Raw genomic sequence first — 72,089 nt, 5'->3', positions numbered from 1 at the left:
TGTACAGATCCATCTTTCGTAAAACTGCGCGAACAACGTAGGAGAAGAGCAAGAAGGACACCGGGCGAGCGCTCTCCCGTGTCACTCTTATGCGGCGTTGTTGGCGCTGTTTTACAAAAGATGCTCATATGAAGGTTCGTAAAGACGTGGAACAGGGTGTACGTAGGTCGGCGTTTCAAATTCCTGCCGCGATTTAGGCTCTAACGGAAATAGTAAGTTTATGGAAAAATGTTCGAATTTTTCGATGCCATCAGGAAGGTTCTGCGGCAAGCGGCTTTCCTTTTAGACCAATGTCAGGAGTGCTGCCCACTTTGACATCTGCCAAAGGGATTTTTACACCAAACGACATAGTTTAGTTCTCTTTTTTAGTGCTCGGGCATGACGCTGCCGCCTGTTATTACTTAATTCCGTTATGTAACCGTCTCGGTTACCATGGCAGCCACTGGATTAAGGTTTGTTTTATAACGCGTAACGTTGTGACACGAAACCGGGGAAGTAGAGCTTCCCTCTCTATGCGATGTCGTTGCTGCGGAGGCCGCCGTCTTGCATTCTATCCGTGGAATCAGCAAGATTCGGAGGCCGGCCAGTAGAAGTAATTGTCTAAAAATTCACACCGATCATCGCAGCAAAGGTCTCAAATAGCGCATGTCACCTCTTCTTAGCACTGGTGGGCTTATTATGGCGTGATCTAAGTTCTGCGCGACGTCGGATGGTTGGCTTGAAACCAACGCCGCCCCCCACCAATGCACGTTGGCTATGACTGTGCTTCTGCTTCGTTCACAAAATCAACGCAGCCTAAGCTGCTTGGCCGAGTCTTTCCCGTCTTGGCCTAATGTGACGCAAGCATTTTTTTAATGGCTGCATGGAAGTAAGCTATGCTGCAAGGCAGAATCTATATAGGGTGTCTTTTTCCCTCCCCTCTGTCTTACTCGCAGTTCAACGAAGATCTAATGGACGACCTTGCCAGGGAGTACTTGGAAACCATCGAGCCGGACCTGAGCACGGTCGTAGGGCGCAAAGGGAGAGACTCTTCCCTTCCCGGCCACAGCCGCCGGTCCTGCTCCTGGGGATACGTGGATACCACGAAGAGGCGCCGTGGTGAGAGAGACTTGTACCACATCCGAACACAACTTTCGTGATGATCAGAGTTACTTTGCAAGTGCCTAGAGTTGAGCTTAGACCTGTGAAGTTGGTGCAGAAAGCATCCAAGTTGTGCGGCAAAGCAGCACTTCACATTTGCAGGAGACGCTTTGCGGGGAGGCGGAAATCTTCGAGCGGTTACCGTCGACAGTCTCATTCCCCCATATTTTACCGTGGACACTGCTCATTTATGCAGACTGTTTCACTTAGTACTTTACACATTTTTTAACATGTTTTTAGAGTTAAAAGACCGCTCCTTTTGGCAAAGCATTGTCAGTGGTGTGATAAATCTGAAAACAGTTGAGACGTGCTACTAGCATACTTGTGTACCAATTCTCAATTGTTAACTCTTTAGCTATTCCTGTTGCGTTACTTTGTTATTTATAGGCATGTAGCCCGACGTAAGTAATATTTACAATAGTTTTAGGAAATTCGAAAACTGCGGATTTCTATGCGTATTGTCAAAAAGGGAGAAAGAAATTCTAACAAACATTTTTTTGGAACTTCTGATCGCTTATTACCAGTTGGCAGATTATAAGTTGTACATAACTTTTGTACAATACCTTTGCATCGTACTGCGGTTGCTTTACATAGTTGAGGCGTTAGCGCAAACGGCGTGTACACTCTAAACATGAATACGCCTATAGGGGAATAAACTGGGAGCAAGCTCTCCACTAGCGCACTTCATTCTATAAAAGGGGTTGTGGTGAAGGACGGGTTACTCGCTATTTCTGAGACGCTGTTTAAATGCGCGCTCTGACGCCCCATTCGAAATCCTGCCACGGGGATAAAATAAGGAGGCTCTCTCGACCGAGAGAAGGCGCGCAATGCTTGGCGGCTCTTCGCGTGCGAGGAGACACTTCCGCTAAGCCTCGAAATGGACCTTAACCGCGGCATCACCTGGCGTGGCCGGGCAGCTTCTTCAGAGCCCGCCAAGCGTTCCCGTCGCACCCGCACCTTGTCCAGCCCCGACGACACGTGCACCGTGCCACAGCTGCCTCCGGGTCCGCTGGCCGAGATGCTCCCTGCTGGCACCATCGTCCGCAGGCCTCCGGGCAAGCTGGTGCAGTTGGTGGCGCAGGCGATCCATGAGAGCCCGCTACAGGCACTGCGTGTACAGCACGTGTACGAGGCGTTGAAGTAAGTCCCTCGTTTTCTGTTTTCAGGGGAGGGTGTTGTGGAGACCTCCTGCTAAATTGCGAAGAGCGGCTGCAGTAACGTTACTTTTGATTCATAAAGATAAGGTGGCAGTTTGGGCTTGTTGGTAGTGCATGACGTATAAAATAGTGCCACATCAGAAAAGGACACGAAAGAACACACACGAGCTCTCGTGTGTGTTCTTTCATGTCCTTGTCTGACGTTGCGCTATTTTATACGTCATGCATTAACTAAGAGCCAGCTTGACCTCCTGGTGTATACCAGTCCATGGTAGTCTGTGGTTGGGCAGATGGTTCTTGATTATCACAGAGTGAACAACGGACGGACAAGCGTCAGGGGGCTTGCCATTGTTTCGACAAGAGGAGGTGCCTTCGTCTGGGCGAAGACAAGTCTTCTTGTCGAAATGTTGGCAAGCACCCAGAGCCTTGGTCCTCCACCGTTCACTTTATGATTGGCGCATACCACAGCATAAAGGACCGTGTCATAAGCAATCGTCTTGTTCCGTCTTTGGTAATGATGAGCGGTGTGTGGTCTGTCTAAACTTTTTGTCTTAGCTCTACCTTTAAAGCGTCTTTAGCGTAACCAGCGTGAAATGCAAGCTCAAGGAATCTTTGGCTTCGGAAGCCCAAGTGCTTGGCGAGCCTCCTCTCCATGCATAGACATAAAATAACCGAGAAAAAGTATTTCATAGGCACGAGGATATCGGCACTAGCTATGTTCTTGTCTATCTAAGTCCCCGTTAAAGGTTGCTGCGCCAACCTTCGTTATGGAGGCGGGCATCGCATGCTACACAAAGCTGAAACCACTGCCTTAGACTGTAAACAGAAGGTAGTGAAAACGGAGTAGGCTTTCCTTTAGCGCACACAGGCAGGGACTCTTTATCGCGCAATAATGTTTTGTCCTCTAGGGCAGTTCTATTTACAGAGAGTGGTGTGGTAAAAACCGCTTACTGCCTTCTTATTTTCATATAGGCGTATTCATGGTTAGAAAGTGTAAAACATAACTCTCGTCTTTAGCAGCAGCGTGAAGCATCTGTAGATAAAGTCAAAATGCGATTAGCTGCGGTTAACGCTTCAGGTTTTGCTCGTTGTATGCGAGGCGAGTTGCAGCGAGTCCTGACCTGCTGACCACAGGGTATTCCCTCGTATGCGGGATGCACCGAGTTCGAATTCCGGTACCGGCGAGGACTCAAGCGGTTTTCTGCTGGCTACGGCTATTCCACGGGTGGAGCACTTGGATAACGTAGCAGACATGTCCGCTTATGTTCGCGCTGGTTGGTTGGAGCCACAAATACGCATCTGGCTTCTGTGTGACCACGGATCTGACCCGCCTTCCCTGTCACATTGTTTGGGCTGAAACCGCGTATCGCGTACACACGAGGAAACGATCAATAGCTGATACTGAAAACTATATTGAACTTATGCCGGTTACATGACTACGGCCGCTACCGTGACTGCTTGCTGCACGGTTACTTGGCTTATGACAACGTGGTCCAGTTGCAAGCACCACACTCTGGGTATAGCTGCCAGCAGTAGACTACACTGAAAACAGCACGACGCGTTTGCCGTCGAGTAAATAACCGTAATATAAGCGTGAATATTAGTAAAGTCCTGCAGCGTGAAATACTGAGAGATTTCCAAAACGCGGAACCAACGGCTGCGTTTGCGCTGAAAGGGCATGGGAGCATCTAAGCAGCGGCAAAGAAAGCGTCTGTCGCTTTTATCAGAAAAAAAAGACATGGCCAGTGTACGCCAAGCTTATTGTGCGCCAGCTTCGGTGTATAGAGGCATGCTCCAGAGTGTGTATTGGCGTTGCGAAACTGCAGTGCCCGGTCGAATGTTCCCGTGTGTTTCGTTGACGGCGTTCTGGCACTTTCTTGCTTGTTCCCCCAATTTGCAGGAAGAGATATCCATATTTCATGTTTATGGATAAGAAGGAGGAGACAACCTGGAAGGTGAGCGAAGCTCCGAGATTGATTCAAAGATTTTCACTGATATGAGGTTTTCCAGTTGGGCACTGAAAGTCCCTTGGACGTCCTGGGAACATTTGAGACGTCCTCCGAACGTTCAGTGGAGTTTTAGTGCTCATTGGGTTTTCCAGAATTTTTCAGTTGAGAGAGCGGAGAGCTGTAACTTTCCTTGGAAGATAGAACTTGGCAAAAAGCGAAAAAAACACGGAGCAAGAAAAAGAAAACCGCACAAACACGTCAATAAATATTCCATTATGAAACTTCAGTAAACCAATTTCAGGTGTTAGATATACTATTAGATTTTAAGTATGACACGAAGAACAGCGCATTGTAGATAACGAAGGAAAAAGTTTAACGCTTGGTTTGTGCACAGGTACGAGCCTAAGCAATTCGCAGCAAATTCGCAAACGATGATCATAACGTGTGGTACCTGTTGGCGCTGAGCTTGAAAAGGATATTAAAGGGACTTTGGGAGACACTCAGTGCAATTTTGGTTCTTAGTGACAATAGATTATTTACTTCTTCGTCGCTATACTGAAGATTTTTTTTCTGCCAATCAATTCTAACTGTTAATGTCAGTGGTGAACAAAACTTCATGATCGCCTGCTAGATGAGAACGAGCGTGTAACATACAGTCCAGAGACCTCGAAAACAAAAAGCGCTTACGTCGTCTGAAAAATGGCCCACGTCGGCGACATCTGAATTTCAGTTTTTATCTTTCTTATCTAACAAAGACTCCCTTTCCAGTTAAAGCAGCCTATTTTTCAATAGAATGGGGTTTTCTATAGATACAGATAAGCTTAAATCGTCCATTGATTACACGAGGAATAAACAGTTGCGTGTCATACTGCTCGAATATAGCGAGTAAAAACAAGATTAGTACAGTGAGGTCACCGGAGCGAAGAAAATAGCACCGCGCGGTTAAGCGGCGCCATGCTTTGTGAACACAACTAGCGCTTTAGTTATCGGCGTGTTCTTAGCCCCAGCGCATAGTGTTGCTGTATGCCACTGCTGTGGCATGTCACTAATGCTAATCTTCTTTACTCGTGGCTGCACAGACTTCGTAACCATTAGCGGTGACACGAGAACACGTGTATGGCATCGCGTACCACCAGCCCGATCCAATGGTGCCGCCAGGAAATAAAGTATATGGGCAATAAGAGCCTTTCATGGCCTGCGCATATATATATATATATATATATATATACATATATATATATATATATATATATATATATATATATATATATATATATATATATATATATATATATATATATATACGCTGTTTATCGTGGCGCCACTAGAATGCACTGGTAGTAAGCGAGGCCATTTACTAGCGTGTTCCCGTAACCACGATGAAGGGAGTGAAGACCTCCACAGTCCACACACACTTGTCAAGGAACGCTCGAATGACGGGCCGGGATGCACCGGCGGTACTTGAAAGTGCCATAGTGTTCTAAACATCGCCATATCAGGTATAAACATTCGCATGAATCGTGGCTTACTTGTCATGTCTTTTAAAAGCTGCATGCAGCCCGGCAAGCAGCGACGAATGTCACAAGCGCAAAACACACCACACCGTTTTAGCGCTCTGTAGAGAAGTGTGGATATGTGTGTGCCTATGAAACCGGGGCCACTTGTATGAAATGCGTGACCCGCTCCTGTGTCCACTGTCGCAGAGCTCTGTCCGGCACGCCCTCTTCCAGCGATGGTTTGAGAAGGTGCACACGCCCCCACAGGACAGAAACGCCGCGCGTGGCAAAAGCAATTTTTGGCGGATCAACTACCACAACAGGTAGGCATCGCCTCAAGTGCGCCTGCGGAATGGTGAGCTGCGGAGGCTGCCGCGATAAAGCGGCGAGCTTCGACGGCCGACGCCTCGTTCGAATGCGATAGCATTAGATGCGTCATCGGGAAGACAGTGTTACGGTGATTGGCTGAAGGGAAGTTGCGTGTTCAAATGAGAGCACTCCCATTTGCTGGAATGAATAGACGTCACCAGACGGGAAAATTCCCACCTGCTGTAGAGAAGAAACGTCACCAGAGCGGTAGTGACGTCGCTTCCGCTAAAGATAGACATCGACAGCTGCTGATGCTGTCGCACTGCCAACACAAAATAAAAATAGGCCCCCCTGTGAATTTTTCGTTGTGTTTTGTGGCGGTTAGACGAGGCAGTTCCGACAAGTAAAAAGCGTCATCCTATCATCGTTACTCTCTCCTTCGCTGGAATTCCGGCATACTGTGCACCCAGTTTGCGAAAGCTATGTGGCGCACCCTAATTGTCGATATATACCATGGAAAAGGGGAGTGAAAATTTTCACGCTTTCATTTTTTTACGAGGCCTCAATTCATGGAGAAGAATTCGCCGCGGCCATCCTACCAGCTGCCGACCTCTTTGACCGCAACAACTTGTGAAACTACTTGATTGACAGTGTTCCTACCCGAAAGGAAGATTGGCTCTAGCTCATTGGTCGACTTTGAAGGAATATTAACAAGAACAAGACACACCCCACACACGGGATCAGACCAGGGCCCACACAAACCCACTTATCCTCCTGTTCCTTATCCTCTTTAACTTATAGCGGCCAAGGCGGCTCAGTGGGTATGGCGCTCGGCAGCTGACCCGAAAGACGAGGGTTCGAATCCGGTCGCGGTGGTCGAATCTCGATGGAGACGAAATTCTAGAGGCCCGTGTGCTGTGCGATGTCAGTGCAGGTTAACAAACCCCAAGTGGCCGAAATTTCCGGAGCCCCTTATTACAGCGTCTCTCCTAGCCTGAATCGCTTTGGGAGGTTAATCCCCATAAACGAAACCAAACCTCCTTTGCCATGTTTCCGTGTCTTCTTACCCTAGTTACTATCCCTCAAGGCTGGGAGCAGGTAAAGCACGCTCGCCATTGCGGCGCATCACTCTTGTCTTCATTGGGTATTGCGGTCATTGCACACTGTGACGTGTTGCGCGCTAGCACCCTTTGAAAGACGGTGGAATGTGAGGACGAAAGAAGGCATGCTATACTTTCGGAGTGTCGGTGCTTCTACGAAACACGAAAGCAGTGACAACGTATACGAACGTCACTTCGTTTTTGTTTTCACCTCACTTGCTAGTAACTTCGAGGAATCAGTGGAATTACAAAGGGGAGCGGTGAAGTTCATGGCATGTGGAAAAGAAAATAAGAAACCCGGCAGAAAAGCGAAGCACAATTTACTGTGCCGTTTTGCGATGTTAGCTAACGTATTTTTAAAATACTGACGGCGTTGAGGATGACTGGTCCGGTGTGGCGGCTCAAACGCTTATAGATGTGCGATAGACAAATCCTTATGAGCAGCCCTCACACCTTCGCACTTCCATCATGACCGGAGCACTTGCAGGTCGCGCGAATGGGACATGCCGGAGGAGGAGGAAATGCCGAGCAGCCCGGTCCAGGAAGGTGGCTTCGATCATTCACTGGCTTCCCTGATGAAGTCCTTCATATCGCCGCCGTTTCCGCCACCATCACCCCACCAGGTGCCACAGGCGGGCTTCGGGGATCCCCCAGAGCCTACGCCGTCTGTGTGGTCGCAGCAGCTGGACATGAAGCTTGGCCTGCTGCCGCCCTTGCAGTCTCCTCCGCCCCAACAGCAGGCGCGCACGCCATATCGGGTGTTGCTGTCGCCACAAACGGCGATGCAGGGGCAGCGGCCGACTGTGGCGCAGCCTATGCCGACCTCTTCACCAGCGCCATCCCTCCAGTCAAGCAGCGCGGAACCCTTGTTGATGTCTCCCCTCTACAATCTTCACATGTCGCCGCCGGCCTGGTGCACCGGCATCGACGAGATTCCGATTGGCAGCCAGTTGGGACCGCTTTGTGCTCAAGTACGTACTCGGCAGATCTAGTCATGTGGGCAGATGACGTTAGGAAGTCTGCAGTAACCGTGTGAGCCATAGCAGTATCCACCGCGGTGGCTCGGTGGTTAGAGCGCTCGGCTACTGAGCCGCATTCCCTGGGATGAAAGCCCGCCACGGCGGCTGCGTTTCGATGGAGGCCAAACGCAAAGGCGCCCGTGTGCTGTGCGATGTCAGTGCACGATAAAGATCCCCAGGTGGTCTAAATTATTCCGGAGCCCTCCAATACGGCACTTCTCTCTTCCTTTCTTCTTTCAAGCCCTCCTTCATCCCTTCCCTTAAGGCGTGGTTCAGGTGTCGAACGAAAAATGAGACAGATACTGCGCCATTTTTTCCCCCAAAAATAATAATAATAATAATTGGCTTTTGGGAGAAAGGAAATGGCGCAGTATCAGTCTCATATATCGTTGGACACCTGAACCGCGCCGTAAGGGAAGGGATAAAGGAGGGAGTGAAAGAAGAGAGGAAGAATGAGGTCCCGTAGTGGAGGGCTCCGGAATAATTTCGACCACCTGGGGATCTTTAACGTGCACTTACATCGCACAGCACACGGGTGCCTTAGCGTTTTTCATCCATAAAAACGCAGCCGCCGCGGTCGGGTTCGAAGCCGGGAACTCCGGATCAGTAGTCGAGCGCCCTAACCACTGAGCCACCGCGGCGGGTTCCCCCAATACCAATTATTATTATTATCGTGGAGTCAAAGCCGCATGACCTCTCGAGGGTCATTTAAACATCCCGCAATATCAACACAAAAAAACAGTGATGACGTCACTACACAGTTCCTCATTGGTCTTCATGGACGTGGCGTCATTCCACCACCTGTACGCAGTGCTTGCGAAGAGATAAAAATTGCTGCTGGTTAAGCTCCGGTCAAAGGTGGTGTGTACGCGATAGCTGACCCGAAGAATACCCAGCTTCGCTCGCGGCTTGTCGCCGTCCTTTTTCCGCTTCTTGACGGCGTCGTTTGGAGAGCCGTCCCTCTCCTTGTTCCGGCGTCTCGGCCGCGCGCTTGGCATTCACGGCATTTTGGGCTCGTTGTCGACTCGTCTTATACCACGCCACAACTTCGGGATCCGTCGACGTGGCTTCCCGCAGTCGCCGTTGATGTCGGACGCAGTATACACGCGGACTTTCCGCTTCTTCGCCCATTGTTCATCTGAAGAACGAGCGTTTCGCGCACTATGCTTATGAAGGGGCCGAGCAATGACGCGCATCGGTTGCGCAAACGTTGGCGGCTGCAGCGGTGATGCCGCAACTCTGACGTCACGAGTGGCGCACCTGTTGCTCGGCGCATGCGCATTAACGGCTCCGACTCGACAATGTGCCTTGGCTCTACATGGCGTAGTCAAGCTATCGTTTCAATATCGCTTCGAAAACAATTGCGCTGAAAAGGAAAATGGTCGAGCCGGTGATATGCACAGTAATATGAAAAAAGGACCCCAGGCCCCGTATGGCAGAGCAGTGTCCCCGAATTTTTTTTGCAGTGGGCTTAGATTGGCTAATGATGATGGTAGCGCTCTGGATATCATACAATTATCTCCTTACCTTGTAGGGAAAGATCAAAACACGTGACCTTATGCTAATCTTGCTGAAGACTTCCGGTCTAATTGAGTTATTGCGTACCCTTCAAGAGAGCAATGTCGAGCATGACGGCAGGCCTCTCTTGTGGATAACGATTCCCCTGCTACACTCACACTGTGCGGTATCCTTCCTCTGTTAAGAATGCACAGAGCCGTTTGAAACGCGTGGTGATTAGGATTGGTTTTTTGCGGACATGACTGTCGTCTCCTTGGCTGTCGTAGTTTCCGCAAAGTCCACAGACGTCACCTAACGCAAAACACTACTGTGCACGGACAGCCTCCGCCTCCTAACATCCACCCAGAAAGCTACGCAGTTGTTACAAAGGATGGTTTGCCTAATCCGTTACACAATTTTTTTTCAATATGCTTTTTGAGTCAGAAGAGTCCTTATCTGGCCTTAGCAATGCCAACGTTGTACTTAAATAGAATAAAGCAGAGACGTGCTAACTATTAGCCTGGTTAACGAATACTGTCACGTAGGCTATTATGTAGGTAAACAGCCTTGCAGGTAGATCAAGGACTAAGCCCGAAGAATTAGGCACCGCAACGGTCAGCAAAAGCGGCCGAGGAGAGAGCACGAGCCGCGCACTTCTATCTTACCTCAGTAAACGTAACAAATACCCACGCGGCTATTTACAAATACCCACGCGAGTATTTGCCGGGTTCCCCTTCTAAATTTCTACCTTCACAGATCTGACCTGGCGGCTTCCCCATTGTGCCCTTTTTGTGCCGAACCTGAGACAATAGATCACTTCCTGCTGTTCTGCCGCTGCTTCTCTCATTGAGGAAGCGTCTTTTGCAAGTTCCATTTCATCAAGTGGGCTTGCCTGTGTCCTCTGCGGTTGTTCTCTCCATTGGCGCTTCTTTGCTTGGACGAAGTGACAGGAGTGTGCGCTTTGCTGTGCAAAGTTTTCTTCAAGAAATGCAGGGACTCCCATTCTAATTTCTTTTTCCCTCAGTCAGTACGACATTGAAGCATTACAGTCATTGTATACTATTATGTACATTTAGCCATTGTCCCGTCCTCGATCTCCAAGTTAACAGGACCCCTGTCCTTCCGTCTTCCAATCTATCAGACTACATACCATTACCACTCGTTTTCCCGTCAAAACTTCCTGTAACCAGAAATTAACCGCCTGTGTCTTGGCCACTCCTCTATAGTGGGCATGTGCCAGCAACGTCTGAGGCCTTCCTTCCTTCCTACGCGGTGGGATTGGCCAAGGTGTAATGGCATAAACAAAGAAATTTTCTACGGAGATTACGACAAAATTTTACCATCAAGCGTGAATTTTGATAAAAATGTTAAATAGCAATCAGAACTCTGGTGAATACAGAAGTGCTCGAAGAATAATAAAAGAATCTCCGATATCCTCGTTGTTCCCTTCAGCGCTGGAGGCAATATTGAATATTTACTTGTTTATAAGAGTTGCAGTTCGGCTTGTTAATTATTGCGAGGTGTGTAGTCCACCGTAAGTAATATGATTATCAGTTTATATAATTTCGAAAGCGCTGATACTCTCGGCGCTGCCTCCTTACCAAAAGTCGGCACATTGCGCGAAATACATGCGCTTTCGAGAAGCTTGCAGACAAAACAACCTGTCTAGTGCAAGTAACAGTTCGAAAGAGCCAACATTTGTTAGGCCACAGTGGCGAGGGTAGCCGTTTTTTCATTATTCTTAAAACTGATATGGATATTATGGTGGACTACACACCTTTGAACGATTAATGAGTTAACAGCAACAGTCAGTATGTTAACTATTCAATACTAGTTAACCATTCTGCTAGTTATAACGTCTTAGCTGTATTCTGACGTACTGCACCACTGACAATGTTACGGCAAAAAAATCATTCTAACTCAAAGAGCCTATTTTAAAAACTGCGTAGAATGTTAGGTTAAAATGTCCACAACAAAAGTACGCAGTAGACGCACGTGCAGTTACAACAGTATTGCATTCGTACACGAGAACGTTACCACGTGGACTAATTGATATGCTCTATGGGTCCGCGTAGCATGGTAGTCTGCACCGCTGTATATATAATTGGGACCTTTGCGCTTTAGCGGAGAAGATTTGTAAATACGCCGCCATTGGACGCTAACTGTCCCTTGCTCCAAGATTTAGTGTACAGGCTCCTATATTTGCGCGCTTCTTTTCCCTGCACCGCCCACAGCTGTATTGATTAAGCACGATCACCGGATTGAAAAACATCCATGTGACAGCCCATTCGTGCAGCTACTGTTCTCGTGCTTTGCGGCATTTTATTTTGACCGAGTGCGCATCTTCAGTGAAAATAAAGCAATTTTTTTCTTGTCAATAACGCGCAATTCCATCACAAGTGTTCGCTAATTCTTGAAAAAAGTTTGCGATTTGTGGCGTTTGCAAAAGAGGGCGCCACACATCCACTTGGCGAGTATTTTGTTCTTATCTAGACGAGCCTTGGTGCAGCCGACGCATTGCTAGCAAGCTCTCTTGTTCAGCGAAACAGTAATCTGTTTAGACTAAAGCATGTTCGACAGGCAGAATCCAGCGGATAGAAAGTGCACTCGCTCTAATCACTGCACCAGGTCCGCCTCCTGCCGGAAGGTTTGAGGGTTTCTCTGATGATTTGGATGCTTGGGAGAGAAAATATGTTTGACCTACGCGGAAAGTCTAGGAACCTATACATTAACTCCACCTGTTCCTACTTGTTCCTGTTCAGCAGGGTTCGGAGTCAAGACCAGCAGCAGGCTGTCGTCGTGCAGCCAGTCTTTGTTGGTGCCTACTCCATTGCCATCGTTCACTGGCAGTCCGCGAAGGCAGCTGGGTCACATGGAACCGCAGCTGCAGCCTCTGGTGGAATGGGAGCTGAACACAGAACGATCCATGCCACCTTCGCCTTCAATGTACCTGAATACGGAGCAGCAGGGGAATTCGAAACCTGTGTATTCGTGTGAGTGTCCGTAATGGGAGTTACCCGCCTGCACTTAAACTCTATGCACGATTACGTCTGTGGGGGAGTAAAAAAGAAGTAAGCTGTCCTCTAAGGCTCTCCCTTTACAAAAGAGAGTGCGTTCAGGGCAGCTTGTTGTTTTTTTTTAATCATTTCATATTTAGAGTGATAGCCGAAGAAACCCATCACGTTCGTTGAGTGGCTTTGGCGTTCCGCTGCTCATCCCAAGGTAACGGGAAAAATCGCTACCACAACGCGTCCGCATGCCGATGGAGGTGAGATGCAACAACAATCGAAAGTATCCGATGTGTTGTGCAATTTATGTGCGCCTTAAAGAATCCGAGGTTGTCTCAAACAATTCTTCGCCATCCACTACGGCGTCCCCTTCCTCATAGCCCGTGTTTCTATGAGGCGCGTTGAGCTCAACATACTGCTGGCGAATCGGCGCCACAATTATTCCGGCCGGCATTATACCGGGTGTTCCAAAAATTTTCAAAAATTGGATTTTGGAGGAAAAGTATGCCTTTTTTGGCATAGTTATACCAGTGTTGGCGGCACCAGAAAATATGGGAGTCGTCTTAAGTAGTAAGGTGGTTAACTAAATTTTATAATCAACTTTTTAACTGTCAGAGTTAGGAGCCCAATTGGAATTTGAGATCTGTAGCCTGTCGTTAGTTATAGCCATTTCAGATTTTTCAATTCAAAAAGTGCTAAAAGCCTTGGCACTGTGACTGAAAAACGTCTATTACGTTTTTTCATGCATCTGATATATGTTCTTTGCAAGCAGAGATGTATTAGTTGAGATGTATAACAAGTTACCGAGGCCTGCGCAAGTGCAGTGGCCCCTCCTGGCCGCATGAATGTTACTACGCGATAAATGTCCGGTAAACCTGTATACGTCCCCGCTAATAAGTATCCGGCACGCGAAAAACGTCTATTCTCGAGTCGCACCGCCACGCAGGCAACTTATACGGGCACGCTGATGATGCATGCCACGCACCGCTGCTGCGACAAAGGTTATAACTTTGGCTGTGCCATCGGCGAGAGACTTCCAGTAGATCTTACAAGAACGATCGGGAATTGTGTGGTACACACTGTGTAATAGCGTGAGTGACGAGGGCCTCTCTCCTCATTATATATACATATAGCGGTTGGTCATATACTTCGCATTTCTATATCATCTGATTTATAGTGTGAATATGTTCTACAGTAGAGTATCCTTTACAAAAGCCTGCCTGATCTTTAGGCTGGTTGAAGTGCAAGGTTGTCCTGATTCTATTTGCGATTACCTTAGTAAAAACCTTGCAGGCAACGCAGAGCAAGCTGATCGGTCTGTACTTTTTCAAGTCCTTGGCGTCTCCTTTCTTATCAGTTACGATAATGTTAGCGCTCTTGCAAACTTCTGGTACGCTCGAGGACATAAGGCATTGCGTATACAGAGTGACTGGTTTTTCTCCCACAATCTTTCCTCCGTCCTTTTGGCCTGTTATACAGGTGGGCGCAGATCTGCATTGCTAAGGTGGCGCGTTTCACTACTTTTAGCGGCGGCACAGGTTCGCATGTGCGCAGGTTAAGCGCAGGCACCCACGTATAGAGAAGGGGCATTTGAACTTAGTTCAAATTGGTTGCCAAGATGCAAGTAGTGCGTAGGAACTTTAAACGAGAGCCATCAAGCACAATTAGCGCCATAAGCAACTGATGCCGTATAAAGGAAAGCTGGCGAGGGTAACTCAAGATTACCTGTGTAACGCGTGAGCTTTGGTCCAATGTAAAAACTTGAGATGGGATTTCAGACTACTGCAGTGCTATGAATGCGTAAGGATTTGTCTCGCATTGTGGGTTACTATAGTTGATTTTTGTTTCCTATCGAGTAGCCAGTAAAAATACCTCAAGGGCTTTTATGTTTGAGACATTTACGGTAAATGTCTTTAGCTTGAAAGCCTTTAGAGGGAAACCCTTCGTATGAAAAGCATTTAGGCGAAAAGCATTGGTCCTACTGGCCTTGACTGTATTGGCCATTGGGTGTCTATGTATACAATGGTTCCTCTGTTCACTCTCTCATGGCTGCTATGCAGCTGAGCTGATGTCGTCATTGGGGTTTTGGGGCCGTTTGGTATAAGCAACAACGCCGGGTTTCATTGGCTACGAGCCGTATAATGGTCGCGCATTATTAATTCTGTTGATGCTGTTTTAAAGGCAATTTCGGGAAGAACAGGTTGCGGATGCACACCTCGTCGGCCGACGAACTCCATTTGTTGTCGTAGGTTTTTCTTTAATTTTTTACCGCAACCGCTCCAACCCCTGCTTGCGACGCACCAGAGCGGGAGGCTTCGATGTTGTCGTTGCGTTGTGGTGCAAATTCTTAACAGCTATTTCAGTGAATTCTGTTTCATCTACACCACTCAGTTTACCACCTCTCCCTTGGTGTGATGCATCGCAGGGTCCGGTGGCTGTCACGACCTCTACGACCATCAGAGCCAGGGTCACTCGGACGAGGCCAGCACGGGCCCGGACACACAGCTGTTGAACGAACCCCTGCCATCTCTGCCTCATCTTTGCTCGCCCAGACTTTGCTCGCACGGCACACCGGTGGAATCGACCAGCGGGGGCTACGGCCATCCTTCACCACACCAAGAGCCGCAGCTGCCTCTTACACTGGAACAGCACTCCCGACCGGAACTCTCTTTTTCTCGTCAGGAAATTCATCCAGTGCAAGAGGCGTTGATGCCTCAGGAGCACTTCCTTCCGCGACCGGGACCATCAAATTCGCGCGAGGGAACACTGCCGCATCTGGAGCTGCCCCCGCAGTTCCCGTGGCAACCGCAAGGGCCCCCACTGCCAGGAGGACCCACTTGGCCCCCTCTACAAGAAGAGACGGGGCCATGGGGTACGGTACCTGGATTCAGGCCGCGAGCGGGGCGGCTACAATTGCCTGGGTGGCCATACGTAGGGGAGCCTGTGTTTGCGGTGATCGCGGAGCCGAGGAGGGCCGTGATGATGGACGACGGGACGTGGTACATGTTGGTGTATCCGGCATTCCCCGAGAACGACGAATGCTTAGCCCGAGCCGTATGGCGCTGGCAGGAATGAATTACCGCGTGCGGCGTTGCACTGTAACCAATCCTGCGGCACCTGCGGATAGCAGCCAGCACCTGGGCGACGGGCTGGTGCCTTCCCTACTCGGGTTCTGATTCCCTAATCGGGTTCTGACAGGATGACTCTCACGGCGTAACTGCGACTAGGGCAGTCATCTTAAGAGTCGGCATTTGTTGTTAGAGAGGTTTAGCATAGCGGAGACATATTAGCGTAGACGTATACTTGCTTACCGGACACTTGCTCGCCAGCATTGGCACGGTGGAGCCAGGCAGGGTCACTGCGCGTGCGTAGGCGTGGTCTTGTACGCTGGTATATACCTGCGCTAGTAAGTCTCCGCCAAGCTCAATCTCTCTATTAGCATTCTCCACCACGCAAAAGAGAATGTGGGGTTTTTTAAAATGTTTTTTCTTTCAGAGCACGGGTGGAGACCAGTATCGTGTCCTCGTAGTACAAGGTAGAGCGGCGGTTAAAATGAGTGGTTTTTCAAGTTGCGTGTTTTTAAGGCGTTAATTAACTCTTGGTCTCGTAGTCAGGGTACAAATCTTGCGGTCAGTCCGTGAGTGTCCGCGAAATTCAGGGGAACTATAACGTTTTAGACCCTGAACCCTTGGCGATTTTGATGCGCTGTTCAGGAAACTGTGTACTCGCTTAAGGCATTTTTTTGCCTCTCGGAGCGAAACTAGATTTTTATGGTTGCATCCAATCGTTGCTAGACAATGGCAGCTTTTACATGCCTTATCATTTCCTAGATTTTTGATGATGCTGCTGCGTGTTTAATTTTTCTTGCCAAGCATCAGGTGAATCCTTTCTCTGACCCTTAGTGTCGTGTGCCTTATAATTCACTCTGCAGGCAGCACCCAGGTGATATATGGCACCTTTCTAAAGGTAGAGCTGGGATTTATCCACTCCGACCGCTAGCTAGGTGCGAGTTCAAAAGTGGTCATGTTTGCAGTCGGGTGCTGAAATCTGCAATTTTTGGATTCTGGGCTCGCTCTATAATTTGGTTCTATGTTGGGTTGTAGATTAATGACAGAAGATGATTTTTTTTTCACTTTTCATGTTGAATGTTAATATAGTTCGCTGCCGTCTTTAGTGCACCAGGTGTTTTAGGGAAGGTGATAACTATTTTTTTAAATAAGGTTCTCGAGGTAACGAGAGGCAATTTGCGGCATAGTAATATGAGTGTTAACGGAGGTCAAAAAACAGGCGAATCATAACTAGCTAAGTGATCAACTGAATTAGAATACTTAACTTTTTAAATATTACCAATAAGCACCTGATTGCAATTAGATATATGTAGCCGGCAGTTAGTAATAGCCATATAAGTCTTTAGAATTTCGAAAACGCCATTACTCTCGCCGAGGTGGCACAACAAAATTTGACTATTTTGACTAATGGCGACCACTGAAGGCGTTGCTTTGCCTGCATACTTTCCGAAAGTGCACATATTTTAGCACGATGTAGTCAAATTCTGTTGTGCCACAGCGGTGAGAGTAATAACATTTTCGAAATCCTAAAAACTGATATGGCTATTATTAACGGCCGGCTACAAATCTCTATTTGCAGTCAGGTACACATTGCTAAATTTTAGAAAGTTACCTATTACAATTTAAATAATCACTTAGACAGTTGAATGATTCGCCTGTTTTTTGACGTCCTCTAAAGCTGGCATTACTATGCCGGAAAAGCTTCTGTTTACTTCAAAAACCCTGTTTTTACTCACTAATGATCACGTTCCCTGAAACACCTGGTATATTACTGGCCACCTTGAGACCACCGAATTCTCTTGTTTCCTTTGTTCATTTGCCGTTCAGTGCTAGGCTTGTTGTTTATAATCGACCAGGCATGGTCTCATTTTTTTTTTCATTTTCTGCATTTTTTACTGTACAGTTATTTGTGTGTAGTTGTGTGTCTCTTATGCTTGGTTCATATCTGCTAAGCAAGACGGACGGAGCTCGTTTTCTGAATAAAATTTTAGCAGCAAAGAAAAGACTGGTTTCGATTTATGAGCGACATATTTTGCGCGCACTCCAGGTGGTCTCAGCCGTTGCGCCACTTGAAAGGTCACCGTGTGACCTGTTCTTATCTTTTTGAACTGATAATTGCATTACGACCTTCAGACCTCTCCCCCTATGCTACGAGGAGTCACCTATATTGGTGCAGAAATGGATTTTAGGCATCTGACAGATGTTTCGCCCGTTTCTGCTTGCGCACCACGCAGTTCACTTGGATAACAACTAAGGTTATTTCTCATGTATAGCAGTAGAGGCCAAACTTGTGTTGAAAAGCTGCCATTGTATACATGCATGACAAGACATAACGTGCGCCATAATGCTGATTCACGAATAGCTTGGCCGTGCATTCCAGAAGGAGCACTTCTTGCAGTACTCCTGGTTCCCAAAATGGCGGCTGCTGGGATGTCGGCGCAAGCTATATTACCCTGTATAATTGGCTGTTTCTTGCAAGTCGTCCATAGGACCGTAGACAGTGCTGCTAGATTACACTTTCAGTAATGAAGAGAGAGGGGAGCGAGAGCAGAGAGAGAAAGAGAAATAAAAGGGCAGGTACAGCCTTTCTCAGAAGTCTACAACCATTCGTGTCAGTTCCCGAGCCATGTAGTGTGGTTAGTTTTTGCGTAGCCAACGTTCCGCGCCTTAAATATGTGCGGGACTCGAACGCCCTCGCGACTCTGGCAATTATAAGGACTATGGTGGTGCAAAAGCGTACAAAGGCTTAAGTTCATTGATTGATTGAAAACTTTATTTGAACATTGGAAATTGCTGGAGCCATTGGTGGTCCGCCTTTTCCGGCAGCCCATTGGCCTTCGCCGCAGCGTGGGCCCTGCGAACCAGTCCTCTTTGCTGGTCGGTGTCCTCGCTGTGCAGAATGGCCTCCCACTGCTCCCAAATCGCAGATCAGAAGTGTGTCTGTAGCAGGATCGAGTTGGCTTGCCCCCACCGTGTGAAAAGCTGTCGCCATTTCTCCACAGTGTGTACACTCTGGTTTGTAGAGTGAGGAGTACCATTGGTGGAGTTACGAGAGTGTCTATTTGTAGTCTGTGAAAGGTGTGTTATTCTTTGTCTAGAGTTTTGTGAGGTGTGGGGTATGTCTGTCTGGCCTGTCTGCCGGCCTGCAGGTGTTCGGCGAAGCTGATTATATGCTGCGTAATGTGTTCCTCTGGCTCTTCGACTAAGGGGGAATCCCGGTACAAGAGAGCTGGGTCTTGCCGGTGGGCGGCATCATTCCCTCCCGTGTGGTCCGTGTGGCCTGGAGACCGTATGATTGATGCTTGATTACGAGGATGTTTGGCTAAGAGTATGAGAACTGGGGTTATATTATGAAATTTTCAAATTGCGAAGTTTTCAAAAACTTGTCAAAAATGGGTCAGTTAGCCTCGCTCCTCTTAGTGGGACGTGTGTGGCCATATTGCTTTTTTGCCACATGGGTGGCTGCAGATTACGTCACGTATGTGGCAGAAGTGGTGACGTTGCACACGAAATTATGCAAGCGCAAATTGACAGTTTTTGTGACAGCCTCGAGGCGGTCAATTTGACCGTTCTGTTTGTGACAGAAAATGGCGGCATGTACGCGGCAATACGAGTGAGGCGGCTGCGCCGGTGCGAGCAACGGCGAAGGAAAGCGCACGAAGACGCGTTTGACTTGCCGGACAAGCTGTTTCGACGCCTTTGTCGACAGGAGAAGCAGATTGTGGAGTGGCTATGCGACGAGTTCACCCGCAACGAACTGGGAGGCGTGCTTGCGAGCACGTTGTCCGTGCGGCCACAGGTGCTATGTGCACTGCGGTTATTTGCCACGGGCGGATTTCAAACTTCCGTTGGTAACGAGGCGCACGTCGGCATCCCAGAACGCATGGTAAGCAAATGCGTGCGGCAGGTGTTGGAGGCAATCTGCAAAGTTAGCTTGCAGATAGTGTCGGCTCCCGCGGTCATCTCCGTACCACAGCTACATATAAGTAAAACACGCTTATGGTGGCGAAGCTCTTCAGTTTTCCCAGCAAATCCCACTTCGTGGTCGTCTTCAGTTTCCCAAGGGAAACGAAACAAATAACTACACATCACATACTGCAACACCACACATTTTGGCATTTTTGTCATCGATCAAAAGAGCCGAACAGCACAGAGTTCAACAAGTTGTCTTCGTCGATTTCGTTCCGTGCGGTCCTTGCAAGTTTGCTGGGCAGGCACGTAGCCTTCACGGCATTTGTTCAAACTTTTCTGCGCACTTAAATCAACCGCAGAATAGCTTGATTAGCTTGATTTAAAACGATAACACGGCGTGGAATCGGCTGCTTTCGTGCAAACATGAAGGAAAAAAATTGGCTGTGGTTTAGCTCTGGTTATATCTCGTTTAATTGCGAAAGCTTGCTTAGATTTCGCCTTAGAATTGAAATGTTGCGCAGCAGTAGACCAACTAGATTCAGATATAGACTGTTCGTCGGTAACTTCCATGGTGAGACTGATCAACAAATGCGTAGCGCACCGCTGTATATCCCAGTGAAGCCGCCACAGAGCGAGCGCAAGGCGATGAGGTCGTCATATCAACGGAGAGACCACCTGCTTGGCGCGGCGCCGGCTCGGGGCCCACGGCACACGCGACGAGCGGCTCCATTTCTAGCTACGGCTGGGAGCAAGCTGACGCCACGCGCCGTCATAGCAACGGAGAGATCTGACGTCACACTACCTGCCAAGCGCAGCGCCGGCTCTGGGGGAGGACGGCATACGCGATGGGCGGTGAGACCTGGCGTAGTACTGCTTTCGCAATAAAAAACTTTTTCCTCTATGCGTGCAAAGCGGCTCGACGTTTTTTACGGGCTCAGCGCTTCCCAGCGGGAGCAAAAGTTACTCACTAGCAAATTTATTTGCATAGCCTGGAACACTTTTTGTTTTTATTAATAGTTTCCAGCATTAAACACACTGTTTTGGAAAAATAAAATATTAGTTATATTGATCACTGCATATTTCTTAATACTCTTTGCAAAAGTTTAGCGGACGGTCCCTCACCATGCAAATATAATTATCAATACTATCAATCCCTGTTTCAAGGATTTTTACAACAGTGGGTTCTGGCCGCAGGCAAAAGTCGATCATGAAGGGAAATAAATGCTTTCGGGGCACCGGCCTGGTGCAATTGGCTGATTCCTCGTTGCGTCCAGCGGTGGCGACTGCTCGGCTCGTCATTTTGACGTCACTGTCAATAACATTTGACAGAATTTTCGACAGTTACGTAATACGGCCACTGATTGGTGGATTAGTCTATTGTATATATTTGTGCACGAATTTTGAGAATCTGTCAGTACAGTGGCGTTTGGGTTGGTAGCTAGCGCTAGCGCAATGGCTGGCTCCTCTGCGTCAGCGGGGTTGGACGTGCGCACTGACGCGCAGCTGATTAGATTGTCCTCGGCGTTCGTTATGGCAATGGTCGTTCGCCATTGCACTGGACAGGCTGCATCCACGTAGAGCGTGTCCCGGTGGTCATCCCATTTCTTGCGCAGGCTCTCGGCTCTGGCGTTTCTTTGCTCGGCGTTGAATGTTGGAAGCATATTTCTGGCTATTTGATGGACATATATAGATATTCTTGCGGATCAATAGAAGTTCCCTCCTTTGGTAGACCATGCAGGGTACTGTGAGGTGTACTGTGAGGTGAAGGCCTGGCGATGGAGCTGTGACAGTCTTTGCGCATCTCAGATTTCTTGGGGCGTGTTGTGGATGCCGAGAGACATGTTGCGCCATGCTGATGCTGTCTTTTGGAGACCAAGTGCCGTGATTAGTGATTCCAGATTTGATATTTCTGACTGGGTAAAGGGGACGTAGGCAGTCTCGTACATTGCTCCTGAGACGACAAAATCTTGCACCTGGCGAATTGTGTCCCTCTTCTTTATGCCGTGGTGCTTGTTGCAGGTGCAGCTGGGCATCCTGGTTGTCTTCTGCGTAGTAGTTGTTAACTTTTTGACCCCAGCTATGCCCCAGGAAAGGCGGTCGCATGTATTCTATTCGCGAGGTAAATAATTAGTGCTTTATACGGTTCACTGTCGAACTGAGAAATCGCCCTGCATTCAAGTGACGTCTATTTCCGTGAGACAACATGGCTGTAAATTTGGAGCTGTTTCAAGTTTCTGACCTACCATCTGTACTGAAAAATTGGCAGATGATATTTGCGTAGTTAGGCCAAATACGAATATGTGCCTTTGGGGCCGCGTTCAAGCTTCTGCTTCAGTGGAGTGGCTGATTAGTATTTTCGGTCTTGGTAGGGCCTTTGCGCTTCTTGCCCCAGGCTGCTTGAAAATTTCACCACTAATTTCAGGCCACTGATGAAGCCAGGAAAAAGAAGGGCGCCAAGCGAGGTCGTGACTGCACCGGCACAGCTTGAAACACAGCGGTAAAAATGACGGAAATTCGTCACTCCTAGCGATCACTATCATCACCGGCAGCATTGTCACTGTTTGTTTGAAAAATAATGACAAACACTAATATCGTCTCTCTATCTTGGATTTCAAACTTCAACATTTAACTACCGCGGCTACAACTGTAGATTTTTACCGACATTAAATATAAATATTATAACAGGGCTTTCAAAAGTTAGCGCAATGTTGTGTACTTGTACCCCAGGTTCCTCACTTGCCTGATTGCTGTTCTCGTTTGTCATTTTTTTGGCTAAGGGTGATATTCCTCTATCATCATAATTATGATATGTAACTAGCAACTGGACAAACGTATCTGCAAAGTAGGTACATCTAGCACAAATGCGTAGCGCTGTGACGACCTCTGCCACACCGTTCTCGACGGATGCGCTTCGTGCAAAGAAACGGTGACCGTGGATGATCTGACCAGCGGCAGCAACAATCCGTTGAGAGATAACCAACACTACATTCGGACTCACCTCCGCATCCGGGTTCACTCAAGGTCCACCCGCCGTGGCGTACTCCAGCACGCAAGTTGTGTCGTTCCCCGGTCTCGTCATGATCAACACGGGGTGAGGACGTCGCCTCAAGTTCGCGTCTTGCTTCTCGCAGCCCGTGGCGACTTGTGCACGGCGTCTTTTTTCTCCTTGTAGCTCCATGAGCGGAGGTCACGGTAGTTGCTCCGCAATCTACGACCGGGCATTCTTAGCGGAGGCTAACTCGCCTCAGCTCGGGATACTGCGATCAGCAAGTGACTCGTACGGGGATGTTTCTCTTTTTTTCTTTCACCCTCCTCACATGTGTTGTTTCGCGGGAAATAACACCTCGTACAGGGTGCATCTCCGAAGAAGTTAGGAGCGCCACTTTCCGTTGACCGGCGCAGTGTTTCCTCAGCTTTCGTACTGCTTGCGTAGATTGACGGAAGACTTTCTGAAAGTCAACTAATCGACTAATCAACTAAGTAAGCCGAGTACCTTTTGATCACAGTCAATAAACAGGTGCCTCGTGTAAACTGCATAGTTTTGAAGGGACGAGGTGGTTGTGTCACGCGGTTGCGCCCTGAGGCTTAAGGCTGACGCCAAGTGCACCGGCTGTGAACCGCTTGCATGTTTGCCCGTACAACTAGTGAAAAAAACTTCGAACTTCTGTACAATGCAAAAGCGGAAAGCTGTCTGAGCCACCTTTTACGATGGTCTGAGCATCGCCGCTGAGATGACGACTGAAATCCTGCGGCAAATGATTACGAGAATCTTTGTAAACTTAAGCAGTAAGTCACCTTACTCGCGACGTTGTGGGCTGAGAGTTAAGAGCGTCTTGTTTTCCTATATTTGTCCTTGTTTCTAGACGCAGCGTTGCATTGATAATAATAATAATATTTGCTTTTTGAGGAGAGGAAATGGCGCAGTATCTTTCTCATATATCGTTGAACACCTGAGCCGCGCCGTAAGGAAAGGGATAAAGGAGGGAGAGAAAGAAGAAAAGAAGGAAGAGGTGCCGTAGTGGAGGGCTCCGGAATAAGTTGCATTGGCAATGCTGCTATCTCGTGCTTATGTTTTGTTTTATGTAAGACGAGGTTTTATGTCGTATTACGCTATGCATATTTATGCTTGTGGTGTTACGTTGTTGACTGATGAAAAACACACATGGCACGTAGTTTGGCGTCTTAATTTAATTAGCCAGTTAAATCATCATTTTTTAAATGGTCTTGACAGATGGTCTGTCTAGAAAGTACAATATGATAGCTACGATATGTACAATATGATAGCGGGGTGAATTTACTCTGCAGAGATTGAGACGGTTTCTGTGATCGCTGTGGCATGACCTACACTCTGGTGAATTATTAAGCTGTTCTGCTACAGCTGCCTTGCATGTTGTGCCGTGCCCTTGTACGTGTCAGCTGGCAGTGACATACAGTAATTAGAGCACGCCCGGTGCTAGAAAATTTTTCCATCTCGCACCTACGTTATGCAGAGTATAAATGTGACAGCATTGTCACTGCAATGTTTATTCGTTGGTAATGAAAATTTAAGCTTGTGAATTTTCATGTTTGGTTCAGGTTATTTTCATGTAATCTTTGGTGGAGTTGATGTCCACTCTAAAAGCAATTATGATTTTGCAATTACATCTTGAGCACTACTTCTGCTGAATTTCAATTTTGTGAAAGCTGACGCAATCCTAGAACGTTCCTCTATACTCATGTTGAAAACGCCAGATCAAAAAATCAGGGGCCCGCTGCGGTGGCTCAGTGGTTAGGGAGCTCGACTACTGATCCGGAGTTCCCGGGTTCGAACCCGACCGCGGCGGCTGCGTTTTTATGGGGGAAAAACGCTGAGGCGCCCGTGTGCTGTGCGATGTCAGTGCACGTTAAAGATCCCCAGGTGGTCGAAATTATTCCGGAGCCCTCCACTACTTCACCTCTTCTTCCTTTCTTCTTGCACTCCCTCCATTTTCCCTTCCCTTACGGCGCGGTTCAGGTGTCCGCCAATATATGAGACAGATACTGCGCCATTTACATTCCTCCGAAAACCGAATATTATTAGACCTTCAGGTGGTGGTGGTAGCGGTTTTATTAAAATATTAGTAAAAAGGAAGGAAAAGATTTTTGCTAGTCCCGGCATCTGCCATCGATACTGAAGCACCTGAGCTGGGGCAGCGGAAATAAAGGATAGCAGGCTGAATGGAGAAATGAAATGAAAGAGGTGAGGGGACAGAAAGATGACAGGGGAAGATGTAATCGCTGTGTAATTTTGCTTTTTTCTCCGCGCTTTGCGTGGACTACTCGTGCGGCGCGTGTTACTACGCCCCGCTAGTGGCTTTCAACGACGCTGGTTTTTAGGGCCTCGCATTGTTGTTTCCTTCTTTAATTCGATCACGAATGAAGAATAATTACATTAACAGAGACTCAACGCACTAACCAATTAGTCCGCCTGAGTCGGACGGAAACAGGACAATGCCTACTGCGACAGCTCCGTCTCAATCCACCCATTCCCACCATAACAAGTCCTACACCTTACATGATTTCTCTGCGCACGCAGGATCACATATATCAGAAGCCCTTACCGCGCAATATGAGCGCTAATCTCCATCAGGGTAGGCGGCAGGCTCGAGCGAGCTATTTGACTTAAACATACAGCAACCATTCCGATATCCTTTATGTCGACGTGGCAGAAAATTCTACAGTAGGATTCTTCACGGCAGTCGCAGCCTATGAAGAAAACACTGTGGGGGGGGGGGGGGGGGGGGCGGCCGCCACTTTCCGAACTAATTCACCTGCAGAGGCGGAAGGGGCCGCCATCGCACTTGCGCTGGTCCACTCCACCATTGACAAAAACATAGCCGAAATTTGCACAGATTCCCAGGCCGCATACCGCCACTACCTAAAGGGCGTGGTGACGCCGGCCACAGACCGTATTCTTGCCACAGCCACCTCTCTCGACCGAACGATTACTCTGTCGTGGATCCCTGGGCATGCCTCAAACCCCGGTAATGAGCGCGTTCATGCGCTGGCCCGAGAACTCTCCAGCCGAAACCCGGATGGTCAGGCACCCAACCCGGCGGAAGAGGCCCCATCGGCCCTTTATACATATCATCAAATCACCGCATTCTTACAAACTCAGCCGCATGACATTACCACCACACCAAAGTACTTTGTCGCCCTTATCCAGCGCCACATGGTGACAATTACTGACGGGCTGCTTTATTTCACCCTACCGTCTCTCACGCTTTCACCCCACCTTTCCTCCTCATTGTAACACCTGTGGCGTGCCCAGATCCACACGTTTCCACTACCCTCGGGAATGTCGTTCCCCACAGGCAGTACCTCCATCTCCAATCCCACTCATTCTTCCTGGGAGGCTGCTTTACAGACCGCTCAACCCGCCAGCCAAAAATGGCTGGTGGATCGGGCCTTATGTGAGGCACAAACCCGTGGACTCGTGGACCAGTAGGAGACCACAGTGGAAGATTTTTTCTTTCCTTTTTTTCTAATAAAAGTTGTTTCCATCCATCCATCCATCCATCCATCATCCATCCATCCATTCATCCATCCATCCATCCATCCATCCATCCATCCATCCATCCATCCATCCATCCATCCATCCATCCATCCATCCATCCATCCATCCATCCATCCATCCATCCATCCATCCATCCATCCCTCCATCCATCCATCCATCCATCCATCCATCCATCCATCCATCCATCCATCCATCCATCCATCCATCCATCCATCCATCCATCCATCCATCCATCCATCCATCCATCCATCCATCCATCCATCCATCCATCCATCTTTAACTCGGGTTTCTGCCGACGGGCTTTGCGGAAAGTCTGATACTCGCTGAATATTTCTGGTGAGTAGTCATTTTCTTGAAAAAGTTGGCAAGGAGTTACTCGGCCTCTTATAGCATTGCTGCCTTTATTGCGGCATCAGTAATTTAAAAAAAAGACGTAATATAATTTTAACGCAGTGTGCTGACTTTTTGCGGTAGGCTCAGTTTTTGATCAAAGCTGTAAACTTAAGGTAAACAATGCTCTCCAGTGGAGATGATCCTATGAGAATGTCTCAAAAAATCACCACAAAATCAAATCACATTTCTGCCGAAAGCGAAAATGTTCGTAGCGAGACAACAGAGCCTGCCGAGGAGAAATCTGAACTGAAACGTTGACAGCTATATTGTAGGCGGCTGCGTTTTTATGGAGGAAAAACGCTAAGGCGCCCGTGCGCTGTGCGATGTCAGTGCACGTTAAAGATCCCCAGGTGATCGAAATTATTCTGGAGCCCTCCACTACGGAACCTATTATCCTTTCTTCTTTCACTCCCTCTTTTATCCCTTCCCTTACGGCGCGGTTCAGGTGTCCGACGATATATGAGACAGATACTGCGCCATTTCCTTTCCCAAAAAAACCAATTATTATTATTATATTGTAATCTTGCGAGATATGGAAAATATTTCTTTCATTAACAACATCGCGTTGAAAAATGTCCTTGTTCATAATTACTGGGCCTGATTTGAGATAGAGAGAGAAATAGATTAGACTTTATTCATAAATTTAAAGTAAGTAGGCCGGTGGTTCACTCGGGTCCAGCAAACCTTTGGCGAATACGGCCCTCCAGGCCTGACCGACCAGCTGTTGCTGAAGGGAGAGCTCTGAGCCAGCTTCGCCTCCCACTGCTCATGGCTGAGTTCCTGTAAAGGTCTGCTGAAACGAACAACTGTTTGTAGGTGTTTAACGTCTTACGCTAAAATTTCGCCGCGAATATAAAACCGAGTTGTGCTGAATTGTTGCAGGTTTCCCTTATCAGCATGGAAATTTCAGAGTCGACAATATTTCTGTGTGTTAATATTCCTGTGTGACTTTTTAATTTGTCCGCATAAGACTATTCTTACCACCGTGCGTATGTCCAGAAGTGATTACGATGATCTCTCCACGTAGGTTATCCATGGAGGGTGACCGAAGCCCTTGTTACCATAGCTTCTGGGTAAGCTTGATAGGTGCGCCTTTTTCCTAGAATGGCGTTCGGCTAAAGATATCAAGGTCAGTGATTCAAAAACCTGCCGGGGGGACTACATTTTCACAGAGGGGAAATGCACAACTACGTGTGTGCTCTGGGACATCGGTGCCTGTCAACGAACTCCAACTGCCCTATAGAGGAAGTCTTCCATTATAGCGGCCCTTTTTTGTTTCTTCTTTCCCTCCCTCCTTTCCTTCGACTCCAAAGCGGTTGAGGCATCCATGGAAAGAGTGCCAATTAACAGTGCCTTTGCTTTCTTGTAAAAAGGTGTATTTGCGTGCGCTTTTTTTCTGAACTCTTCCCATTCACGAAACTGTGCAAACCGTGGCCCAAATCAACGGTGCTCATTATAATTCCGGTTTGATTTATGGTTTATGGGCGCTTAACGCCCCAAAGGGAATCGGGCTATGAGGGAAGAATTAAAACACACGCGCACAGCACTGTGTTGGCTGCAACTGGAGTGGGCGTCCAGTTATTAATTGTTCAAGGTAGAACTCATGGAGCATTCGCTCATTGTATGTAACTACCTGAAGGAGAACAGACGGGCCGTCAATTCCTACAACATGAACTAATCACGCGCACAACCTGGACACATTTCTTATTGTGTAAATGGTTTGTATATATTACTTCTCCCCCTATCCTCTTTTCCTGTCCACTCACCTCTTTCATTTCATTTCTCCATTCTGGTTGCTATCCTTTATTACCGCTGCCCCAGCTCAGGTACTTCAGTATCGATGGCAGATGCCCGGGGATAGCAAAAATCTTTCCCTTCATTTTACTATCATTGTAATAAAAAACCACTAACACCACCACCTTTGAGGGACGCCGTAGTGAGGGGCTCCGGAAATTTCGACCACCTGGTGCTCTTTAATGTGCACTGACATCGCACAGTACACGCGCCTCTAGAATTTCGCCTCCATCGAAATTCGACCCCTGCGGCTGGGATCGACCACACGTTGTTTGAGTCAGCAGCCGTGCGCCATAACCACTGAGCCACCGCAGCGGCGTGATTTCGTTTCATTTTGAGCATAGCAAGTGGCCGAAATCCAGAGCCCTCCATTACGGCACCTATCTCCCTCTTTCTTCGTTCACTTCCACCTTCTTCCGTTCTCTCCCGGCGTGATTTGTCTCCACTAAGAAGTTAAACAGTTACTGCGCCATTTTCTTTCCTGAAAAACCACTAATCCACCCAACCAGCACGCCTCCTTCTCTAAGAATGGCCACACCTGGCAGCTTTAACTCAACGCACACCGAATGGCAACTTCAGAGCTCCAACTTTCTCCACGAAAATGAACCCCCAAATTCACAGGTGCTCGAGCTGCGGTTTCTGATACCACAGTGATGACTAAATGCATTTCGGACCTCGAATCAACTTAGCCATAAAGGGTAGCCGGCGGGCATTAGGGTACATACACATCGAAGCTTAGAGAACACCCAAGACTTCCTTCATGCCTGGTCAGCCCAGAGAAATCACCTTAGGGAACAAAAAAGAGACCGCACACGAGGCGCAGTAAGCGAAACACTTTGTGCTCTTTTAGGGAATAAAAAGTTCTGCAGTCGTCTCAAGATTGGTGAAAAAAGCAAAGCTAAAAAAGAAAAACCGGCCAGGCGACTACCAAGCAAAGTCCTCTATCCGTCCTCCATGGGGGTAACACTGGTGGCATCATTTCGTGTGTCTGTTACCATGGCAGGAAACATCACGAACCAAGCATTACCGCAAATATTTTCTCGTGAAATGCCGGGTGTCTTAGTAATTAGGGGTAATAATAGTAAGAACGTCTTCATTCCTGAGGTAGATAATATGATATGTAGCCTGTCTTACGACAGAAAGAATGCGAGCCGGCCGCAAAGGTTCCCTGGAACCACCTTCGCCGACTGCGCGGTTTTTTTGTAACATTAGGCAGCGAATATTGCCAATTCCCAGCGCTAATTAACTGCCTGATCTTGTGGTTCACGAAAGTGCATCAACTTTTTCATGTTGCCTCGAAAATCCAGTCGTGATCGCCACAAGTTCCTGTTGACACAGGGTATTAAACTTGCACTTCCTCCTTTTTTCTTCTTTTATTAGGCTTCGTTAATATGCTTCACCTATAGTCCAACCAACAAAAACGACTTAACGCTCAAAAATGCAATTTACTTTTCAAAGCGGAAATTCAATATAATACCAATCTGTAATCCCCGAAACTGTCGCAAACCCCGTCTCCAAAACCACCGTTAAAGATGGACACAACTAAACGCAGGCCATTGAAAAGAGCAATCGTTGGCAAATCCAAATATGGGCATAGCTCCTTCGCGCTGGCACAGGTGTCCACCATCAACACTGTTTGCTTTTGTCTGATTAGTTTAACTGCTCGGAAAGATAATGGGCAAGAGTGCCGCACGTTAACGAGGAGGGAAAGGGAACGCAAGGTGCCGTCTGCAAAGCCATGCAAAACTGGCGCTTGCAAGGAAAAAACAAACAAAATCATACATCCAGAAGGTAGAGAGAAAGGAGGAAAATTACCCAGGTACCGTCTGCAACGGGACCTCGCTTCATAGCTCGACATATTTTCGTCTGGGACGGTTGACCGTAAGTACTTCTCCTCCGCTGTGGAAAGTACTTTTTCAGATTTGATGCCTTGACAACGACTGCGCATTTTCCTGTCATTTGCAGACAATGGACGACTTTGACTGCAGCTCGGACTGGGTCTACTTCCAGCCGGCCAAGAGGCCGAAGAACGAGGGGTCGTCTTCGACCAGGAAGGCGAAGCGTCAAGGAGGAGAGCGGAGTCGAGCCAAGCCTCGCAGTAAGTGGTGCGGGGCGGATAGCCGCCATGTTAGCTTACTTTCTCGTCCTCCGCGGGCTTTACAAGTGACCGGCACCGAGTCGCGCCAAGCCTGGGCGGATAGCCGCCATGTTGGCCTACTTTCACGTTCTCCGCGGGCTTTCTAAGTGACCTGTACCGAGTCGCGCTAATCCTGGGCGGATAGCCGCCATGTTGGCTTACTTCCTCGTCCTCCGCGGGCTCTTCAAGCGACCGGCACCGAGTCGCGCCAGGCCTGGGCGGATAGCCGCCATGTTGGCTTACGTTCACTTCCTCCGCGGGCTTCCCAAGTGACCGGCACCGAGTCGCGCCAATCCGGGTGGATAGCCGCCATGTTGGCCTACTTTCTCGTCCTCCGCGTGCTTTCCAAGTGACCGGCACCGAAACGCGCTAATCCCGGGCGGATAGCCGCCATGTTGGCCTACTTTCTCGTCCTCCGCGGGCTTTCCAAGTGACCGGCACCGAGTCGCGCTAATCCCGGGCGGATAGCCGCCATGTTGGCTTACGTTCACGTCCTCCGCGGGCTTTCCAAGTGACCGGCACCGAGTCGCGCCAATCCCGGGCGGATAGCCGCCATGTTGGCCTACTTTGTCGTCCTCCGCGGGCTTTACAAGTGAACGGCACCGAGTCGCTCCAAGCTTGGGCGGATAGCCGCCATGTTGGCCTACTTTCTCGTCCTCCGCGGGCTTTCCAAGTGACCGGCACCGAGTCGCGCCAATCCCGGGCGGATAGCCGCCATGTTGGCTTACGTTCACTTCCTCCGCGGGCTTCCCAAGTGACCGGCACCGAGTCGCGCCAATCCCGGGCGGATAGCCGCCATGTTGGCCTACTTTCTCGTCCTCCGCGTGCTTTCCAAGTGACCGGCACCGAAACGCGCTAATCCCGGGCGGATAGCCGCCATGTTGGCCTACTTTCTCGTCCTCCGCGGGCTTTCCAAGTGACCGGCACCGAGTCGCGCTAATCCCGGGCGGATAGCCGCCATGTTGGCTTACGTTCACGTCCTCCGCGGGCTTTCCAAGTGACCGGCACCGAGTCGCGCCAATCCCGGGCGGATAGCCGCCATGTTGGCCTACTTTCTCGTCCTCCGCGGGCTTTCCAAGTGACCGGCACCGAGTCGCGCTAATCCCGGGCGGATAGCCGCCATGTTGGCCAACTTTCTCGTCCTCCGCGGGCTTCCCAAGTGACCGGCACCGAGTCGCGCCAATCCCGGGCGGATAGCCGCCATGTTGGCCTACTTTCTCGTCCTCCGCGGGCTTTCCAAGTGACCGGCACCGAGTCGCGCTAATCTCGGGCGGATAGCCGCCATGTTGGCTTACGTTCACGTCCTCCGCGGGCTTTCCAAGTGACCGGCACCGAGTCGCGCCAATCCCGGGCGGATAGCCGCCATGTTGGCCTACTTTCTCGTCCTCCGCGGGCTTTCCAAGTGACCGGCACCGAGTCGCGCTAATCCCGGGCGGATAGCCGCCATGTTGGCCTAATTTCTCGTCCTCCGCGGGCTTTCCAAGTGACCGGCACCGAGTCGCGCTAATCCCGGGCGGATAGCCGCCATGTTGGCTTACGTTCACGTCCTCCGCGGGCTTCCCAAGTGACCGGCACCGAGTCGCGCCAATCCCTGGCGGATAGCCGCCATGTTGGCCTACTTTCTCGTCCTCCGCGGGCTTTCCAAGTGACCGGCACCGAAACGCGCTAATCCCGGCCGGATAGCCGCCATGTTGGCCTACTTTCTTGTCCTCCGCGGGCTTTCCAAGTGACCGGCACCGAGTCGCGCTAATCCCGGGCGGATAGCCGCCATGTTGGCTTACGTTCACGTCCTCCGCGGGCTTTCCAAGTGACCGGCACCGAGTCGCGCCAATCCCGGGCGGATAGCCGCCATGTTGGCCTACTTTCTCGTCCTCCGCGGGCTTTCCAAGTGACCGGCACCGAGTCGCGCTAATCCCGGGCGGATAGCCGCCATGTTAGCTTACTTTCACGCCCTCCGCGGGCTTTCCAAGTGACCGGCATCGAGTCGCGCCAATCCCGGGCGGATAGCCGCCATGTTGGCTTAATTTCACGTCCTCCGCGGGCTTTCGAAGTGACCGGCACCGAGTCGCGCCAATCCCGGGCGGATAGCTGCCATGTTGGCCTACTTTGTCGTCCTCCGCGGGCTTTACATGTGACCGGCACCGAGTCGCTCCATGCCTGGGCGGATAGCCGCCATGTTGGCTTACTTTCACGTCCTCCCTGGGCTTTCTAAGTGACCGGTACATAGTCGCGCTAATCCTGGGCGGATAGCCGCCATGCTTGCCTAATTTGTCGCCCTCCGCGGGATTTCAAAGTGACCGGCACCGAGTCGCGCTAAGCCAGGGCGGATAGCCGCCATGTTGGCCTACTTTCTCGTCCTCCGCGGGCTTTCAAAGTGAGCGGCACCGAGTCGCCCTAATCCTGGGTGGATAGCCGCCATGTTGGCCTTTTCTCGTCGTCCGCGGGCTTTCAAATGGACCGGCACCGAGTCGCGCTAATCCTGGGCGGATAGCCGCCATGTTGGCTTACTTTCTCGCCGTCCGCGGGCTTTCAAATGGACCGGCACCGAGTCGCGCTTATCCTGGGCGGATAGCCGCCATGTTGGCTTACTTTCTCGCCGTCCGCGGGCTTTCAAATGGACCGGCACCGAGTCGCGCTAATCCTGGGCGGATAGCCGCCATGTTGGCTTAATTTCTCGCCCACCGCGGGCTTTCAAATTTACCGGCACCGAGTCGCGCTAATCCTGGACGGATAGCTGCCATGTTGGCTTACTTTCTCGCCCTCCGCGGGCTTTCAAACTGACCGGCACCGAGTCGCCCTAATCCTGGGTGGATAGCCGCCATGTTGGCCTACTTTCTCGTCCTCTGCGGGCTTTCAAAGTGATCGGCACTGAGTCGCGCTAATCCTGGGCGGATAGCCGCCTTGATGGCCTACATTCTCGTCCTCCGCGTGCTTTCAAAGTGACCGGCACCGAGTCGTGCTAAGCCTGGGCGTATAGCCAACATGTTGGCCCACTTTCTTCTCCTCCGCGGGCTTTCCAAGTGACCGGAACCGAGTCGCGCTGTGCCTGGGCGGATAGCCGCCATGTTGGCTTACTTTCTCGTCCTCCGCGGGCTTTCAAAGTGACCGGAACCGAGTCGCGCTATCCCGGGACGGATAGCTGCCATGTTGGCTTACTTTCTCGTCCTCCGCGACCTTTCAAAGTGACCGGAACCGAGTCGCGCTATGCCTGGGCGATAGCCGCCATGTTTGCCTACTTTCTCGTCCTCCGCGGGCTTTCATAGTGACCGGCACCGAGTCGTGCTAAGCCTGGGCGGATAGCCGCCATGATGGCCTACTTTCTCGTCCTCCGCGAGCTTTCAAAGTGACCAGAACCGAGTGGCGCTATGCCTGGGCGGATAGCCGCCATGTTGGCTTACTTTCCCGTCCTCCGCGCGCTTTCAAAGTGATCGGCACCGAGTCGCGCTAAGCCTTGGCAGATAGCCGGTATGATGAACTACTTTCTCCTCCTCCGGGGGCTTTCAAAGTCACCGGCACCGAGTCGCGCTAAGCCTGGGCGGATAGCCGCCATGATGGCCTACTTTCTCGTCCTCCACGTGCTTTCAAAGTGACCGGCACCGAGTCGCGCTGAGCCTATCTGTACGATGTCCGCGGGCTGTTACTGGAAGTTATTTTACGCGCGCATCTTATCGGCGCTCGCTCGCGCATTTGCGCGGATGCTTGAGATGGAAGCGGTATTTTATTAGCGCCCGCTTAGCTGCGCGAGATGATGAGGGCTCGCATGGCGTGAGCCATTCGCCTCTACAAACAGGGCACGTGATGAACGCAGTCGCGTTAAATCCTCTCCCTTATGGCGTGGTTCAGGTGTCCACCGAGATGCGGCATTTTATCTCACGGCCAAAAACGCCAACGCCGACGACACCGCCTTTTCTGCGACACGTGTTCCTTAATACTGTCGCGTTAAAATCGACCTCAGCCTAAGTCTATCAGATAAGTTAAGTGAGGACGGTGCTGTCCGCATTTAATTTAAATCCCATTTCACGCGTCTTTCAATAGAGTCAGTGGAAACGCTCTATAATAACCCGAGAACTTCATATGCCCCAGGCGATGTTGAAACCAATAAAATCACTGACTTATGTGTTGCTTTTTATTATATTTTATTTCTTTGCTTTTTCATATACTACACTTATTTAAGTATTGTGTTAATTTAATTAAATCCTCCAGCATAAATTCCACTGCTCAGTGCTCCACTGACCTTAGTATTGTTATTTTAACAGCTGCCCCTTTGGAGTCTGGCGAGCTGTGCTGCCGCATCTTAGGTTTACTACATCGGTCTTCATAGTATCGAGTGAAAGGTTTAAATCATTTGCTGGAGACAAATATTTTGAGAGGCAGTAAATAGCATTCAGTTTCTTTCGCTGAAAAGTGTGTGAATAAATTTGTCCGAAGCTATATAATATAACGAACATTACGCTGCGTTTCCACACGTAGTGATTTTGGGGAAACCTGCTCATCAGCCATAGAGGTCGTGAGTACGCCTTCCGGTCGCTGCGGCTGCGTGCCAGAGCTTTATGCAGCTTTTTTAGCCGAGGAAAAAAAAAATTACTGACATCATGAGGGTTCAGCATTGCAGCCTGTTTTTTTTCTTCTTCGTGAATTGCATTCTGTTCATCCGCCGCTGTGGCTCAGTGATTAGGGCGCTCGGTTACTCCGCCATTTCCTTTCATATAATTGGTTTTGGAGGAAAGGAAATCGCGCAGTATCTGTCTCATATATCGTTGGACACCTGAACCAAGCCGTAAGGGAATGGATAAAGGAGGGGGTGAAAGAAGAAAGGAACAGAAAGGTGCCGTAGTGGAGGGCTCCGGAATAATATCGACCACCCGGGGATATTTAACTTGCAATGACATAGCACAGCACAAGGGCGCCTTAGCGTTTCGCCTCCATCGAAATGCAGCCGCCGCGGTCGGGTTCGATCCCTGGAACTTCGGACCAGTAGCCGAGTGCTTTGATCACTGAGCCACCGCGGCGGGGGCATTACCTTTCCCCATTTACTTTCCCCAAAAACCAATTTTTAAGTTTCAGTTCTGTTCATTAGTCCTTCCTTCATCCCTTCTCTTACGGTGCGGTACAGGTGTCCGCCGAGGTGTGACACCGATACTGCGCCATTTCCTTTCCGCAACCACCAATTTTCAGTTCCATTAGTAACGCGATTTACAAGAATTCAGAATTCCTGCGGTAATTTCTAGTCTTCACTTCCACACAGTACGAGGTGGCAGCCCTGGGAACAAGAAGCCCTGCTCCAGATTTTCTGGTATTTCCAAATTCACCTTCGCTAAACCTGATTGAGATTCCCGCGCTTCGAACATTTCGTTATGTGCTCGAAAATGCCCAGGATAAAGAAACATATCGAACGTCCAAAGCACAGAGGAAAGTTCTGCATTGCCGCACCACTTATTTACACCGGGTGTTTCACCTAAGATGCTCTAAATGTTTTAAAGATAATGTAACAGGGGCGTTCTGAGTTAGAAGTGCGTTTTTTTCAGAAAACATGGTTAGCAGCGTTGCGCGTCAGAATACCGCTAAGACGTTCAAACTAGTAGGCTAGTTAATAGTGAACTTCTTGCTGTTGCTCTTCCTACTACTGTTAGTCTCTGTTAGGATTATAGAATTTCAAAAACCCAGTTACCTTAGGCGCTGTGGAGTCCAAAGTTTTCCTTATTTCGACAAGGTACATGCATTGGAGGGGTTCCTTTGCCTGCGACCTTCTCGAAAGCGCATGTATATTGGCGCGATATAGGCAAAGTTTGTTGGGCCACAGCGCCGAGGGTAACTGCGTTCTTGTAATTCTAAAAAAACTATATAGATTTTCCTTCCGGTCGGCTACAAGTTTCCCACAAATTAGCAGACTAACAATAACAGTTAGAAAACTACACATCAAATATTAGTTAAGCAGCCTACTAATTAGCGTCTCTAGTGTTCTGATGCGCTACACCCCTGAAAATGCAATGGCGAAAAAGCGGTCTTCTAACTAAAAAGGCCTATTTAAAAAAACAGTGAAAAACACCTTAGTAGCAACACCCGGTATATGTGCACGGCCATCCCTTAGGTCCCTCTGTCTATTATTTACGCCAGTATTTGTTTTTGCGCGGATAAATGATAGCTATCTCGTCGATTCCATGCAAGTCATGCGTCTCGAAATCATAGACGACGAAATAGTCATAGAAGTGTGTGAGCAAAGCTACACTGTAAACAAAAAGGAGTAAAAAGGAAAGAAATCTGGCCTTCAGCGCAACCTAGAGGACAGCTCACTTCCTGTTTAGTCCCACCTAGCCTATTAGTGTTTACTGTGTATTGCGCGCAGGGTGAAGTGCCCCGAAAACCAACGCCTGCTATCCCACGCTTTAACGCAGAGCGCTCGAAGCAGCCCCGCAAGAAAGATGAAGAATCCGGCGAGAAACGGCGACGCCGTGGCCGGGATTCCGTCCCCAAGAAGGCGAAGAAAGAGCCCGGCTCGTCGGCTGATGATCAGCCGCCCCCCGGTGCTGTGATGGAGTGCAGCCTCGTCTCCAAGGAGGAGGAAGAGCCGGAGGCAGAGGCAGAGGTGATGAGTAATTAACCGCCTGTGGTCTTGGCCACTCCCCCGTAGTGGGTATGTGCCAGCAACGTCTGAGTCCTTCCTTCCTTCCTTCCTTCCTTCCTTCCTTCCTTCCTTCCTTCCTTCCTTCCTTCCTTCCTTCCTTCCTTCCTTCCTTCCTTCCTTCCTTCCTTCCTTCCTTCCTTCCTTCCTTCCCTTCCTTCCTTCCTTCCTTCCTTCCTTCCTTCCTTCCATCCTTCCTTCCTTCCTTCCTTCCTTCCTTCCTTCCTTCCTTCCTTCCTTCCTTTTGAGCCTAACGGCATTCGTCCATCTCGCGTCCGGGGGGCACTGGCATGTATAGCCTTTGTCGGAAATGTACTATCATGATGGAAAGAAACGCGAAGAACGAAGCGCCTACATGCTCATGTGTTCGAATTTAATCCATCGCGCTTTTACTTCGCCCCCTTACAAAACATTCTTTATAGTCTATAGACTGTCCATAATCTTTTGTCTATAGAGCCTATAGACTTTCTATAGTTGAACCCTGGAGAACAGACGAAAGCAATAAAAATCCTATAGACTTTCTATACGCAATCTATAGATTATTGGCTGTACAATTTCTGTAGATTTATGTCTGTAGACAGTCTATAGACTATGATTAGACAAAAATAAACATATATAGAAAGGGAGTATCGTCTACAAGATGCTTATAGACGATCTATAGAAAACTTCTGTAAGGGGTGACAGCAAGAACACGCTAGAGTCGTCCATGATGCATTCCAGGACGACTCTAACGTCTTTTTCGTACCAGCGATGTAAAAGCGCGATGCAAACAAATTCGAACAGCGGAGCGTGTAGCCGTTCCATGGTGGTAGTGGTTTTATTAAAAATAATAGTAAAAATGAAGGAAAAGATTTTTACTATCCCCGGCATCTGCCATCGATACTGATGCACCTGAGTTGGGGCAGCGGAAATAAAGGATAGCAGGCAGAATGGAGAAATGAAATGAAAGAGGTGAGGGGACAGGAAGAGAGGATAGGGGGAGAAGTAATATGTACAAACTATTTACACAACAAGAAATGTGTCCATGTTGTGCGCGTGATTAGTTCATTTTAGAGGAATTAAATAACACATGCACAGAGCACTGTGTTGGTTACAACTGGAGTGGGGCGTCCTGTTATTAATCGCTCAAGGTAACACTCGCGGAGCGTTCGGTCGCTGCGTGTAACTACCTGATGGAGATCAGACGGGACATCAAGCCCGTGTGTTCGAGGAATGCACAGAGGGTCACCAAAGTTCACTCACGAGTGCGCGCTCTGCCCTGCGGACACAATAGCGTCTTGATGGAGTCTGGTAGTATGCCCTGCGCCCTATAGGCCGCGAGCATATCGCGACCAGCATCGGCGAACGCGGCACAGTGAAGGAGCAGGTGTTCTAGTGTTTCGACTGCACCGCATCCGTCACACACATCACTCGTCGCGATTCCGTGACCCACCCGTCGTTCCCCGGGCCACACGCAGCCAATGCGCGCGCGGAGTATCATTGCACGTTGTGACCGTGTAAGTGCGCGACAGCAGGTGACACTGTCGATGCGCTCACCTCCCGCGATTCGTGGGTCGGGGTGCTGCTTTCGGAGATTGTCGAGGATGGCCGCACGCACGTCCTCCAGCGCAAGGGGCAGATCGCTGGCAGGTATTTGGTGTGCAGCGGTCGCGAGGTCGTAAGCTTCTTCGTTGCCGGCGATGCCGCAGTGACCGGACACGCTGTGTGAACTCACGGCACGACCTCTTTGCGCGAGGCGTTCGATGCGCGAGGGAATTTCCCGCACTAGTGGGGCACCTCGGCCGTTAGATTGCAGGCGGCTGCCAAGCAAAGTCCTCTATCCGTCCACCATGGGGTAACACTGGTGGCATCATTTCGTGTGTCTGTTACCATGGTAGGAAACATCACGAACCAAGCATTACCGCAAATATTTTCTCGTTAAATGCCGGGTGTCTTAGTCATTAGGGGTAATAATAGTAAGAACGTCTTCATTCCTGCAGTAGATAATATGATATGTAGCCTGTGTTACGGCAGAAAGACTGCGAGCCGGCCGCAAAGGTTCCCTGGAACCAGCTTCGCCGACTGCGCTGCTTTTTTATAACATTAGGCAGCGAATATCGCCAATTCCCAGCGCTAATTAACGGCCTGATTTTGTGGTTCACGAAAGTGCATCAACTTTTTCATGTTGCCTCGAAAATCCAGTCGTGATCGCCACACGTTCCTGTTGACACAGGTTATTAAACTTGCACTTCCTCCTTTTTTCTTCTTTTATTAGGCTTCGTTAATATGCTTCACCTATAGTCCAACCAACAAAAACGACTTAACGCTCAAAAATGCAATTTACTTTTCAAAGCGGAAATTCAATATAATACCAATCGGTAATCCCCAAAACTGTCGCAAACCCCGTCTCCAAAACTAGCGTTAAAAATGGACACAACTAAACGCAGGCCATTGAAAAGAGCAATCGTTGGCAAATCCAAATATGGGCATAGCTCCTTCGCGCTGGCACAGGTGTCCACCATCGACACTGTGCTTTTGTCTGTGATTAGTTTAACTGCTCGGAAAGATAATGGGCAAGAGTGCCGCACGTTAACGAGGAGGGAAAGGGAACGCAAGGTGCCGTCTGCAAAGCCATGCAAAACTGGCGCTTGCAAAGAAAAAACAAACAAAATCATACATCCAAAGGGTAGAGAGAAAGGAGGAAAATTACCCAGGTACCGTCTGCAACGGGACCTCGCTTCATAGCTCGACATATTTTCGTCTGGGACGGTTGACCGTAAGTACTTCTCCTCCGCTGTGGAAAGTACTTTTTCAGATTTGATGCCTTGATAACGACTGCGCATTTTCCTGTCATTTGCAGACAATGGACGACAGTGACTGCAGCTCGGACGGGGTCTACTTCCAGCCGGCCAAGAGGCCGAAGAGCGAGGGGTCGTCTTCGACCAGGAAGGCGAAGCGTCAAGGAGGAGAGCGGAGTCGAGCCAAGCCTCGCAGTAAGTGGTGCGGGGCGGATAGCCGCCATGTTAGCTTACTTTCTCGTCCTCCGCGGGCTTTACAAGTGACCGGCACCGAGTCGCGCCAAGCCTGGGCGGATAGCCGCCATGTTGGCCTACTTTCACGTTCTCCGCGGGCTTTCTAAGTGACCTGTACCGAGTCGCGCTAATCCTGGGCGGATAGCCGCCATGTTGGCTTACTTCCTCGTCCTCCGCGGGCTCTTCAAGCGACCGGCACCGAGTCGCGCCAGGCCTGGGCGGATAGCCGCCATGTTGGCCTACTTTCACGTTCTCCGCGGGCTTTCTAAGTGACCTGTACCGAGTCGCGCTAATCCTGGGCGGATAGCCGCCATGTTGGCTTACTTCCTCGTCCTCCGCGGGCTCTTCAACTTCAAGCGACCGGCACCGAGTCGCGCCAGGCCTGGGCGGATAGCCGCCATGTTGGCCTACTTTCACGTTCTCCGCGGGCTTTCTAAGTGACCTGTACCGAGTCGCGCTAATCCTGGGCGGATAGCCGCCATGTTGGCCTACTTTCTCGTCCTCCGCGGGCTTTACAAGTGACCGGCACCGAGTCGCGCTAATCCCGGGCGGATAGCCGCCATGTTGGCTTACTTTCTCGTCTTCCGCGGGCTTTCCAAGTGACCGCCACCGAGTCGCGCTAATCACGGGCGGATAGCTGCCATGTTGGCCTACTTTGTCGTCCTCCGCGGGCTTTACAAGTGACCGGCACCGAGTCGCTCCAAGCCTGGGCGCGATAGCCGCCATGTTGGCTTACTTTCACGTCCTCCGCGGGCTTTCTAAGTGACCGGTACCGAGTCGCGCTAATCCTGGGCGGATAGCCGCCATGTTGGCTTACTTTCTCGTCCTCCGCGGGCTTTCCAAGCGACCGGCACCGAGTCGCGCCAAGCCTGGGCGGATAGCCGCCATGTTGGCCTACTTTCTCGTCCTCCGCGGGCTTTCCAAGCGACCGGCACCGAGTCGCGCCAATCCCGGGCGGATAGCCGCCATGTTGGCTTACTTTCTCGTCCTCCTCGGGCTTTCCAAGTGACCGCCACCGAGTCGCTCTAATGGTGGGCGGATAGCCGCCATATTGGTTTACTTTCTCGTCCTCCGCGGGCTTTCCAAGTTACCGGCACCGAGTCGCGCTAATCCTGGGCGGATAGCCGCCATGTTGGCTTACTTTCTCGTTCTCCGCGGGCTTTCTAAGTGACCGGTACCGAGTCGCGCTAATCCTGGGCGGATAGCCGCCATGTTGGCTTACTTTCTCGTCCTCCGCGGGCTTTCCAAGTGACCGGCACCGAGTCGCGCCAATCCCGGGCCGATAGTTGCCATGTTGGCCTACTTTCACGTTCTCCGCGGGCTTTCTAAGTGACCGGTACCGAGTCGCGCTAATCACGGGCGGATAGCTGCCATGTTGGCCTACTTTGTCGTGCTCCGCGGGCTTTACAAGTGACCGGCACGGCGTCGCTCCAAGCCTGGGCGGATAGCCGCCATGTTGGCTTACTTTCATGTCCTCCGCGGGCTTTCTAAGTGACCGGTACCGAGTCGCGCTAATCCTAGGCGGATAGCCGCCATGTTGGCTTACTTTCTCGTCCTCCGCGGGCTTTCTAAGTGACCGGTACCGAGTCGCGCTAATCCCGGGCGGATAGCCGCCATGTTGGCTTACTTTCTCGTCCTCCGCGGGCTTTCCAAGTGACCGGCACCGAGTCGCGCCAATCCCGGGCCGATAGTTGCCATGTTGGCCTACTTTCACGTTCTCCGCGGGCTTTCTAAGTGACCGGTACCGAGTCGCGCTAATCACGGGCGGATAGCTGCCATGTTGGCTTACTTTGTCGTCCTCCGCGGGCTTTACAAGTGACCGGCACCGAGTCGCTCCAAGCCTGGGCGGATAGCCGCCATGTTGGCTTACTTTCACGTCCTCCGCGGACTTTCTAAGTGACCGGTACCGAGTCGCGCTAATCCTGGGCGGATAGCCGCCATGTTGGCTTACTTTCTCGTTCTCCGCGGGCTTTCTAAGTGACCGGTACCGAGTCGCGCTAATCCTGGGCGGATAGCCGCCATGTTGGCTTACTTTCTCGTCCTCCGCGGGCTTTCAAAGTGACCGGCACCGAGTCGCGCTAATCCTGGGCGGATAGCCGGCATGTTGGCTTACGTTCTCGTCCTCCGTGGTATTTCAAAGTGACCGGTACCGAGTCGCGCTAATCCTGGGTGGATAGCCGCCATGTTGGCTTACTTTCTCGTCCTCCGCGGGCTTTCAAAGTGACCGGCACCGAGTCGCGCTAATCCTGGGCGGATAGCCGCCATGCTGGCCTACTATCTCGCTCTCCGCGGGCTTTCAATGTGACCGGCACCGAGTCGCGCCAAGCCTGGGCGGATAGCCGCCATGCTTGCCTACTTTGTCGCCCTCCGCGGGATTTCAAAGTGACCGGCACCGAGTCGCGCTAAGCCAGGGCGGATAGCCGCCATGTTGGCCTACTTTCTCGTCCTCCGCGGGCTTTCAATGAGACCGGCACCGAGTCGCCCTAATCCTGGCTGGATAGCCGCCATGTTGGCCTACTTTCTCGTCCTCCGCGGGCTTTCAAATGGACCGGCACCGAGTCGCGCTAATCCTGGGCGGATAGCCGCCATGTTGGCTTACTTTCTCGCCCTCCGCGGGCTTTCAAATGGACCGGCACCGAGTCGCGCTAATCCTGGGCGGATAGCCGCCATGTTGGCTTACTTTCTCGCCCTCCGCGGGCTTTCAAATGAACCTGCACCGAGTCGCGCTAATCCTGGGCGGATAGCCGCCATGTTGGCTTACTTTCTCGCCCTCCGCGGGCTTTCACATTTACCGGCACCGAGTCGCGCTAATCCTGGGCGGATAGCTGCCATGTTGGCTTACTCTCTCGCCCTCTGCGGGCTTTCAAATGGACCGGCACCGAGTCGCGCTAATCCTGGGCGGATAGCCGCGATGCTTGCCTACTTTGTCGCCCTCCGCGGGATTTCAAAGTAACCGGCACCGAGCCGCGCTAAGCCAGGGCGGATAGCCGCCATGTTGGCCTACTTTCTCGCCCTCCGCGGGCTTTCAAATTTACCAGCACCGGGTCGCGCTAATCCTGGGCGGATAGCCGCCATGTTGGCTTACTTTCTCGCCCTCAGCGGGCTTTCAAATGCACCGGCACCAAGTCGCGCCAAGCCTGGGCGGATAGCCGCCATGCTTGCCTATTTTGTCGCCCTCCGCGGGATTTCAAAGTGACCGGCACCGAGTCGCGCTAATCCTGGGCGGATAGCCGCCATGCTTGCCTACTTTCTCGTCCTCCGCGGGCTTTCAAAGTGACCGGCACCGAGTCGCCCTAATCCTGGGTGGATAGCCGCCATGTTGGCCTACTTTCTCGTCCTCCGCGGGCTTTCAAAGTGATCGGCACTGAGTCGAGCTAATCCTGGGCGGATAGCCGCCATGATGGCCTACATTCTCGTCCTCCGCGGGCTTTCTAAGTGACCTGTACCGAGTAGCGCTAATCCTGGGCGGATAGCCGCCATGTTGGCTTACTTTCTCGTCCTCCGCGGGCTCTTCAAGCGACCGGCACGGAGTCGCGCTAAGCCTTTGCAGATAGCCGGTATGATGGCCTACTTTCTCATCCTCCGGGGGCTTTCAAAGTCACCGGCACCGAGTCGCGCTAAGCCTGGGCGGATAGCCGCCATGATGGGCTACTTTCTCGTCCTCCACGTGCTTTCAAAGTGACCGGCACCGAGTCGCGCTAAGCCTGGGCGGATAGCCGCCATGTTGGCCTACTTGCTCGTCCTCCGCGGGCTTTCAAAGCGACAGGCACCGAGTCGCGCTGAGCCTATCTGTACGATGTCCGCGGGCTGTTACTGGAAGTTATTTTACGCGCGCTTCTTATCGGCGCTCGCTCGCGCATTTGCGCGGATGCTTGAGATGGAAGCGGTATTTTATTAGCGCCCGCTTAGCTGCCCGAGATGATGAGGGCTCGCATGGCGTGAGCCATTCGCCGCTGGAAACAGGGCACGTGATGAACGCAGTCGCGTTAAATCCTCTCCCCTATGGCGTGGTTCAGGTGTCCACCGAGATGCGCCATTTTATCTCACGGCCAAAAACGCCAACGCCGACGACACCGCCTTTTCTGCGACACGTGTTCCTTAAGGCTGTCGCGTTAAAATCGACCTCAGCCTAAGTCTATCAGATAAGTTAAGTGAGGACGGTGCAGTCCGCATTTAATTTAAATCAGATTTCACGCGTCTTTCACTAGAGTCAGTGGAAACGCTTTATAATAACCCGAGAACTTCATATGCCCCAGGCGATGTTGAAACCAATAAAATCCCTGACTTATGTGTTGCTTTTTATTATATTTTATTTCTTTGCTTTTTCATATACTACACTTATTTATGTATTGTGTTAATTTAATTAAATCCTCCAGTATAAATTCCACTGCTCAGTGCTCCACTGACCTTAGTATTGTTATTTTAACAGCTGCCCCTTTGGAGTCTGGCGAGCTGTGCTGCCGCATCTTAGGTTTACTACATCGGTCTTCATAGTATCGAGTGAAAGGTTTCAATCATTTGCTGGAGACAAATATTTTGAGAGGCAGTAAATAGCATTCAGTTTCTTTCGCTGAAAAGTGTGTGAATAAATTTTTCCGAAGCTATATACTATAACGAACATTACGCTGCGTTTCCACACGTAGTGATGTTTGGGAAACCTGCTCATCAGCCATAGAGGTCGTGAGTACGCCTTCCGGTCGCTGCGGCTGCGTGCCAGAGCTTTATGCAGCTTTTTTAGCCGAGCAAAAAAAAAACTACTGACATCATGAGGGTTCAGCATTGCAGCCAGTTTTTTTTTTCTTCGTGAATTGCATTCTGTTCATCCGCCGCTGTGGCTCAGTGATTAGGGCGCTCGGTTACTCCGCCATTTCCTTTCATATAATTGGTTTTGGAGGAAAGGAAATCGCGCAGTATCTGTCTCATATATCGTTGGACACCTGAACCAAGCCGTAAGGGAAGGGATAAAGGAGGGGGTGAAAGAAGAAAGGAACAGAAAGGTGCCGTAGTGGAGGGCTCCGGAATAATATCGACCACCCGGGGATATTTAACTTGCAATGACATAGCACAGCACAAGGGCGCCTTAGCGTTTTGCCTCCATCGAAACGCAGCCGCCGCTGTCGGGTTCGATCCCTGGAACTTCGGACCAGTAGCCGAGTGCTTTGATCACTGAGCCACCGCGGCGGGGGCATTACCTTTCCCCATTTACTTTCCCCAAAAACCAATTTTTAAGTTTCAGTTCTGTTCATTAGTCCTTCCTTCATCCCTTCTCTTACGGTGCTGTACAGGTGTCCCCCGAGGTGTGACACCGATACTGCGCCATTTCCTTTCCGCAACCACCAATTTTCAGTTCCATTAGTAACGCGATTTACAAGAATTCGGAATTCCTGCGGTAATTTCTAGTCTTCACTTCCACACAGTAGGAGGTGGCAGCCCCGGGAACAAGAAGCCCTGGTCCAGATTTTCTGGTATTTCCAAATTCACCTTCGCTAAATCTGATTGAGATTCCCGCGCTTCGAACATCTCGTTATGTGCTCGAAAATGCCCAGGATAAAGAAACATATCGAACGTCCAAAGCACAGAGGAAAGTTCTGCATTGCCGCACCACTTATTTACACCGGGTGTTTCACCTAAGATGCTCTAAATGTTTTAAAGATAATGTAACAGGGGCGTTCTGAGTTAGAAGTGCGTTTTTTTTCAGAAAACATGGTTAGCAGCGTTGCGCGTCAGAATACCGCTAAGACGTTCAAACTAGTAGGCTAGTTAATAGTGAACTTCTTGCTGTTGCTCTTACTACTACTGTTAGTCTCTGTTAGGATTATAGAATTTCAAAAACCCAGTTACCTTAGGCGCTGTGGAGTCCAAAGTTTTCCTTATTTCGACAAGGTACATGCATTGGAGGGGTTCCTTTGCCTGCAACCTTCTCGAAAGCGCATGTATATTGGCGCGATATAGGCAAAGTTTGTTGGGCCACAGCGCCGAGGGTAACTGCGTTCTTGTAATTCTAAAAAAACTATATAGATTTTCCTTCCGGTCGGCTACAAGTTTCCCACAAATTAGCAGACTAACAATAACAGTTAGAAAACTACACATCAAATATTAGTTAAGCAGCCTACTAATTAGCGTCTCTAGTGTTCTGATGCGCTACACCCCTGAAAATGCAATGGCGAAAAAGCGCTCTTCTAACTAAAAAGGCCTATTTAAAAAAAAACAGTGAAAAACACCTTAGTAGCAACACCCGGTATATGTGCACGGCCATCCCTTAGGTCCCTCTGTCTATTATTTACGCCAGTATTTGTTTTTGCGCGGATAAATGATAGCTATCTCGTCGATTCCATGCAAGTCATGCGTCTCGAAATCATAGACGACGAAATAGTCATAGAAGTGTGTGAGCAAAGCTACACTGTAAACAAAAAGGAGTAAAAAGGAAAGAAATCTGGCCTTCAGCGCAACCTAGAGGACAGCTCACTTCCTGTTTAGTCCCACCTAGCCTATTAGTGTTTACTGTGTATTGCGCGCAGGGTGAAGTGCCCCGAAAACCAACGCCTCCTATCCCACGCTTTAACGCAGAGCGCTCGAAGCAGCCCCGCAAGAAAGATGAAGAATTTGGCGAGAAACGGCGACGCCGTGGCCGGGATCGCGTCCCCAAGAAGGCGAAGAAGAAGCCCGGCTCGTCGGCTGATGATCAGCCGCCCCCGGGTGCTGTGATGGAGTGCAGCCTCGTCTCCAAGGAGAAGGAAGAGCCGGAGGAAGAGGCAGAGGTGATGAGTAATTAACCGCCTGTGTCTTGGCCACTCCCCCGTAGTGGGTATGTGCCAGCAACGTCCGAGGCCTTCCTTCCTTCCTTCCTTCCTTCCTTCCTTCCTTCCTTCCTTCCTTCCTTCCTTCCTTCCTTCCTTCCTTCCTTCCTTCCTTCCTTCCTTCCTTCCTTCCTTCCTTCCTTCCTTCCTTCCTTCCTTCCTTCCTTCCTTCCTTCCTTCCTTCCTTCCTTCCTTCCTTCCTTCCTTCCTTCCTTCCTTTTGAGCCTGACGGCATTCGTCCATCTCGCGTCCGGGGGGCACTAGCATGAATAGCCTTTGTCGGAAATGTACTATCATGATGGAAAGAAACGCGAAGAACGAAGCGCCTACATGCTCCTGTGTGCGAATTTAATCCATCGCGCTTTTACTTCGCCCCCTTACAAAACATTCTTTATAGTCTTTAGACTGTCCATAATCTTTTGTCTATAGAGCCTATAGACTTTCTATAGTTGAACCCTGGAGAACAGACGAAAGCAATAAAAATCCTATAGACTTTCTATACGCAATCTATAGATTAGTGGCTATACAATTTCTGTAGATTTATGTCTGTAGACAGTCTATAGACAATGATTAGATAAAAATAAACATATATAGAAAGGGAGTATCGTCTACAAGATGTTTATAGACGATCTATAGAAAACTTCTGTAAGGGGTGACAGCAAGAACACGCTAGAGTCGTCCATGATGCATTCCAGGACGACTCTAACGTCGTTTTCGTACTAGCGATGTAAAAGCGCGATGCAAACAAATTCGAACAGCGGAGCGTGTAGCCGTTCCATGGTGGTAGTGGTTTTATTAAAAATAATAGTAAAAATGAAGGAAAAGATTTTTACTATCCCCGGCATCTGCCATCGATACTGATGCACCTGAGTTGGGGCAGCGGAAATAAAGGATAGCAGGCAGAATGGAGAAATGAAATGAAAGAGGTGAGGGGACACGAAGAGAGGATAGAGGAGAAGTAATATGTACAAACTATTTACACAACAAGAAATGTGTCCAGGTTGTGCGCGTGATTAGTTCATTTTAGAGGAATTAAATAACACGTGCACAGAGCACTGTGTTGGTTACAACTGGAGTGGGGCGTCCTGTTATTAATCGCTCAAGGTAACACTCGCGGAGCGTTCGGTCGCTGCGTGTAACTACCTGATGGAGATTAGATGGGACGTCAAGCCCGTGTGTTCGAGGAATGCACAGAGGGTCGCCAAAGTTCGCTCACGAGTGCGCGCTCTGCCCTGCGGACACAATAGCGTCTTGATGGAGTCTGGTAGTATGCCCTGCGCCCTATAGGCCGCGAGCATATCGCGACCAGCATCGGCGAACGCGGCACAGTGAAGGAGCAGGTGTCCTAGTGTTTCGACTGCACCGCATCCGTCACACACATCACTCGTCGCGATTCCGTGACCCACCCGTCGTTCCCCGGGCCACACGCAGCCAATGCGCGCGCGGAGTATCATTGCATGTTGTGACCGTGTAAGTGCGCGACAGCAGGTGACACTGTCGATGCGCTCACCTCCCGCGATTCGTGGGTCGGGGTGCTGCTTTCGGAGATGGTCGAGGATAGCCCCACGCACGTCCTCCAGCGCAAGGGGCAGATCGCTGGCAGGTATTTGGTGTGCAGCGGTCGCGAGGTCGTAAGCTTCTTCGTTGCCGGCGATGCCGCAGTGACCGGGCACCCACTGTGCACGCACGGCACAACCTCTCTGCGCGAGGCGCTCGATGCGCGAGCGAATTTCCCGCACTAGTGGGGCACCGCGGCCGTTAGATTGCAGGCGGCTGAGGGCGGCGCGGGAGTCGCACAGCAGGGCACTCCTGGGCGGCGGAGGGCCGAGGGTCAGCAGCAGGTCCAGTCCGAGCCGGATCCCCATGAACTCCACCGTGGTGGAGGAGCCCAGGAAGGCTGCGTGTTGCTGGCTGTGCAGTCGCAGGGCGGGGATGGTGGCCCCCGCAGCAAGGGAGCAGCTGTCGCGGGCCACTGAGCCGTCGCTGTACACTAGGAGATGGTCCTGGAGCTCCTCGTGTATGACGGCTCTGGCCAGCTGCTGCACAGCACAGAGGGGTGTGCTCCGCTTTCCCGTAATGCCGACTTTCTCTCGCTGTACCTCCGAGGCAGCAGGCCAGGGCGCGCAGGAGCCGTAGGCTGGTGGGCCTTGTGTCAATTGCTCATACTCGAGCAGCGCCGCGCCCATTCGTGAGCGCGGGTGCGAGCGCATACGCTGCAGCAGAAAGCCGCCGTCCGGTGCGCGGTGAAGCCGGTCGATGTGATTCAGTGCCCTTCGCGCTGCTTGGAGCTCAGATGGCTATGCTCCTGCCTCGGCCAACGTTGCGGCGCAGGCCTAGGCACAGGCCTGCGCCGCAAAAACTAGGCAGGCCTAGTTTTTGGGCAGGCCTAGGCACACGCGCAGGGACTTGTGGTGCTGAAGCTCAAGTTTCTTCCAGCACGGCTTGCGCACCGTGACGAGCGGCAGCGCATAGAGCACCGCCCCCAAAGATGCGGCATTGTATAGCCGCAGCGCGGCTTGCTGGGAGATGCCCTGGCCTCGAGCGGTGAGCTTATGCACGGCGGCGGTGATCCTCCTCATCTGCAGACAGGCCTTGGTCGCCGCGGGGCGTTAGGAAAGGCGCCAGTCGACGTCCATGCCAAGGTACCGCACCGACTTACGCCAAGCAATCGGAGTCCCGTCCAGTGACAGTGGCGCAAGGTGCGCGCGCTAGCGCGAAACGCAGGCCATGGCCACCGATTTGTCCGCGCTCAACGACAGACCAATGCCACGCAAGCTGGAATCGATTGCGGTCAGGGCTCCCTGAAGACACCCCCGCACGCGGAACGCCTCGCCCGGTGGTCCCCGGCACCACAGAGCTATGTCGTCTGCATATATGGGCATGTACACATGGTGTCGGCCGCTCGTGGGGAGGGAGGCCGACACCACCGACATGGCCACATTAAACAGGAATGTTGATAGGACAGAGCCCTGCGGCACACCCATGTCCACCGGGCGAGGCTTGGAGAGCTTACCCCTTACTCGTACAGGATGGTGCGCCCGCTCAGGAAGCCATGAACGTATCGCAAAAGGCGCCCGCTCACACCAGCCCCTCATGCACCGCGAGAATTGGTGCGCGGTGAACATTGTCAGAAGCGCCCGAGACGTCCAGTAGTAGCAGCAACGCAACCTGGCCTGCCGCCCTGGCATGCTCCAGCGCTGTAACAACGTCCGATATAGAATCAGCCGTGCACCGCATACCACGGAAACCCGTCTGCCGCTCGTCAAACAAATCAGCCTCCGCAGCCCGCGTTGCTCGCGTTTCTTTCCATCGCGATAGCACAGCTCCTGGGGGAGGCGGGGGGTGTCGCTCGATTTTTAGATGTCTAGTGGGCCGCTCTAAAAATTCCTCCTAGGGTTCCTAAGCTAAGGACGATTAAGAACACTAGCTCCTACAACCCTGGAGGCATTTAGAACGCTGAAGATGCAGAACCAGCCAAACCGCATGAGCAGAAGTATGACCGGTGAGCTGTATATGCTCGACGAAGGAGCTTTCGCAGGAGGCCATCGAGAATTGGTCAGAATGACGGCACTCACGACGTGGCAACAATCTCGTGGCACTGAGAAACTACAGCTGAGTTACATGCAGACGATTAATCGAGAACAGTGAAAAAAATTTGCTGACGCTTAGTCAGTGATCGAATATCGAGCCTTAACATACCTGACATAGGTCGCTGGTTTGAATCTCTGTCAGGACGTTGGTTCTAACTTGGCTAGTAAGTTTATGGCGCACCAAGCGCGAAATCGTGTGCCACAACCACGAACATTCGGGGACAAAGGGTTGAGCCGCAATGCTCGTATGAAGTAGACGATTAATAGGGCTAGTTGGTACACATGCATCTTTTGTAAAACTGCGCGAACAACGTCGGAGAAGAGCAAGAAAGACACCGGGCGAGCTCTGTCCCGTGTCACTCTTATGCGGCGTTGTTGGCGCTGTTTTACAAAATATGCTCATATGAAGGTTCGTAAAGACGGAACAGGGTGTACGTAGGTCTCCGGTTCGAATCCCTGCCACGAGCTAACCTCTAACCGAACTATTAAGTTTATGTAAAAATGACTGAATTTTATGATGCGAGCAGGACAATTCTGCGGCATACGGCTTTCCTTTTAGACGAATGTTGAAAGTGCTGCACACTTTGACGCCTGAAAGAGGGATATATACACCGGTCGACTTAGTTTAGTTCTCTTTTTTAGTGCTCGGGCATGACACTGCCTCCTGTTATTATTTAATTCCATTACGTAACCGCCTCGGTTAACATGGAAACCACTGGGCTACGATTTGATTTATAACGCGTAACGCTATGACCCGAAACGCGAGAAGTAGAGCTTCCCTGTCTATGTGATGTCGTTGCTACGGAGGCCGCTATCTTGTATTCTATCCGTGGAATCAGCCCAACTCGGAGGCCGACTAGTAGAAGTAACGGTATAAAACTTTGCGCCGGTCATCGCAGCAAAGGTCTCAAGTAGCGCATGTCAACTCTTCTTAGCACTGGTGGGCTTATTATGGCGCGATCTAAGTACAGCGAGCTATCGGATGGATAGCGGAGCCGCCAATGCGCGTTGGCGGTCGCTGTGCTTCTGCTTCGTTCACAATATAACCGCAGCCTAAGCTGCTTGGCCGAGTCTTTGCCGTCTCGGCCTAATTTGACGTAAGCATTTTTTTCATGGCTGCATAGAAGTAAGCTATGCTGCAAGGCAGAATCTATATAGCGTGTCTTTTACCCTCGCCTCTGTCTTACTCGCAGTTCAACGAAGATCTAATGGACGACCTTGCCACGGAGTACTTGGAAAGCATCGAGCCGGACCTGAGCACGGTCGTAGGGCTCAAAGGGAGGGACTCTTCCCTTCCCAGCCACAGCCGCCGGTCCCGCTCCTGGGGATACGTGGATACCACAAAGAGGTGCCGTGGTGAGCGAGAGACTTGTACCACATCCGAACACAACTTTCATCATGATAACAGTTAGTGTGCAAGTACCTAGAGTTAAGCTTAGACTTGTGAAGTTGGTGCAGAAAGAATACAAGTTGTGCGGTAAAGCCGCACTTCACGTTTGTAGTAGACGCTTTGCAGAGACGGGGCAATCTTCGAGCGGTTACCGTCGGCAGTCACATACCACTATATTTTACCATGGATGCTGCTCGTTTATGCAGGGTGTTTAACTTCGGAGTTTACACAATTTTTTAAAACAAGTTTCCAGAGTTAAAAGATCGCTTTTTTCGGCATAGCATTGTCAGTGGTGTAATACATCAGAAAACAGCTGAGGCGTGCTACACGCAGGTTGGTGAACTATTTCTGAATGGTTAACTTTTTAGCTATTCCTGTTGCGTTACTTTGTTATTCATAGACGTGTAGCCTGCCGTAAGTAATATTTATAATAGTTTTAGGAAATTAGAAAACGCGGTTGCCTTAGTAGGTTTGACCCAACAAATTTTTGGCTATATAGACGAGTTACGTGGACTGTAGAGGTTGCTTTGCCTGCAAGCTTCTCGAAACCTCATGTATTTTGGCGCTATTTAGCCAGAGTTTGTTGGCCTAACGCGCCGAGATCAGCCACGTTTTCTAAATTCTAAAAAATAATATAGATATTATTCACCGTAGGCTACACGCCTTTCGTTTACAGAAAAAGTTAATATGTTAGATATTGAGAGCTCCCGACCCATTAACGCTAGCGTTTGGCGCCTCACAGAGAAAATTTTGACTCTAAGTAGGACCGGCCCAATTATTCGAGGCCTGATGAAAGGGAACTCTAAGGTACTCTAGGGATTGAAAGTCCTGGGGTGCTAATGCCAGCAAAACGATTATTTTTCGTGCCCCAGTAACCCAACCAGAATCCTTTAAATATTTACAAATCAAGAGCCGCGCCAGAGACGTCACAGAACTGCGCTGCTAAATGCAAAGCTTCAAGCACACTCCTCTAATATGAACTGAAGAGGGCGCACCGCATCAGCATACGCTAAAATTCTAATTTCATGCTTATCAAGTGAAAATATTGAAATAGCTTGGGATCTGCTGATACTGAAGCGCAAGGGTTGGAGGTATAAAACAAATAACACAAGTGATAATGGGCCGCCCTGCTGGGCAGACGAGATTAGTGGAATTTATTTCGTATGGTCGTGATTTACGATCAGCATTATACTGGACTATTCATAGCATAGCCTAATGCCCTTATGCAATTCATCTACAATGTTTGCACGTTCCATGACTGCGAACAAGAACGGATGATGCACCTTGTCAAGGGCCTTCGCAAGATCACTCTTAATTAGAACAATCTGAGCGGCCTCATCTGTTACCGACTCCAACACCGAACGTGCAATATGTATATGAGTTCGGATACTGCGACCTCGAATGACTCTCGCTTGACGCGAGCCAATTAATTCCGGCGCCACAAGGTGCAAGCGGTAGGAAAGGATTTCTCCAAATATTTTATATTCTGCGTTAAACGACGACAAGAGAGGCGTTACGCAATGCTAAAACGTAATGTAGAATTCGTTACTCAAGCCATCCCGTGATGCAGTGTTTTTCTGGGACATTCTGCAGAGAACTATCAAAAAGGATAGTGAGATTTCGCCTTAGAATATAAGGCTCTTCCTGGTACTTCTAGACTCCGGGATTCCGTGCGATATGTTAATGATGATTGGACACTTTGCCTGCGGAAGAGCCGCATGATGGATTGACACGCAGATCCTCTTCTATCGTCTAAGCTTCTGTTTAGTGAGCAGTGTGGCTTGGTGCGGGGGGTGTATGCTGCGTGGTACAGAAGGCCAGATTGGTCGCCAATTCTTGACGCTTGTGTATGTTTCTCCCAATCTCGATGTGCTGATAGAGTGCAGCATACGAAGACATGAGAGTATGTGTCGGCATTTCGGAATAGTATGGGTGCTAGTAAAGTATTTGGTAGCGTAGCGGGTTTGTTTTCTATGCAAGAAAGGAAAAATAATCGCGCTGTCGTGCAGTTGGCAGCGAACCTGATCTCTCCGTGCCGCAGCGGGTTCGAGTCTCAGTAGCGGCAATATTTCTCATTTTTAATTTTTTCAAGCTAAAGGTCAATACCTCAATCTCGAATCGGCATTAATTTTTAGAGCTTTGGTCGTGAAGTTGAGCTTTGCTTCTAAAAGGTAATGAGAGCACCATCTGGTTAGACCTCACCGGGCAGTGCTTTACCTATCTGATTCTATTCTGTTACTGTGTGTCAACAGAACGAAAACTTTTCGGATTCTAGCAAACATTTTTTCTAACAAAGATTTTTTTTTGAACTAGAGATCGCTCACTACAAGTTGGCAGATTACAAATTGTGCATGGCTGTTGTACATAACTTTAGTTCGTACTGTCGTTGCTTTACATAGTTGTGGCCTTTGCGCAAACGGCGCGTAGACTCTAAACATGAATATGTCTATATGGGAGTAAACTGGGAGTAAGCTGTCCACTAGCGCTCTTCGCTTTATAAAAGGGTTATTGGTGAAAGACAGGTTTCTCGCTTTTTACTCCTTTCTCTTTTAGAGTGTACCGTTGACGCAGCATTTCAGTTTATGCACTCTGCCACATCCGTACTACAGACAAGGCTCGATTTGTGAGAAGCTGTTTAAATGCGCGCACTTTCGCCCATACAAAATCCTGCCACGGTGATAAAATAAGGAGGGCTCTCTCGGTCAAGAGAAGGCGCGCAATGCTTGGCTGCTTTTGGCGTGCGAGGAGACACTTCCGCTAAGCCTCGAAATGGACCCTAACCGCGGCATCGCCGGTTGTTGCCGGGCACTTCTTCAGAGCCCGCCAAGCGTTCTTGCCGCACCCGCACCATATCCAGCCCCGACGACACGTGCACCGTGCCCGAGCTGCCTCCGGGTCCGCTGGCCGAGCTGCTTCCTGCTGGCACCATTGTCCGCAGGCCTCCGGGCAAGCTGGTGCAGTTGGTGGCGCAGGCGATCCATGAAAGCCCGCTACAGGCACTGCGTGCACAGCACGTGTACGAGGCGTTGAAGTAAGTCCCTCGCTTTCTTTTTTCGGGGGAGGGTGTTGTGGAGACCTCCTGCTAAATTGCGACCAGCGGCTGTAGTAACGTTACTTGTGATTAAGTAAGAGCCAGCTTGACCTCCTGGTGTATACCAGTCCATGGTCGACAGGGGTTGGGCAGATGGTTCTTGATAATCACAAAGTGAACAACGGACGGGAAAGCGTCAGGGGGCTTGCCAATGTTTTGACAAGAGGATTTTCCATCGTCTGGGCGAAGACAAGTGTTCTTGTTGAAACGTTGGCAAGCACTCAGAGCCTTGGTCCTGCACCGTTCAGTTTCTGACAGGCTCATACCACAGCATAAAGGACCGTGTCATAAGCAATCGTCTTGTTCTGTCTTTGGTAATGATGAACGGTGTGTGGTTTGTCTAACCTTTTTGTCTTAGCTCTCCCTTTAAAGCGTCTTTAGCGTAACCAGCGTGAAATGTAAACTCAAGCAAGCTTTCGGTTCGGAAGCCCAAGCGCTTGGCTAGCCTCTTGTCCATGCACAGACATAAAATAAGCGTGAAAAAGTATTTCATAAGTACAAAGATATCGGTACTAGCTGTGTTCTCGTCTATCTAAGACACCGTTAAAAGTTAGTGCGCTAACCCACGTTATGGAATCGGGTATCTCATGCTAGACCAAGTTGAAACTACTGCCTTAGACTGTAAACAGAAGGGAGTGAAAATAGAGTAGGCTTCTTTTTAGGCCACACAGGCAGGGACACTTTATCGCGCAATAAATTTTTGTCCTCTAAGTCACTCCCAATTGCAAAGAGAGTGGTGCGGTAAAATACCGCTTTCTCCCTTCTTATTTTCATATAGGCGTATTCATGTTTAGAGTAAGTAAAACCCAACTCTCCTCTTTAGCAGCAGCGCGAAACATCGTAGCGAAAGTCAAAACGCGATTAGCTGCGATTAACGCTTCAGGTGTTGCTCTTTGTATGCGAGGCGAGTTGCAGCGAGTTCTGACCCTTTGGCCACAGGGAATTCCATCGTATGCTGGATGCACAGGGTTCGAATCCCGGTACCGGCGAGGACTCAAGCGGTTTTCTGCTGGCTACAGCTCTCCCACGGGTGGAGCACTTGGATAACGTAGCAGACATGTCCGCTTATATTCGCGCTGGCTAGAGCCCAAATACGCATCTAGCTTCTGTGTGACCCCGGATCTGACCCGCCTTTACTGTGACGCCACTTGGGCTGAAAGCGCGTGTCGGGTACACACGAGGAAACGATCATTAGCTGATACTGAAAACGATATTTTAATGAACTTATGCCGGTTACATGACTACGGCCACAACGGTGACTGCTTGCTGCACGGTCACTTGGCTTATGACAACGTGGCCCAGTTGCAAGCACCACACTCTGGTCATACTTGCCAGCAGTAGATTACACTGCAAACACCACACCGCGTTTGCCGTCGAGTAAATAACCGTAATCTAAGCGTGAATATGAGAAACGTTGTCCTGTAGGGTTAAATACTGAGGGATTTACAAAACGCGGAACTGATGGCTGCGTTTGACTGAAACGGTTTGGGAGAATCTACGCAACTAGCGAGATGCGAGGCGGCGATGACAGCGTCTGTCGCTTTTATCAGAAAAAAAAAAGAAATGGCCACTGTGCGCCACGCTCAGTGTGCGCCAGCTTCGGTGTATAGAGGCATGCTCCAGTGTGTGTATTGTCATTGAGAAACTGTAGTTCCCGGTCTAATGTTCCCGTGAGTGTCTTTGACGGCGTTCTCGCTCTTTTTTGTTTGTTCCCCCAATTTGCAGGAAGAGATATCCATATTTCATGTTTATGGATAAGAAGGAGCAGACTACTTTGAAGGTGAGTGAAGCTCTGAGACTCATTCAAAGATCTCCAATGATATGTGGTGTTCCAAATGGGAACTTAAACTCCCTTGGACGTCCTGCGTACTTTTGAGACGTCCTCCGGACGTTCAGTGGAGTTTTAGTGCCCATTGGGTTTGCCAGAATTTTTCAGTTGTGAGAGCGGAGAGCTGTCACTTTCCTTGGGAGTTAGTACTTGGCGAAAAAAAAAAAACAACTTCGGGGTAAGAAAAAGAAAAGTGAACAAACACGGAAATAAAAGTTCCATTATGAAACTTCACTAAACGAATTTCAGGTGATTGATATACCATTAGATTTTAAGTATGACGCGAAGAACAGTGCTTTGTAGATAGCTAAGCAAAAAGTTTAACGCTTGGTTTGTGCACAGGTACGAGCCGTAAGAATTTCGCAGCAATTCGCACTCGATGATCACAACGTGCGCTACCTTTTGGCAATGAGCTTGAAAAGAATATTATGGGTACATTGGGAGCCACTCAGCGCATTTTGGGCTCTTAGTGACAATAGATTATTTGCTTCTTCGTCACTATACTGAAGTTAGTTGGAGCAAATGCAGCACAAGACGCATTGAGATATGTGGATTAAAGAATGAAACTTTTTTTTTCGCCAATCTATTCGAACTGTTCATGTCAGTTATGAACAAAACTTCACGATCGCCTGCTAGATGTGAATGACAGTGTAGCATACAGTCGAGAGACCTCGAAAACAAAAAGCACTGACGTCGTTTGAAAAATGTCTGATGGGCGACATCTGAATTTGAATTTTTATCTTTCTTATCTAACAAAGCCTCCATTTCCAGTTAAATCAGCCTAATTTTCTAAGGAATGGGGTATTCTATAGATACAGATCATCTTAGTTCCTCCATTGATTACACGACAAATGAACAGCTGCGTGTCATACTGCTGGAAAAGTCGGGAGTAAAAAAGATTAGTACAGAGACGTCACCGGAGTGATGAAAATAGGACTGCGCGGTGGCGCGGCGCCATGCTTTGCCCACACACCTAGCACTTTAGTTATCGGCGTGTTCTTAGCCCCAGCGCCGAGTGTTGCTGTATGCCACTCCTGTGGAACGTCACTAATGCTAGTCTTCTTTACTCGTGGCTGTACAGTCTTCGTCACGATTAGCGGGAGCATGTGAACACATCCCGCACCACCAGCCCGTTGCAATCGAGCCGCCAAGAACTAGCGTATATGTGCAATAAACGCCTCTCATGTCCTGCGCATATATACGCTGTTTCCTCGCGGCGCCGTTAGAATGCACTGGTAGTAAGCGAAGCCACGTGCTAGCGTGTTCTCGCTAACCACGATGATGGAAGTGCAGACCTCCACACACACTTGTCAAGGAACGCTCGAACGACGGATCGGGATGCAGCGGCGGTACTTGAGAGTGCCATAGGGCTCGAAGCATCGCCATATCGGGTATAAACCTTCGCATGAATCATGGCTTACTTGTCATGTCTCTCAAAAGCTGCATGGAGCCGGGCAAGCAGCGACACCACACTGTTCTAGCGCTCTGTAGAGAAGTGTGTGGATATATGTGTGCCTATGAAACCGGGGCCACCTTTTTGAAATGCGTGACCCGCTTCTGTGTCCGCTGTCGCAGAGCTCTGTACGGCACGCCCTCTTCCAGCGATGGTTTGAGAAGGTGCACCCGCACCCACCGGACAGAAACGCCGCGCGTAGCAAAAGCAATTTTTGGCGGATCAACTACCACAACAGGTACGCATCGCCTCAAGTGCGCCTGCGGAACGGTGAGCTGCAGAGGCTGCCGTGATAGAGCGGCGAGCTTCGACGGCCGACGCTTCGTCCGAATGCGATAGCATTAGATGCGTCATCGGGAAGACAGTGTAACGGTTATTAGCTGAAGGGAAGTTACGTGTTCAGATGGGAGCATTCTCATTTGCTGGAACGAATTGACGTCACCAGACGGGAAAATTCCCGCCTGCTGTAGAGAAGAAACGTCACCATAGCGCTAGTGACGTCATTTCCGCTAAAGATAGACAGGGCCGACACAAACCTCCTTATCCTCCTGCTCCTTATCCTCTTTAACTTACAGCCGCCAAGGCGGCTCAGTGGTTATGGCGCTCGGTAGCTGACCCGAGAGACGCGGGTTCGAATCCGGTCGCGGTGGTCGAATTTCGATGGCGAAGAAATTCTAGAGGCCCGTGTGCTGTGCGATGTCAGTGTACGTTAACGAACCCCAGCTGGCCGAAATTTGTGGATCCCTTTATATACAGCGTCTCTCATAGCCTGAATCGCTTTGGGACGTTAAACCCCATAAAGGAAACCAAACGTCCTTACCTTGTTTCCGCGTCTTTTTACCGTAGTTGCTATCCCTTCCGGTTGGGAGCAGGTAAAGCACTGCTCGCCATTGCGGCGCATCACACTTCTCTTCATTGGGTATTGCGGTCATTGCACACTGTGACGTGTTGCGTGCTAGCACCCCTTGCAAGACGGAGGAATGTGAGAACGAAAGAATGCATGCTATACTTTCGGTGTGTCGGTGCTTCGACGAAACACGAAAGCAGTGACAACGTATACGAACGTCACGTGGTTCCTTTCATTTCACTTGCTAGTAACGTCGAGGAATCGGTGGAATTACACAGGGGAGTGGTCAAGTTCATGGCATATGAAACAGAAAATAAGGAACCGAGCAGAAAAGCGAAGCACAAATTACGGTGCCGTTTTGCGATAATAGCTAACGTATTTTTAAACTACTGGTGGTGTTGAGGACGATTTGTCCGGGGTAGCGGCTCTAACGCTTATAGATGTGCGATAGACAAAGCTTTATGAGCAGCCCTCACACCCTCGCACTTCCATCCTAACCGCGGCACTTGCAGACCGCGCGAATGGGACATGCCGGAGGTGGAGGAAATGCCGAGCAGCCCGGTCCAGGAAGGTGTCTTCGACAACTCGCCGGCTGCCCTGATGGAGCCCTTCATATCGCCGCCGTTTGCGCCACCGTCACCTTACCAGGTTCCACCGGCCGGCTTCGGGGAGCCCCCAGAGCCTACGCCATCCGTGTGGTCGCAGCAGCTGGACATGAAGCTTGACCTGCTGCCACCCTTGCAGTCTCCTCCGCCCCAACAGCAGGCGGGCACACCTTATCAGGTGTTGCTGTCGCCACAAACGGCGACGCAGAGGCAGCGGCCGCCCGTGGCGCGGCCTATGCCAACCCCTTCACCAGCGCCAACCCGCCAGTCAAGCAGCGCGGAACCCTCCTTGATGTCTCCGCTCTACAATCTTCACATGTCGCCGCCGGCCTGGTGCACCGACATCGACGAGATTACGATTGGCAGCCAGTTGGGCCCGCTTTGTGCTCAAGTACGTACTCGGCAGATCTAGTCAGGTTGGCAGATGACGTTAGGAAGTCTGTTGGAACAGTTTGAACCACAGCAGTATCCGCCACGATGGCTCGGTTGTTAGGGCGCTCGGCTACTGAGCCGCATTTCCTGGGATGAAACCCCGCCACGGCGGCTGCGTTTCGATGAAGGCAAAACGCTAAGGCGCAAGTGTGCTATGCGATGTCAGTGCACGTTAAAGATACCCAGGTTGTCTAAATTATTCCGGAGCCCTCCACTATGGCACTTCTCTCTTCCTTTCTTGTTTCACTCCCTCTTTCATCCCTTCCCTTACTGCGTGGTTAAGGTGCCGAACGAAAAATGAGACAGATACTGCGCCATTTTTCTTTCCCCTAAACCAATTATTATTATTATCGTGGAGTCAAAGCCGCATGACCTCTCGACGGTCATTTAAACATCCCGCAATATCAACACAGAACAATAGTGATGATGTCACTACACAGTTTCTCATTGGTCTTCATGGACGTGGCGTCATTCCACCACCTGTACGCAGTGCTTGCGAAGAGATAAAAATTACTGCTGGTTCAGCTCCGGTTAAAGCTGGTGTGTACGCGATAGCTGACCCGAAGAATACGCAGCTTTGCTCACGGCTTGTCGGTGTCATTTTTCCGCTTCTTGACGGCATCGTTTGGCGAACCGTCCCTCTCCTTGTTCCGGCGTCTTGGCCGCGCGCTTGGAATTCACGGCTTCTGGGGCTTGTTGTCGACTCGCCTTATACCTCTCCACAGCTTCGGAATCCGTCGACGTGGCTTCCTGCAGTCGCCGTTGATGTCGGTCGCAGTAGACACGCGGACTTTCCGCTTCTTCGCCCATTGTTCATCTGAACGAGCGTTTCGCACCTTCTGCTTATGAAGGGGCCGACCAATGACGCGCATTTGTTGCCCAACTGCGCACGCGCAGCAAACCTGTAGCTACTGCGCACGCGCTATGCAACGCTGCGGAGTCGTTGGCGGCTGCTGAGGCGATGCCGCAACTCTGACGTCACGCGCGGCGTGCCTGTTGCTTGGCGCATGCGCATTAACGGCTCCGGCTCGACCCTGTGGCTTGGCTTTGCATGGCGTGTTCAAGCTTTTGTTTCAAGATTGCTTCGAAAGCAATTGCGCAGAAAAGGATAACGGTCGAGCCGGTACTCGGAGCGCTGCCCTTGGGTCGTGAGCCGGGCGCGCTACCATTGTACTAGAAAGAAAAAAATCGTCCGACTTGGTTCAAGGGAGGCCTTGTGCGTCTTGTGGTAAATCGGGAACTTAAGAAAGCTACAATAAGACAAGTAAGGCTCCTGCTTCGCAATTGCTAAGCCCAAAATATCGAGCGAAAGCAGTTTCCTGGAGGGGGACACCATGGCCACGTACCTCAAAGCACAATAGAGGTATCCAATGACCCAGGGAGCTAGTTACACCTGCTACTCAAGAAGGGTCACACGTAGACTGAGGAGACATGTCCAGAGAATAAAGAATTGAAATAAAGAACATTGGCGCTATTTTCGAAGTGATATGCAAAAAGGACCCCAGGCCCCGTATGGTAGAGCTGTCTCCCCGATTTTTCTTTTTTTTTGCTGTGGGGTTAGATTGGCTAATGATGATGGTTGCGCTCTGAATATTATACAAATAACTCCACTACCTAGTTGCAAGAGATCAAAACACGTGACCTTATGCTGCTCTCGCAGAAGACTTCCGGACTAAATGGGCTTTCGCGTATCATTCAAGAGAGCAATGTCAAGCATGGCGGCAGGCCTCTCTTGCGGATCATGAGTCCCCTCCTCCGCTCACACTGTGCACTCTCCTTCCTCTGTTCAGAATGCACAAAGCCGTTTGAAACGCGTGGTGATTTGGATTGGTTTTTTGCGGACTTGACTGTCGTCTCCTTGGCTGTCGTAGTTTCTGCAGAGTCCACAGACGCCACCTAACGCAAAACACTACTGCGCACGGACAGCCTCCGCCTCCTAACATCCACCCAGAAAGCTACGCAGTTCTTATACAGGATGGTTCGCCTAAGCCGTTATACGTTTTTTTTTGTAAATATGTTTTTGAGTCAGAAGACTCCTTATCTCGCCTTAGCAATGTCAGCGTTGTAGTACACTAGAATATAAATAAGACGTGCTAACTATTAGCCTGGTTAACTAATACTGTCACGTAGGCTATTTACGTAAGTAAACAGCCTTGCAGGTAGATCAGGGACTAAGCCCGAAGAATTAGGCACCGCAGCGGTCAGCGAGAGCGACCGAGAAGAGAGCACGATCCGCGCACTTTACCTCATTAGCCCCGCCGCGGTGACTCAGTGGTTAGGGTGCTCGACTACTGATCCGGAGTTCCCGGGTTTGCACCCGACCGCGGTGGCTGCGTTTTTATCGAGGAAAAATGCTAAGGCGCCCGTGTGCTGTGCCATGTCAGTGCACGTTAAAGATCCCCAGGTGGTCGAAATTATTCCGGAACCCGCCTCTACGGCACCTCTTCTTCCTTTCTCCTTTCACTCCGTCTTTTATCCCTTTCCTTACGGCGCGGTTCAGGTGTCCAGGGATATATGAGACAGATACTGAGCCATTTCCTTTTCCCAAAAAACAATTATTATTATTTACCTCATTAAACATTGCACATACGCACGCGGGGGATTGGCCAAGGTGTAGTGGCATAAACAAAGAAATTTCCTTAGGAGATTACGACAAAATTTTACCACCAAGGGTGAATTTTGAAAGATTTATAAATAAAAACGACAGAAGAATATTTAAAGTTAAATAACAGACAGAATTCTGGTGAAAACAGAAGAGCGCGAAGAATATTAAAAGAATCTCCGAAATTCTCGTTGTCCCCTTCAGCGCTGGCGGCACTATTGAATATTTACTCGTTTAAGAGTTGCAGTTCGGCTGGTTAAATATTTCGAGGTATGTAGGCCACCGTAAATATGATTACCCGTTTCTAGAATTTCGAATGCGCTGTTACTCTCGGCGCTGCCTCCCTAACAAATGTCGGCTACATTCCTCGAAATGCATGCGCTTTGGAGAAGCTTGGAGGCAAAACAACCTGTCTAGCGCACGTAACACTTCTAAAAAGCCAAAATTTGTTAGGCCACAGTGGCGACGGTAGCGGTCTTTTCATTATTCTTAAAACTGATATGAATAATATGGTGGACTACACGCCTTTGAATGATTATTGAGTTTAACAGCAACCGTCATTATGTTAACTATTCAATACTAGTTAACCATTCGTCTTGTTAGCACGTCTTAGCTGCATTCTGACGTACTGCACCACTGACAATGTTATGCCAATGAAAATCATTCTAACTCAAAAAGCTTATTTTTAAAAACTGTGTAGAATGTTAGGTGAAAATGTGCACAACTAAAGTACGCAGTAGACGTACGTGTAGTTACAGCAGTATTGCATCCGTACACGAGAACGTTGCCACGTGGACTAATTGATATACTCTATTGGTCCGCGTGGCATGGTAGTCTACACCGCTGTATATATAATTGGGAACTTTGCGCTGTAGCGGAGAAGTTTTGTGAATACGCCGCCAGTGGACCCTGACTGTCCCTTGTTCCAAGATTTAGTGTACAGGCTCCTAGGTTTGCGCGTTTCTTTTCCCTGCGCCGCTCACAACCGTATTGGCTAAGCACGATCACCTGATTGAAAAATCCATGTGACAGCCCATTCGTGCAGCTACTGTTTTCGTGCGGTGAGGCATTTATTTTGACCGAGTGCGCATGTTCAGTGAAAATAATTTTTCCTTGTGAATAACGCGGAATTTCACCACAAAGGTTCGCTATTTCTCGAAAAAAATTGTGATTTGTGGCGTTTGCACCAGATGGCGCCACACATCCACTTGGCGAGTATTTTGTGCGTATCTCATCTAGACGAGCCTTGGTGCAGCCGACGCATTGCTAGCAAGCTCTCTTGTTCAGCGAAACAGTAATCAGTTTAGACTAAAGCAAGTTCGAAAGCCAGAATCAAGTGGATAGAAAGTGCACTCGCTCTAACCATTGTACCAAGTCCGCCTCCTGCCTGAGGGTTTGAGCGTTTCCCTGATGGTTTCGATTCTTGGGAGAAAACATGTTTGACCTACGCGCAACGTGTAGGAACCTATACATTAACTCCACCTGTTCCTACTTGTTCCTGTTCTGCAGGGTTTGGAGTCAAGGCCCAGCAGCAGGCTATCATCATCCAGCCAGTCTTTGTCGGTGCATACTCCATTGCCATCGTTCCTTGGCAGTCCGGGAAGACAGCTGGGTCACATGGAACCGCAGCTGCAGCCTCTGGTGGAATGGGAGCTGAAAACAGAACGCTTCACCACGCCACCTACGCCTTCGATCTACCTGAATACGGAGCAGGAGCTGCAGGCGAAACCTGTGTATTCGTGTGAGTGTCCGTGATGGGTGTTACACGTCTGCACTTAAACTTTCTGCGCGGTTACGTCTGTATGGGAGTAACAAAGGAAGTAAGCTGTCCTCTAAGGGCCCTCTAGAAACCCATCACGTTCGTTGAGTGGCTTTGGCGTTATGCTGCTCATCCCAAGGTAACGGGAAAGAATCCCTACCACGACGCGTCCGCATGCCGATGGAGGTGAGATGCAACAACAATCGAAAGCATCCGATGTGTTGTGCAATTTATGTGCGCCTTAAAGAATCCGAGGTTGTTTCAAATAATTCATCGCTATCCACTAGGGCGTGTCCTCGCTCATAGCCCGTGTGTCTATGAGGCGCGTTGAGCTCCGCATACTGCTAGCGAATCGGCGCCACAATTATTCCGGCCGGCTTTATACCGGGTGTTCCAAAAATTTTCAAAAATTTGATTTTGGAGGAAAAGTATGCCTTTTTCGGCATAGTAATACCAGTGTTGGCGGCACCAGAAAATCAGGGATTCGTCTTAAATAGTAAGGTGGTTAACTGATTTTTATAATTAACTTTTTAACTATCAGAGTAAGGAGCCCAATTGAAACTTGTGACCTGTATCCGGTCGTCAGTTATAGCCATATCAGTTTTTGCAATTCAGAAAGTGCCATAATCCTTGGCGCTGTGGCTCGATAAAATATTTGGCTTCTTCGACTAGTTAGGTGCACTGGAGAGCGTGCACTGAAAAACGTGTATTACGTTTTTCGCATACATCTATGTTTTTTTGCAAGCATAGTTGTATTAGCGGAGACATATAACAGTTTACCGAGGCCTCCTGCGCGAGCGCAGTGGCCCCTTCTGGCCGCATGAATGTTACTACACGAGAAGTATCCGGTAAACCTGTATACGTCCCCTGTAACACGTACATGGCACGCGAAAAACGTCTATTCTCGAGTGGCACCGCAACGCAGGCAACTTATACGGGAGCGCCAATGATACAAACCACGCTCCGCTGCTGCGCCAAAGGTTATAACTTTGGCTGTAACATCGGCCAGACTTCCAGTAGTTCTTGCAAGAACGACCGGGACTTGTTTGGTACACACTGTGTAATAGCGTGAGTGAGGAGGGCACCTCTCCTAACTATATATACATATAGCGGTTGGTCATATTCTTCGCGTTTCTCTATCATCTGATAGATAGCGTGAATATGATCCACAGTCGAGTATCCTTTACAAAAGCGTGCCTGATCATTAGGTTGGTTCAAGTACAAGGTTGTCCGCATTCTATTTGCGATTACCTTAGTAAATACCTTGCAGGCAACAGGGAGTATGCTGATCGGTCTGTAATTTTTCATGTCCTTGGCGTCTCTTTTCTTATCAGTTAAGATAGTGCTAGCGCTCCTGCAAACTTACGGTACGCTCGAGGTCATAAGGCATTGCGTATACAGAGTGACTTGTTTTTCTCCCACAATCTTTCCTCCGACCTTTTGGCCTGTTATGCAGGTGTGCGCAGATCTGCATTGCTGAGGTGGAGCGTGTCACGACTTTTGGCGGCGGCATAGGTTCGCATGTGGGCAAGTTAAGCGCAGGCACCCAAGAACAGAATAGGGCCATTTGACTTTAGTTGAGATCTGTTGCCAAGATGCAAGTACTGCTTTGTACTTTAAACGAGAGGCATCAAGCATAATGAGCGCTATATGCAACTGATTCAGTATAAACCAAAGCTGGCGGAAGTATCTCAAAATACCTGTGTAAAGCGTGAGATTTGGTCTAATGTAAAAACTTGAGATGGGACTTAAGACTACTGCAGTGCTTTGAATGCGTAAGCATTTGTGTCTCATTGTGGGTTACTATAGTTGATTTTTGTCTCCTATTTAGTAACCAGTACACATACCTCAAAGGCATTTATGTTAGAGAACTTTACGGTAAAAGTCTTTAGGTTAAAGTATTTAGAGTGAAACCCTTCGTATCAACAGCATTTTGGCTAAAAGTCTTGGTCCTACTGGCCTTGACTGTATTGGCCATTGGGTGTCTATGTATACAATGGTTCCTCTGTTCACTCTCTCATGGCTGCTATGCAGCTGAGCTGATGTCGTCATTGCGGTTTTGGGGCCGTTTGGTATAAGCAACAACGCCGGGTTTCATTGGCTACGAGCCGTATAATGGTCGCGCATTATTAATTCTGCTGATGCTGTTTTAAAGGCAATTTCGGGAAGAACAGGTTGCGGATGCACACCTCGTCGGCCGACGAACTCCATTTGTTGTCGTAGGTTTTTCTTTAATTTTTTACCGCAACCGCTCCAACCCCTGCTTGCGACGCACCAGAGCGGGAGGCTTCGATGTTGTCGTTGCGTTGTGGTGCAAATTCTTAACAGCTATTTCAGTGAATTGTGTTTCATCTACACCACTCAGTTTACCACCTCTCCCTTGGTGTGATGCATCGCAGGGTCCGGTGGCTGTCACGACCTCTACGACCATCAGAGCCAGGGCTGCTCGAACGAGCTCAGCACGGGCTCGGACACACAGCTATTGAATGAACCCCTGTCATCGCTGGCTTATCTCTGCTCGCCGCGACTTACGCACGACACGCCGGTCTTACAGACCAGCGGGGGCGACGGCCATCCTGCGCCACACCAGGAGCCGCAGCTGGCTCTTGCACAGGAACCGCATACGCGAGCAGAACTATCTTTTGCTCGTCAGCAAATTCATCCAGAGCAAGATGCAATGATGAGTCGGCAGCAGTTTCTTCCGCTACCGGGACCATCAAATTCGCGAGAGGGAACTCTGCCGCATTTGGAGCTGCCCCCGCAGTTCCCGTGGCCACCGCAAGGGCCCCCACTGCCAGGAGGACCCACTTCGCCCCCTCTACAACAAGAGACGGGGCCATGGGTTACGGGACCTGGATTCCGGCCGCGAGCTGGGCAGCTACAATTGCCGGGGTGGCCATACGCAGGCGAGCCTGCGTTTGCGGTGATCGCGAACCCGAGGAGGGCCGTCATGTTGGACGACGGGACGTGGTACATCCTGGTGTACCCGATATTCTCAGAGAACGATGAATGCTTATCCCGAGCCGTATGGCATTGGCAGGAATGAGTTACCGCGGGCGGCGTTGCACTATAATCAAGCCTGCGGCACCTGCGGATAGTAGCCAGCACCTGGGCGACGGGCTGGCGCCTTTCCTGCTCGGGTTCTGATTCCCTACTCGGGTTCTGACAGAATTACTTTCACAGAGTAACGGCGACCAGGGCAGTCATCTTAAGAGTCGGCATTTTTTGTTAGAGAGGTTTAGCATAGCGGAGACGTATTAGCGTAGACGTATACTTGCTTACCGGACACCTCCTGCTCGCCAGCATTGGCACGGTGGAGCCAGGCAGGGCCACTGCGCGTGCGTAGGCGGAGTCTTGTACGCTGGTATACAAATGCGCTAGTAAGTCTCCGCTAAGCTAAATCTCTGTATTAGCTTTCTTCACCACGCAAAAGAGAATGTGGGTGGTTTTTTAAATTTTTTTCTTTCGGGGCACGGGTGGAGACCAGTATTGTGTCCTCATAGTACAAGGTAGAGCGGCGGTGAAAAGTAGTGGCTTTTCAGGTTACGCGTTTTTAAGACCTTCCTTGACACTTGGTCTCATAGTCAGGGTACAAATCTTGCGTTCAGACCGTGAGTGTCCGCGAAATTCAGGCGAACTATAACGCTTCCTACTCTGAACCCTTGGCGAATTGATGCGCCGTTCTCGTATCGAAGCTAACTTTTGAGGTTGTGTCCCATTGCTGCTAGACAATGACAGCTTTTAAATGCCTTAATTGTTCCTAGCATTTTTGATGATGCTGCTGCGTGTTTAATTTTTCTTGCCAAGCATCAGGTGAATATTTTCTCTACCTGACCCTTAATGTCGTGTGCCTTATAATTCACTCTGCAGGCAGCCCCAGGGTGATATAGGGCACCTTTCTAAAGGTAGAGCTGGGATTGATCTACTCTGACTGCTAGCTAGGTACGAGTTCAAAAGAGGTCATCGTTTGCAGTCGGGTGCTGAAATCTGCGATTTTTGGATTCTGGGCTCGCTCTATAATTTGGTTCTATGTTGGGTTGTAGCTTAATGACCCCAACTGTTTTTTTAGTTTTCATGTTGGATGTTAATATAGTTCGCTGCCGTCATTAGTGCACCAGGTGTTTCAGGGAGGGTGATAACTATTTTTTTAATAAGGTTTTTGAGGTAACGAGAAGCAATTTGCGGCATAGTAACATGAGTGTTGGCGGAGGTCAAAAAACAGGCGAATCATCTTAACTAGCTAAGTGATCAACTGAATTAGAATACTTAACTTTTTAAATATTACCAAGAGGCACCTGATTGCCATTAGATATATGTAGCCGGCGGTTAGTAATAGCCATATAAGTCTTTAGAATTTCGAAAACGCCATTACTCTCGCCGCTGCGGCACAACAAAATTTGGCTATTTTGACTAGGCGACCACTGAAGGGGCTGCTTTGCCTGCATACTTTTCCAAAGTGCATGTATTTTAGCGCGATGTAGCAAAATTTTGTCGTGCCACAGTGGTAAGAGTAATGGCATTTTCGAAATTCTAAAAACTAATATGGCTATTATTAACGGCCGGCTGCAAATCTCTGTTTGCAATCAGGGGACTATTGCTAAAGGCTAGAAAGTTAACTATTAGAATTTAGTTAATGACTTAGCCAGTTATGATGATTCGCCTGTTTTTTGATGTCCGCCAATGCTGGCATTACTATGCTGGAAAACCTTCTGTTTACCTCAAAAACCCTGTTTTTACTCACTAGTGATCACGTTCCCTGAAGCACCTGGTATATTACTGGCAACATTCAGACCACCGAATTCTCGTTTCCTTTGTTCATTGGCCGTTCAGTTCTAGGCTTGTTGTCCATAATGGACCATGCATGATCTCATTTGTTTTTATTTTCTGCATTTTTTCTGTACAGTTATTTGTGTGTATTTTGTGTCTCTTATGCTTGGTTCATATTTGCTAAGCAAGACAGAAGGATCTTGATTCCTGAATAAAATTTCAGAAGCAAAAAAAGTCTGGTTTCGATTTGTGAGCGACACATTGTGTGCGCACTCCAGGTGGTCTCAGCCGTTGTGCCACTTGAAAGGTCACCGTGTGACCTGTTTTTAACTTTTTGAACTGATAATTGCATTAAGACCTTCAGACCTCTCCCTTCCTGCTACAAGGAGTCGCCTATATTGGTGCAGAAATGGATTTTACGCAACTGACAGATGTTTCGCCCATTTCTGCGTACGCACCACGGAGTTCACTTAGATAACAATAAAGGTTGTTTCTTATGTATAGCAATAGAGGCCACACTTGTGTTGGACAGCGGCGATTGTATACATGCATGACATGACATAACGTGCGCCATAATGGTGATTCACGCATAGCTTCGCCTTGCTGGCCAGAAGAAGCACTTCTTGCAGTGCTCCTGGTTCACCAAATGGCGGCTGCTGGGATGTCGGCGCAAGCTATATTACCCTGTATACATGGCTGTTTCTTGCAAGTCGTCCATATGACCGTAGACAGTGCTGCTAGATTACACCTTCAGCATTAAAGAGAGAAGGGAGTGAGAGCTGAGAGAGAGAGAGACAAAAGGGTAGGTACAGCCTTTCTCAAAATTCTACAACCAATCGTGTCTGTTCCCGAGCCATGTAGTGCGGTTCGTTTTTGTGTAGCCAGCGTTCCGCACCTCAAATTTGAGCTGGACTCGAGCGCCCTAGCGACTCTGGCAATTAAGAGTGCCAGAGTGGTGCAAAAGCGTACAAAGGCTTAATCTCATTGATTGATTGATTGATTGATTTATTGATTGATTGAAAACTTTGAACAATGGAAATTGCCGGAGCCTTGGGTGGTCCCCCTATTCCGGCAGCCCATTGGCCTGCGCCGCAGCGGGGGCTCTGCGAACCAGTGCTGTTTGCTGGTTGGTGCCCTGGTTTGCTGGTTGGTGCCCTGCTCCAGATTGGGATTAGGAAGTGTGTCTGTTGCATGATTGAGTTGGCATGCCCACACCCTGTGAAAAGCTGTTGCTATTTCTCCCCAGTGTGTGCACTCTGGTTTGTAGAGTGAGGAGTAGCATTGGAGGAGTTGCGAGAGTGTCTATTTGTATTCGGCGAAAGTTGTGTTATTCTTGTTTGTCTAGAGTTTTGTGAGGTGTGGGGTATGTCTGTCTGGCCTTTCTGCAGGCCTCTAGGTGTTCAGGGAAGCTGATTAAGGGCTGTGTAATGTGTTCCTCTCCATGGCTCTTCAATTAAGGGGGAATCACGGTACAAGAGAGGTGGGTGTTACCGGTGGGCGGCATCATTCCCTCCCGTGTGGTCCGTGTGGCCTGGAAACCTTATGATTGATGCTTGATTACGAGGATGCTTGGCTAAGAGTGTGAGAGCTGGGGTTATATTACGGAACTTTCGAATCGCAAAGTTTTCAAAAACTTGTCGAAAACGGGTCAGTTAGCCTCGATCCTCTTAGTCGGACGTATGCGGCCATATTGCTTTCTTGCATCATCGGTGTCTGCAGATTCCGTCACGTATGCGGCAGGAGTGGTGATGTAGCACACGTAATTATGCAAGTGCAATATTACAGTTTTTTGTGGCAGCCTCGAGGCGGTCAATCTGACCGTTGTGTTTGTGACAGAAAATTGCGGCTGGGTACGCGGCGATACGAGTGAGGCGGCTGCGCCGGTGCGAGCAATAGCGAAGGAAAGCGCACGAAGACGCGTTTGACTTGCCGGACAAGGTGTTTCGACGCCTTTGTCTACCGGAGAAGCAGACTGTGGAGTGGCTTTGCGACGAGTTCACCCGTGATGAACTGGGAGGTGTGCTTGCGAGCGCGTTGTCAATGCGGCCGCAGGTGTTATGTGCTCTGCGGGTATTTTCCACGGGCGGATTTCGAACTGCCGTTAGTAACGAGGCGCACGTCGGCATTGCAGTACCGATGGCAAGCAAAAGTGTACGGCAGGTGTTTGAAGAAATCTGCAAAGATCGCGCGCAAATGGGGTGTGCTCCCGCGGTCACCTCTGTTCCACAGCTCCATATAATTAAAACACGCTCATGCTGGCAAAGCGCTTTATTGTTCCCAGCAAACTGCACTTTGTGGTCGTCTTCTGTTTCCCAAGAGAGAAGAAACAAATAACCACACATCTCATACCGCAACACCACACATTTTGGCATTCTTGTCATCGATCGAAAGAGCCGAACAACACAGACTTCAACAAGTTGTCTTCGTCGATTTCGTTCCGTGCGGTCCTTGCATGTTCGCTCGGCAGGCACGTAGTCTTCACTACATTCGTTCGAATTATTCTGCGCACTTAAATTATCCGCACAGTAGCTTGATTTCAGACGCCGCGTAAAAAACAATAACACGGCGCTGAATCGGCTGCTTTCGTGCTAACATTGAGGAAAAAAAAAACTCCGTGCGTGCAAAGCTACTGGACGTTTACCACCGTCTGCGCTTCCTCGCTGCTGCAAAAGTTACTCACTAGCAAATTTAATTACAAAACCTCAAACGCTTTGTGTTTTGGTAAAAATTTTCCAACTTTAAACACACTGTTTTGGCAAAATAAAATATTAGTTATTTTGATCA

This window comes from Amblyomma americanum, chromosome 11 (genome assembly GCF_052857255.1).
Source record: "Amblyomma americanum isolate KBUSLIRL-KWMA chromosome 11, ASM5285725v1, whole genome shotgun sequence".
NCBI classification, from domain to species: domain Eukaryota; kingdom Metazoa; phylum Arthropoda; class Arachnida; order Ixodida; family Ixodidae; genus Amblyomma; species Amblyomma americanum.
This window is presented reverse-complemented; position numbering follows the sequence as displayed.